Genomic DNA, 72,089 nt, shown 5'->3' with positions numbered 1-72,089 from the left:
ATACATAATGCAACTATTTTGCATTCACATCAAGCATAAATCCTTATGTAAACTCTCTCACTATTAACGTTCAGGGTTACTGATAACCCACACCTACACTCGGTATTGCTACTGACAACAGACAGTGTTTCAGAAAATTAATGGAACGATGTACACTTTGGAATTTTGAAGCTATGTCTACTTAGCTGATGTCTACATCTACTTAGCTAATTTACTTTAGCTGCTTAGCTCCTTTAGCTCCTTAGCTCCTTTAGCTGCTTAGCTCACACTTTGATATATGTAGCCTTGTTAACTGTATTAATGGTTACCTGTAAAAGTAAACAACGGGGATTGACATTTCATCTATCTCACATTTCTAATGCAGTTTGTCTCTTTGCCATGTCATACTCTGCCAGTTATTATGCTTTCTCATCCTTTTGCTATATTTAGATTATACTCGCTACATGATGAAAGACACGTAAGGATCCTGAAAAATGATAGATACCTAGTCACGTTGTTATTTCGTGTTATACAGCAATAATCTCATCTAATTTGTATTACTTTGCAACACTTTCTTGAACAATGTAAAGGTAAGCTAGATATTTTGTGTATTGCCACTTAAACTTGACCTGTATATACTGTCTCAATATTATACTTTCTTATTTTGCTAAATTTATTATTAGATTATAGAGATTGCCATGTCTAAATCCTGGTAAACTAACTCACCTAATAAGGTCTACTGCTAATTTTAGGATAATAATATGTGCAGCGTGTAAAGTAGCAATGAGATGGTTTTGTATTATCCTAAAATAAAAGAGTAATGCTACCGATGTGAACAGTTTTATTGCTATTCTCACATTTAGCTGGTATCACTTTGCATTAGGAAATGGAAAGTGTAGTACAACGATCACTCATCTTTTATTTGTCAGTCATTTTGAAGCTACTGCAACTAACGCTTCCGATCTCTATACTGTTACCCGCAATACTTACTCTGTGCAATATTAAGCGAAATATAAACTGTCCTATTGGTCTGCTATGTATAATGTATAAAAATACGATGCTATGTATAATAATACAACTCATATTAATAAAAAGAAAAGCAGTGAGACGGTTTACATGATTGATTTGTAGTTGCATGTAGTTAATAAAACATAATGCATTTATTTTACATTCATATCAAGCTATCATCCCAATGTCAACCGTCTCTCACTATTAATGTTCAGGGTTACTGATATCCTGACAATATGCTGATACCAGTGGAAAAGGACTACAATCAGTGTAAACCATCTTCGTGCTTAACATAAGTTTCAGAAAATTAATGGAACGATTTAACATCCATATCAATTCTACATCCTAATGTAATCCAGTTAATATCTTAGCATTTACTGGTTTCAATTACTGATTTTACATTAAGCTGATAATCAGTGGACTGCGACATGGAACTGTCACATTTAGCTGATATCACAATCTCAGGGTTAACTTATCTGATAAATTTAGAACAATGCAACGATTTACACTTTGGAGTTTTAAAGCTAAGTCAATTTACTCTTTAATAATGTATACCCTTTAGATGCTTGGCTCACACTTTTCTGTATTAACTTTAACTGTGTTAACTGTATTAATGGTTACCTGTAAGTAACCAATGGGGTTTGACATTTCATCTATCTCACATCTCTAATGCAATTTGTCTCTTTGCCATGCCATACTCTGCCAGTTATTATGCTTTCACATCCTTAAGCTATATTTAGAGTTTACTGAAAAATGATAGAAACCGCCAATTGCTGTTATTTCGTGTTATACAGCAATCATTTCATCTCATTGCTATTCCGACATTCTGACTTTGCAACTCTCCCTTGAACAATGAAAAGGTATAATATTATCCTTTTTTATTTTGCTACCCTGTTTCCCCTAAAATAAGACCTAGTGTGATTGTCGGTGATAGCTGCAATAAAAGCCCTACCCCCCAAATAAGCCCTAGTTAAAGTCCTTGTAGGTCTTCTTTTCAGGGTAGGGCTTATTTTTGGGGAAACAGAGTAGGGCTTATTTGAGTGGTAGGGCTTATATTGCAGCCAACACCGACAATCACGCTAGGTCTTATTTTAGGGGAAACAGGGTAAGATTATTGCTATATGTCTAAATCCTGGTAAGCCTACTCACCTTTGTACTGCTAATTTTAAGAAAATACAAAACCATCTTGTTGCTACCTTACAATCTGCACATATTAGCTGCAATACTTACTCTCTGCAATATTAAGCGAAATATAAACTGTCCTATTGGTCTGCTATGTATAATGTCTAAAAATACAATGCTATGTATAATAATACAACTCATACTAATAAAAAAAACGAAACCAATAATACAACTCTCTCAAAAGCAATATCGTCTCACTGAAATACTTACACTCTGTATTGAGAGTACACTCTGCCATTTTTAGAATAATGAGAATAATGATTCTAAATAATCTTTTATTCAACAAAAAAGCAATCTAAATCTCCACTATATGTAGAGAATAATATCTCTTATATCTAAATAATTAAAAAAAAAAATATTTGAGATTAATCGCAGCAACAAACATAAGCATATGCATTTACAGGAATCAGTGCAAAATCCTTAATACCGGGGGTGTCACCCATTTATACAGAGTTAACAAAATAACACCATTGGCAGTGGCTAAATCGTAACTACCTTGTTTCATGATCTGCCAGATTGGGTGGTACTCAAGTTTGCCCACGGGCATGCTGTATCCTGTTAGCAGTGACTCTTTTGTCCACTAGTTTTTCACCTACTGGTAGGGACAACCCATGGGTCATCCGTTCGTTAAAGGGGTGTTGAGAAAAAAGCTGAACTTTATGCGGGAGAGGGGGCAGAAACAGGGGAGGGGAAAGAGAAGTGGGACGGGGGAAAAAAAGGACAGTGGAGAGGGTGGGAGGCCTCGGGGAGAAAACCCCCCAGGAAGGGTATATGAGAAGGATAGTAAGTCTTGCCCCCAGATTGTCCACCGGGCAGCAGCAACTCACTCCAGGTCCGCCAACCTAAGTAGCCAAGCATGCCATCAGCCGAGCATAAGCTTCCGAGTAGTAAAACTCTAGCCAATAGAACCACTTTTGGAGGAACTTCTCTCTAGTACCTCTATCTGTTGCCACCAGGTCCTCCATTCTATGAATCTCCACCACCTTTTTCAGCCAGACATCCACCCCCGGGGGCTCCTTCCACTTCCAGTACAAGGGGATGCAACTTTTTGCTTCCATGACCAGGAGGGTTAAGATAGTTTTCTGATAGGCCCTGCTCGGTATGGTATGGTATGTAGGAGAAAAAACTCAGCTGACTGGGGCAGCACCCGATCCATGAACCTTTGCATTATGTCATGTACCTCTTTCCAGAACATTGTAATAAGCCGACAGAACCAAAAGATGTGTAGGAGAGTTGCAGGCTCCTCTCCACATCTCCAACAGTGGTCCGTGCACTGAGTATCCTGGTTGGGGTGTAATACCATCTAGACAATATCTTGTACCCCGATTCCTGCTGTTGGGCACATACCGAGGTCTTACTCGAGAAGAGGAACAGCCTCTCCACCTGTCTCTCATTTAACTGTATACTCAAGTCACATTCCCACTTGGCTATGTAGGGGGGTCTGTAACCCTCTGGGGTTATTACGAAGGTTTGGTATGCCAGCAAGATTGTATGGTGGTTCAGCCCCTGATCCGAGCACAAAAGTTCAAAGGGTGTTAGGGCCCCCCCGTAGGGGGTTGGGGTGGGCTGTGATCCCAAAAATTGAGCCAACTGGACCTTCTACCAGAATGTGAGGTTCGCAAAAAGGGGATCCTGCATGATGCCAACAGTGACTGATGAAGTGGCAAAGTTGAGATCTGCCTACCTCCTTTAGATTCTGGAAATTGGGGTCGCTGAGACCTGGGCTAGAGGCTAGATTGGCAATCACTGGCGTTAATGGAGAAGGGCTTGGTGCCACCGAATGCTCTCAAACTGCTTTTTGGATTATCCACCACGTCTCACCCACTGTGGGATGAAGTATAGTGCGACTTCTAAGATTCTGCTGACACCAGGGCAGTCCCTCCAAATCCACTCCTAAGAGGAGCCACTCCACGTGGACCCATTGTTTAAGTGTTCCGTATCGGCCCCAATCTATGACTCTTGTCATATGACATGCCATATGGTACAAGTTTACCTCAAGAAAAGCCACCCCTCCCCGCAGTTTTGGTAGACGTAGAATAGATTGCCTGAGTCTTGGTGGTTTTTAGGCATAAATAAACGTAACTAACGCTCTATTCACCGTGCGGAAATAGACGCTCGGTATTCTAATTGGGAGAGCCTGTAAGTGATATAATATTCTGGGCATGACGTTCATTTTGACAATACTACAGCGTGCAAACCAGGAAAACATAACCTTTTTTGATATCTGTCAGAAGAGGGGGAAAGTCCATCTTGTTCGGCAGGTGGATACCTAAATATTTGATAGTGGACCTAGCCCACTTAAAGGAGAAGTCCGCCCTCAGTAAAGTTGCCAGAGAGGTCGGCAGAGAGACATTTAACGCCTCTGATTTCTGGTAGTTAACCTTAAAGAATGAAAGTTCGCCATACTTCTGCATTTCCACCATTAAGTTTGGTAAGGATGTCAGAGGGTTGGTTAGCAAAAATAGAAAATCATCAGCAAAAGCCACAATTTTAGGAGTCCCGTTATGTTATGGTTGTCTCTGACTAGTCAGAGGAGAGGTTCCAGGGTCAGGATAAAGATCAACGGCGACAGGGGACAACCCTGCCTCGTTCCGTTGGATATCTTGAGCGAGGCCGACAGTTGGCCATTAACGTCACTTGGGCCGAAGGATTGGAATAAATGGTCCCTATCCAATGCATCATCCACTGACCCAGACCCACCTGACACAGGATCTCAAATAGAAAAGGCCAATTCCCCTGATCAAATGCCTTCTCCGCGTCTGTTGACAGGAGTAGCATCAGGGTTTTCCGTGTCTTGGCCGCGTGAATCAGGTTCATCGCCTTTCTGGTATTGTCCGTCGCCTCCCTCGAGGGCACAAAACCCACCTGGTATGAGTGAACCACTTTGGGAATCACCGTTATGAAGGCCCGTAGGGTATCGTTCGGAAGAGACCCACCCTCTCCGGCCTCGTTATAGGCAGCTAAAAAATACGGGCATAACAGGTCCCCGAAGAACTTGTAGTAGGGAAGCGAGTACCCGTCCGGGTCTGGGGCTTTACCACTATGCATTTGGGCAATGGCACGAGTTACCTCTTCCCCCAAGAGGGGAGCCTCCATGGCTGTCAAGGCCTCCTCTGGCAGCCGAGGAAGGCCTGATTTCTGGATGTAATCCCGAATGGCCTCTCATTCCAAGGACCTATCTCTTCCCAAAGATTGCTGTGGCAGGTTATACAGTGAGGTATAATATTTACGAAACTGCTCCGCTATTTCCTCCATGGCATAAACCTTAGAGTTTCCCTCCCCCAATATCTCTGGGATAAAGGCCCGCGCCCTCTGGTTTCTCAGAGCCCTGGCCAGTATCTTACCACATTTGTTGCTGCGTTCATAAAAGGAGTGCTTGTATTTCGCAAGAACTGCTTTGGCCCTAAACAGTACCAGAGCCCTCAATTGGTTTCTCAGGGAGCTGAGGTCAGCCAGTGTGTGCGTGGCTAACGATCGCTTGTGGGTGGCTTCCAGGGCCCTAATTTTGCTCAGAAGGTCAAGAGTGTGATCTCTCCTTCTTGAGCCGTGCACTGATCAGAAGACCTCGAATGGCGCACTTATGAGCCTCCCAAACCATCATGGGGGAGCTACCGGAGGCGGCATTTGAGGTAAAAAAAAAACTCAGCTCTCTGGTGACCTCCTCCATGACATAGCAAAAAATAGCAAGAAAGTCTAGTCTTCTGTACACGCAAGCCTATCTGTATAAACTAGCCAGTATTCTGTATACACTTGTTTGTCTTTTGTGTACCCTAGCCTCACGGTATACCTTAGCCTTTGTGTATACACTAGCCTCTCTGTATACCCCAGCATCTCTGTATACACAAGACTGTCTGTAAAAACAAGCCTCTCTGTATACCCTAGCTTGCCTATTGTATACACTGTAAGCTAATTCTTGCCGACTTTTTTCCCCAGATTAGGTCTCTGTCAGGAACCATGAAACAGACAGAGACAGAAGTACAATCAAATCACACTTGTTTATTAATAAAAAAAAAAGGTAAATAGAAAAAAGCGTAGTCAAGCATAGCCAGATTTCAGTAGCCAGATTGGGTAGTCAGCCAGTCCAATATTCATAAACCAGATCGGGTAATCAGCCAGTCCAGACATCAGGGATCCAAGGAGAGCAACTGCAAGCAGGATAAGAAGCCAGGAGGGATGTCAGCAAGCCAGTCTTGAAACAAACAGCAGGAGATGGTTCCTTGTGATGTGACCAACGCGAAGGAAAGGGAAAGAGTGAGCTGGAAGGCTTTAAATAGGCAGGTCGGGCGAGCATCATCGGGAACACCTGGTAACTGTGGAAAGAGAAGAGAGCTGGCAATTAGCCGACAGCTGAGTGGCCAGCCCAGAGGAGGAAGGGCTAAGCCAGCCCTGACAGTCTCTAAATTGGGCATCTATTTGCGTGAACCATTTGTGTGGTATCCACATGGGGGAGTTATGAAATACATACAGGAGTTGTGAGGCCCACACCATTTTAATCAGGTTCACTCTCCCGGTGACTGACAAAGGTAGCTTCACCCATTCAGGGCATTTCCCTCTAAATTTGTGAAGTAAGGGTGCCAAATTTAAAGCAAGGTATTGGTTGAGGTCTGCCGTCACCTGTATGCCTAGATAACGGAATTCATCCACCGTGAGTATGTCCTTGGCACACTCAGGAGGAGGTTTTGGTAGGGGGTCTAAGGGAAGAAGCACAGATTTATTCCAATTAATACTAAACCCCAACAGCTCACCGAAATCCGCTATTAGTTCCATCACATTTTTCAGTGAGTGGTCAGTGTCCCCAAGATAAATCAGCATATCATCCGCGTACAAAGAAATTAAGTCTTGCCTGAGGCCCCAACGAAACCCAATGATGTCGCGCAAGACACTGATATGAATGGCCAAGGGTTCAAGCGCAAGAGCAAATAACAGGGGTGACAGAGGACACCCCTGTCGAGTGCCTCTAAAGAGATCAAAGGGGTCCAATACATCGCCGTTAATTCTCATTCTCGCCATTGGGGCCTGGTAAAGTAATTGAACCCATTTTTGAAAAGAGGGACCCACCCCAAACCTCAACAGCGTTTTCCAGCGATATGGCCATTCGACACTGTCAAGCACTTTGGCCGCGTCTAACGAAAGAATGGCCCTATTACCCAGGTTATCGACAGGGATTTGTAAATTGAGAAATAGTCTTCGTAAGTTTTGGGTGGTCGATCTGGTTGGAATAAAACCAAATTGGTCTCTGTGTATCACCGTTCAAACACATTTGGCTAATCTGTTAGCCAGAACTCTGGCCAGCAGTTTAACGTTGAATGTAAGTAATGAAATAAGGCCGGTAAGAATCAGGGCACAGGGCATCCTTCCCAGGTTTCAGCAAGACTACCACCAGCGCCTCACTCATAGAGGCGGGAAGTTGCCCGGTTTCAAATGCTCTATTGTAGACCCGAAGAAGGATAGGGATCAGCTGTGAGGTATAGCGTTTGTAGACCTCCGATGGCAAGCCATCAGCACCTGGTGCCTTTCCACTCTGTGCATGCGTTAGGGCCTCTAACAATTCCTCCTCCGTCAGTGGGGCGTTCAACAGGTCCGCGTCCATCGTAGACAGACAGGGTATGGGGTATCTATCTAGGAATAAATGAATTTTCTCTGTAGAGGAGTGTACTTTGGTTGTATAAACAACCTGAAAGAACTACTTGAATGTCTCCATAATGGCCTGCGTGGAGCAGCAAAGTGTCCCCTGTTTGTCTCTCACTGCTACTATATGTGACGCTGGTTGTTGCGATTTGGCTAGTAAAGCTAACATGTGACCTGTGTTTTCTCCTTCCTCAAAGTGAGCTGGCTTTAAAAAGAACTGTTTATTTTCTGCTAGTTGTAGGGCTAGGTTTTTTAGCAAAGATTGGGAAGACAGCCACATTCTTTTGGTACTATCATTGGGGTCAGCTACATAGAGTGCCTCTGCTTTTCACGCCTCTGCTAGTACTAAGTTTTCCCATTCTTTAGTTTTGGATTTGATGTAGGATATTTCCCTTATGAATTGACCGCGAAGGTAAGCCCTGGCTGCTTCCCAAACAGTGGTCAAGTCTGTTGAACCTATATTTTGTTGAAAAAAGGAAACCAGGAGAGATTGTATCTGATCTGGGTGCGGCAGAAGGGATAACCAGAAAGGATTTCATTTCCAAGGGCCCCCTTGCCTGACCGCCCCCAAGCCAATGTCTAGAGATAACTGTGAATGGTCAGAGAGCTGCCTAGCATGATATTCCGAGGAGTCAATCAGAGGTAACATACATTCATTCCCCAGACCCAGATCAATGCGTGATAAACCCCCTATTGAGGCTGACTGGCAGGAAAACACCCTAGCATCGGGGTTATGCATCCTCCACATGTCCGTGAGACCCATCTCCTAAAGAAGGCGTGCAAATGGTGTGTTCCGTTGCTTAGTCTGTGACCCATTCCCTCCACTGGCACCCAATTTGTCCCTCCCTATGTCAATATAATTATTGAAATCCCCTACTGCCAATAGTGGTACTCCCGGGAAGTAAGACATGTAGTCCGTAAGTAATTTAAGGAGAGTAGCCGAGAATGGAGGAGGAATGTACAACCCCGCAATAATGCATTTAGTCTCATAAAGGGAGCATAATAAAAATACATAACGACCCTCAGGGTCAATTTTAATATCCAACGGGGAGAATTTTGTACCTCTTTTAATCAGGATGCTCACGCCCCTCGAGTATACCGAAAAAGTGGGGTGGTACTGGTGACAAAACTGTCTTTGTGCCAGCATAGGGGTAGATGTCGGGTGGAGGTGAGTCTCCTGTAGGCATATCACGTCCACATTCAAGCGCTTGATCGTCCGTAGCACTGCCAATCGCTTGATTGGATTGTTTAAGCCCCGGACATTCTAGGTCAGTATTCTTGTTAATGTAGACATTGGAGCAGTGCAATATTAGTTACAAAGAATATTGTTAGAAACAAAGCATGCACAGGTGACCCCATCATTTTCAGATAACCCATGAATTGGGGATTATGCCAGCTTAGTAAAACACACATTAGGGGAGGTGGGGAGTTCAGCGTCAGCGGAGCGATAATAGTCCTAGAGCAAACTCGTTGTGTAAGGTGGATCCCACAGCTGTCAAGTGGCACATTGAAGAGGTCATGGCATGCATTTCGGTAGTAGAAAGAGAGGAGGAAAACAAAAATAAAAATAAAGACAGTAAACAGTAGGCTAACAGCACCTTAAAGATTTTCCGGAACTCGGATGGGGATCTAGTCCAATCCATCCCGGGGGCAACAGAGGAAGGGCACTGCAGTGTCTTAAACTTCTCAGCAGCAAGAACTACCGCCACACATGGTTCCAGAAACATAACCAAAGTCAGAGAGATATTTAGTTACCTCTCCCTTGTCATGATGGAAGTGGGGAGAAAAAGTGTGATGAGTCACAGGGGATAGTGTTCAGGGTAAGCTCCTCAGGGAGGTTCACCACGCCTGGTGTGAGCTGCACGGATAGATTGTTCCTCACGGTCCAACCATTGCACGGCCATAGATGGAGTATCAAAAAACTGCACAGAGCCTAGAGCCTCGACTCGTAGCTGAGAGGGATACAACATAGCATCGATTGACATCTGTAAATTTAGCACGTTTTTTTCTGTAAATCAGCGGAGAAATCCGGGAAAAGAGAGATCTTAGTATTTTCCAACTTCAGGGTGCCTGGCTTTATCCTGGCATTAAGAAGAATTACGTCTCTGTCCTTATAATTGAGGAGCTTGAAGAGGAAAGGTCTTGGAGGAGCCACTGGTGGCGGTGGTCTGGCTGGGACCCAGTGTGCACGTTCCACCAAAAACATGGGGGAAAACACTTCTCTACCAAAGGTTGATAGAAAAACATATGAATACACATATCAAGTATTGATGTACAGAACCGGTACAGGATCACAGAAGTCCATACATGTTACCAATCTATACAGAGAGATGCTGCACTTTTCAACATGTTTCGCTCTCTTGAGCTTCCTCGGGATGTTGCAGCTAGCATTAAAAACTGAAAAATAAATTAAGTTAAGTTAAATTAAATTAAATCAAACTCGCATATTCACAGGCGAAAAAACAGGATCGGGCGGCCTTGATACATGGTCAAAGACCAAGTAGAGCTGCCCCTGGAGTTAGACTTATAACTACGTTTATCGGACAGCATTTGCAAATACAGAACATTCTCCAAAGGTACTGGTATTTATTAAAAGGGGATCCAACACTAGCTAAGTATCTCCTGGATTTTCCGGGAGTTACTTATAGAAGATCACGCTCTTTAAAAGATTTCCTAGTTTATAGTCACTTCACCCCCCCCCCCCCCCACCTCGGTGGTAGGTAGAAAACGGAAGGGATGTGAGCCCTGCCACAAATGTGGCTTTTGTAGGTATCTACACACTTCTGAATCTATTCTATTACCTAATGGACATATATATAAACCTCAATTTACAGTCACCTGCCAGTCCATTGGCATAGTATATATCATGGTTTGCCAATGCAATGCCTTCTACATAGGCAAAACGAAGCGTCCATTTTTCCACCGTATCAGGGACCATGTCCCTGATACGGGGGAAAAAAATGGAGACTCCCATCAGTCGGCACTTTGGTCTTTACCATCAGTTCAATGACAAACGTATGCATTTTTTTGCACTACAACATGTACCCCCGGGGGACCGGGGTGGTGACTATAACCGAATCTTACTGCAACGGGAAACCCATTGGATATTCAACCTGGGGGCCACACAGTCCCCAGGTCTGAACGACGCATTTAGTTACAAACCCTTTTTAAGGGAGTCCCAAAACCTGAATATTCAAGCTGTGCTCTTTGATGCGGGGGGGGGGGGTTTGCCATACTACCCTGTGGGTATTATCATGCTCCTAGTCTCTTGATTTTGGTGATCAATAGAATCACCAATTTACCAGTGTGGTTATTTGACTGCCACCGCAATGTAATTTCTTATTCAATGTAATAATTAACTTCTTCCACAGGAGTCCCTTGGCTGCCCCTTTAAGGCGATCTGTACGGGCGCCCGGGGGCAAATTTTGCCAAACAACGTTTTTTAGTCAATGAGATTTTCGCAAGGTTGCCCCTCTGTAAATGAGGATCTATTTGCCCGTTACTAGTTTCCCTCTGTCCATCCAGGATCCGGAGGAATGAGGGACGGATGGGGTATCATCCGTCCGCCCTCCTTCCTCCTTAATTTGGCATCTCACCCTGCTCACATGTGCGAGTGGGCTGTTTGCCATTATCCAAGATGGCCACTGCGTGAGACTGACGTGAGTCATGTCTCGCGCATGCGCAGTACTAGAATCGGGCCGCGCCTGATGTATGCCATCACTCAAGATGGCCGCTGCGCAAGTAGGACGTGAATCGCATCGCTCGCGCATGCGCAGCAATTTAAATCCGTCTACACCAAGGGCAAAATCCTCTAATGACACGCCCGCAACTATTGATATATTGGTCTATATGATCTACATTTATGATTTTGTAATTGATAGCAATATATAAAATAACAAAAAAAAATTTTTTCTTTTCCTTTCTTCCTCCCTTGGCTATGGCTAAATATTGTGGAAGTGAGTTTAATGGCCTTATGGACACTTTTCATCATTCTCAAAATACAGTGACAGGAGGGTTATCTATGGATAGGTTCTTCCTTAGGCTCCAACGTATGTTGGAAAAAAAATCTCTAATATATTGGAACAAGTGGTACTTTACGAAATATACCGACAATGAGATGTCCCCTTGGGGTTTAAGAATTCAGATCTTCCCCATGATATATAAATTGGTTCCCAGCTTTAAATCTCAATGGGAGGCTAATTGTTCCGCCAAAATGATGCAGCTCCTGTGCCCTCATTACACTAGTGAGTTGAGCATCATTGATGGCGAAATTCAAAAACTGTATGAGGAAAATACAATGGTTATCTCGGATGAGTTTTTTTCTGATCGAGAAAACACATTAAAAACTAATTTGGAACAATATGTCGCAAATTTAATCCAAAATAAAGAAAATAAATTTATACGGGACAAACTTGCCTATGATAACAGCCAGGCGTACAACTGGACTGTCAACCGCAACAAAAAGAAATACATGATAAAACCAATGAATACAACCACTAACGCCTTACCCTTGTACACACGGTCGGAGATTCCGACAACCAAATCCGATGGATTCTATCCGTCGGATTTTGTCCGACGGATCTTGTCCGAAACTGTTGCATACACACGGTCAGACGAAGTTGTCGGAAAATCCAATCGTTCAGAACGTGATGACGTTATTTCATTACGACGGGACTACGTTCAGGCTAGTAGCCAATAGCTTGGTGTAGGAATTTGATCTGAGCATGCCTGGCACTTTGCCCGATCGTAAATTCTCTACACATGATCGGAGTATGTCCGATCGGACCAGTTTGTCGGAAAATATTTCCAGCAAGTTGGAAAATTTGGTCCGACGGATATTCCGATGGAAACAGTCCTATGCATACGACACACAGATGGATTATCCGACAAAACAGTCCGATAGGACACATTCCGACGGATTCTCCGACCGTGTGTACAAGGGCTTAGAACAATCAGACTCAGACACATCTTCTCACTCTTCTATTTCTTCTTCATCTTCACAGATTACGCTATGTCTGCATCGTTTAAGAAGACACGTCACTCCAAGCGCACTAATGGTAATGAAGGAGGAGTCAAGTCTAAACTAGCTCCTCACACACAAAGCACCTCTATGAATACTAGAGCCTCAGTGGCGAAAATGGCCTCTGTGGCCAAATCTACCACCCCCCCTTACTCACCTCACATAACGGCACACCCGACTCACAGGTGACCACAGCCTTGCCTCAGTCAGATGGGGGGCAGGCCGCTGCCACCTCTGAGTCGGGTTTTCACACGGCCCCCATCTTTTCCCAACCGGTTCACAAAACACCAGATCACATTCCCAATGCTTTGAGGCAGGCCAAGATTCCCTCGAAGTAATTAACTTATCATTTACTTCACTAACTGAAGCCCAAATTTCTGTATTGAAACTGGGCCTCTCTTTCTGTCCAACACAATCTATCGACACGTTTGAATTGGTTAAAGACCTAAATCTGTTTGCCCGCAAATTAATGTTCAAAGTAATATTTAATAAGTCCCAAACCTCTGTGCAGAGTTCACAGCAATTTGAATTTACACCTTTGAAGGGACTGGGTCTCTCTGAGGTCAAGGCCATTGAGGAATTAATGGAGTTGTGGGACGAAGGACAGATCAACGAGACTGACCTTGAAGAAGCCTTATCAATGCCATCAGATATAAGCTGAGGTCTTTCTGCAGTCGATCTGCCGGGTATACCACGTACTCCATAAGAATATTTATTGGACTCATGTGCTGTGGCATGTTATTGCCATCATCCTTGAAATAGTGAATACAATTGATCAAACCTCAAATTTAATTGGGATTTTTAAGGCAATATAGAAAAAAATTATACTAAATATTTATAAAAAAAGTATAAGTTTTATTGCAAATACAAAAAAACATTACAACAAAAAGAAAGGTCCATAAAATAACATTGTTGTGCTATATGTGTATAGCATAAGATAATACCACATGCATAAATTTATGCGACAGAACAAGCGGCTATTTTTCCTACATGTTTCGAAAAGTATGTATGAATAGTTTCTTTTTCAGGGAAGCCACTTTCTGTAAACACATAACAAACAATAAATATATCAAAAAATACATTTACAAACTTAACATAATAAACTTGAATCCCAACACTTGAATACTCACTTGTTTGTTTTTAATACCTAGAGGACTTTTTCTCTTTTTTTGGCTCTGCCCAAGAACAAAAAAGACGAGCCAAAGAGGAAAAAATTGAACCAATGAATGAAGATGGTAATGTTCTGCTTTCTGTGTATTGAGGGCAAATATATTTGTGTATATTTAATTCTTTTGTTTTTGTTTTCTCCCCCTTTCTGTTTTGGAAAATGGGGGAAATTTTAGGGCATAACTGGGAGGAGCTTATGTCTACCATTCAATCCAGCTTTCAAGCAAAGGAACAGGTGATATCTGATTTGAATTCATTATTTTCTAATTTAACCAAAGTATTGGAGAAAAAGTCAGCTTTACACTGGCATATACAGTCGTTAGAACGCCATATTCAAGAAAACATCAACCCAATTGGTTTGAGAATTCAGATATTCCCCATTCTCAGCCATATTTCGAATGAGCTGAAGAAGACTTGGGAATCTCATCTGAATGATTGCTCAAAAAATCTGATGACACTACTACAAAGAGAGTACAGACAACAACTAGAGGAATTAAATATAGAAATTGATATCCTCTATGCCCGACTAGTTCCTCTGAAAATACACGAGGACTATACGAGCCTAAAGGTAAAACAAAGAGACCACCTTAAAGAGTATGGGAAATCCATTCTTCAAAAAAAGGAGAAGAAATATTGGAGGGATAAAAATGCATTTATTGAAAATCGGGCCTATAAATGGCATCAGACTAATAAAAACAAGACTAGCAATAGAAGTCTATCTAAGACACAAGAATACAAAAATGATTATAATTCAGATACACCCTCCAATGCTTCCTCATCCTCGGCCTCCTCTCTTATGGAGAGGCCAATGAGAAAAAGAAAAGGTCCCTTTGCAAAAGTACAAGAAACAGATCATGAAGTACAACAGGCTACAAAAAAACGTACAACTGAGGCCCAACAAGGCTCACGCATGTACAAAAATGGGGGTCCATCAAGAAACCTGAGAGACAATAAAAATAATTTGAAAATCATTTCACCTGATAAGAGTAAAAACCTAAAAAGCACAAAAGATTCAGGAGCAATTCCAAAAACACAAAAACAATTAGATGATTTTTTTAGACAAAATAGTTCCAACTCAACCCTTGATTCCAACACAACCTCAGGAACAGAAATAGGTATTAACATAGGTGAAGGAAGCCTGAACATCATAAATTTGTCATCACATATACTGACACCAATTGAAAGCCAGGTGCTTTCACTTGGGCTGTCGTTTTGCCCGGATAAATCATTGGATGACTTTGAAGTTATCAAAGACATTAATTTATTTTTTTTCATTTGGACGGGCACTGAAACAGATTTAGTTACTTTCATGGACCTATTGGGGGTTAATTCCTTCAATTTGAAGTTCACTATGGAAAAGAGCCTCTCCAGAATAACCTTTCTGGATGTACAAATTTTTGTTAATTCCAAAGGTGAAATCCAATCTACCCTCCATCGCAAGTCCACTGTGGCAAACTCTTTGCTGCATGCATCGAGCTCACACCCGTCCCCTCTGATATCGAGTATCCCCTATGAAGACTTTGAAGTTATCAAAGACATTAATTTATTCGCACATAAAGTACTTTTTAAAAGTGGCTTCCCTGAAGAAGAAACTATTCATACATACTTTTCGAAACGCGTAGGAAAAATAGCCGTTTGTTCTGTCGCATAAATTTATGCATGTGGTATTATCTTATGCTATACACATATGTTAGCACAACAATGTTATTTTATGGACCTTTTTTTTGTTGTAATTTTTTTTGTATTTGTAATAAAACTTATACTTTTTATATATATATTTAGTATAATTTTTTTCTATATTGCCTTAAAAATCCCAATTAAATTTGAGGTTTGATCAATTGTACCACGTACTCCATATTCTCCCAAAGAATATAAGTCGAGATCCACAAAATTTCCGGCCCTCCAAAGCAATCCCAATATCTGGGCATTCTTGCAACAAGTTACAAAAGAAATTGTTGAAACGAAGTGGGTTGGGCAGAAACAATCGAATTTGACTCCTCAACAAAGGGAGGCGCTCTCCCTCTTGCAATCAAATACCAATGTTATGATCAAACCCGCAGATAAGGGGGGCAACCTTGTGGTGATGGATATTGCACAATATGAAGAGATGGTTGCCAATTTACTTAGAAACAAAGAATGGCACCGTAAAATTCCAGAGAGCCACATTTGGGCATATTACTGCCCAATATGGCAAATTGATTGAATCAGGCTACCGACAGGGACTGATCACAAAAAAAACTTGGGAATTTTTAAATGTCCAGAACCCAAAAACTCCTACCCTCTATGCCCTACCAAAGGTACACAAACACCCTCAAAGACCTCCCGGACGCCCCATAGTTTCGGGTAGGGGCTGTCTAACTGAACATGCCAGTGCCCTTGTTGATGATTTTTTACATCCATATGTTGAATGTCTAACGTCATATTTACAGGATACCTCTGACCTATTACAAGCCGTGGATGGTATCTTGATCTCGAAGGGGACTTGGTTAGTGACCCTTGATGTGGAGGCTCTCTACAATTCAATCCCCCATGAGTTGGGCGTTCGCACTGTGGAAAGCTTTATTGTGGAGGATGGCAAAACTCTGTATGATTATATGCAATTTATTTTGAATCTCTTACATTTTATTCTGAAGGATAACATTTTTATGTTTGGGCGCTTCCATTACCTCCAGGTGCAGGGTGTGGCTATGGGGACCAAATGTGCCCCCTCCTACACCAACCTGTACCTGGGGGGATGGGAGCATCACATTTTTCGTCAGGAGAATCTTCAAAAAATGTTTGATTCAATTCCAATATGGCGAAGATTTATCGACAATATTTTTTTCATTTGGACGGGCACTGAAACAGATTTAGTTACTTTCATGGACCTATTGGGGGTTAATTCCTTCAATTTGAAGTTCACTATGGAAAAGAGCCTCTCCAGAATAACCTTTCTGGATGTACAAATTTTTGTTAATTCCAAAGGTGAAATCCAATCTACCCTCCATCGCAAGTCCACTGTGGCAAACTCTTTGCTTCATGCATCCAGCTCACACCCGTCCCCTCTGATATCGAGTATCCCCTATGGCCAATATCTTCACCTTAAACGCAATTGTAGCAATTATAATGATTTTGAACACAAAGCCAAGAAGCTACGATCGCGCCTACGCCAAAGAGGCTATAGCAACAAATGCCTCAAACGCTCATATTCACAGGCGAAAAAACAGGATCGGGCGGCCTTGATACATGGTCAAAGACCAAGTAGAGCTGCCCCTGGAGTTAGACTTATAACTACATTTAACGGACAGCATTTGCAAATACAGAACATTCTCCAAAGGTACTGGTATTTATTAAAAGGGGATCCAACACTAGCTAAGTATCTCCCGGATTTTCCGGGAGTTACTTATAGAAGATCACGCTCTTTAAAAGATTCCCTAGTTCATAGTCACTTCACCCCCCCCCCTCGGTGGTACGTAGAAAATGGAAGGGATGTGAGCCCTGCCACAAATGTGGCTTTTGTAGGTATCTGCACGCTTACGAATCTATTCTATTACCTAATGGGCATATATTTAAACCTCAATTTACAGTCACCTGCCAGTCCATTGGCATAGTATATATCATGGTTTGCCAATGCAATACCTTCTACATAGGCAAAACGAAGCGTCCATTTTTCCACTGTATCAGGGACCATGTGTCCCTGATACGGGGGAAAAAAATGGAGACTACCATCAGTACCCCGGGGGACCGGGGTGGTGACTATAACCGAATCTTACTGCAACGGGAAACCCATTGGATATTCAACCTGGGGGCCACACGGTCCCCAGGTCTGAACGACGCATTTAGTTTCAAACCCTTTTTGTAAGGGAGTCCCAAAACCTGAATATTCAAGCTGTGCTCTTTGATGAGGGTTTTTTTTTTTTTTTTGCCGTACTACCCTGTGGGTACTATCATGCTCCTAGTCTCTTGATTTTGGTGATCAATAGAATCACCAATTTACCAATGTGGTTACTTGACTGCTATCGCAATGTAATTTCTTATTCAATGTAATAATTAACTTCTGCCACAGGAGTCTCTTGGCTGCCCCTTTAAGACGATCTGTACGGATGCCCGGGGGCAACTTTTGCCAAACAAAGTTTTTTAGTCAATGCGACTTTCGCAAGGTTGCCCCTCTGTAAATGAGGATCTATTTGCCCGTTACTAGTTTCCCTCTGTCCATCCAGGATCCAGAGGGATGAGGAACGGATGGGGTATCATTCGTCCGCCCTCCTTCCTCCTTAATTTGGCATCTCACCCTGCTCGCATGTGCGAGTGGGCTGTTTGCCATTATCCAAGATGGCCGCTGCGCGAGACTGACGTGAGTCATGTCTCGCGCATGCGCAGTACTAGAATCGGGCCGCGGCCTGATGTATGCCATCACTCAAGATGGCCACTGCGCGAGTAGGACGTGAATCACATCGCTCGCGCATGCGCAGCAATCTAAATCCGTCTACACCAAGGGCAAAATCCTCTAATGACAAGCCCGCAGCCCGGCGGTGACGTCAGACACCGCCGGGCTGGAGGCATGAGATTTAAACAGAGCTACTGTCATAAAAAACTTTTATCTATTTTTGTGATTTTATCTGGTCTCTTGGACCGATATTATCTATCTGTTTTCTGTCCTTGACCCCTATAGGCTATTTGCACACTCTGTTCAAAGTTAATCTGACAACACCCAGACATTTAAAGGCATATTGCCCTAGTTAGTCTGCATTGACTCTACATACCATATCGTTGTCATTTCCCAGGTACGTTTTTATATTAACAGTATCTGATTCATCAGATATTGGCTTTATATGTAAATTAACACTCTTTGCTCATTATTATCATCTCATGCCTCTGCAGATTGCCTGGGACTACCGATGTTCTTCTGTGGCTCTGTTTTAGTTGTTTTTCTTTATCTTCACGGGTCTCGATTAAAATCATTTTAACAGAATTTTCACTTAAACATGGAGCTATGACCCACCTGGTAAGATGGCCATTGTTGTAATTGTATTTCTTATTTTATTTACTGGTTCTGTTTGAACAAGTAAAATGTATGTATCTACTTTTTGTATAAACACTTACCAGTATATATTCATATACCTATTGACAGCCTATGCCCTTGAATTATTGTTCATATGTATGTTTAAATATCAATATGTTGTTTCTTTGTTATATATAATTTGGTCATAAACTGCCATTTGTTCAGTTTTAAGTTTGATCAATAGACATTGAATATAAATATATCTTTGCCCGATAAAAATTCTCAGGAATATATTGGCAATTTATTTATCTCTTAATTTATTTTTCAGTTTTTAATGCTAGCTGCAACATCCTGAGGAAGCTCAAGAGAGCGAAACATGTTGAAAAGTGCAGCATCTCTCATGTATGGACTTCTGTGATCCTGTACCGGTTCTGTACATCAATACTTGATATGTGTATTCATATGTTTTTCTATTAATGTTTTTAACATTTATTTGTATTCTAAAATAAAACTTTATATATTCCATTTTTTGGCATGCGATTGTTCTGCCTCCATAAGGGTACCGTTTAAAAAATCCCGGTGGTTGGTTACCCTCCAGCCCCTTCATTTCCTTTCCCTTATCCTTAAAATTTATATTCTGGGATGTGGTACCGCCCCTTCGTGATCACTTCATCTATTTAATCTTTTTTGCTACTTCTCTACCAAAGGTGTTGGTCAGCCATCTTTAAATAAACTCCACCGGGTTCTTCCCCTCGATGTGTTCCGGTATTCCTATGGCCCTCACATTATTCCTCCTCATTCAATTCTCCATGTCATCTAAATGGGCGACATGTTGTGAGAGCAGGTGATTGTTGTAAGTAAGGTCATTCTGCATGGGCACCATGTCATCCTCTAGGGAGCTCACTCTCCCCTCCAGTGCAAATCTCAGTAGTAAGGGCTGCTATGGAGACATTGCAGGAGTTCACTGCCGTGAAAATGTCCCATAACGTAGGTTCCCCTTCATTGTCAGGGCTGCTCTGGGATAAAGGCCCAACTGAGTCTTTTTTTGGAGTACTCACTGTGTCCCATGGTAGTGTGGCGCCGTGCAAATCCTCCAGCAGCATCGTGTCATCTGCTTCCGAGGTACCTCCAGGCAACTCCTCTGCAGTACCGGAGAAGATGGCTAGATCCGAGGAGAGCGGCTTGGAGAACAGCTTTGCAACCGCCTCCCTGTGTATGTCCTTTGCGGAGCGGCGCCATTTTGCCGCTTAATGGCGGATGTCTGGCTCCCGGAGGGCATGACAGGCTCTGTCAGGGTCAGCGAGGCTTCCGGCACCATTCGGCGGGTCTTAGGGCAGGGTGGATCGATCTCCCAGGATATTGTAAAGGAGTTTCGGCGGAGCTGTCTGAGTGTGCGTTCGGCTACATCTGCTGCCTAGCTACACCCCCTTTCCTTCTCTCTCCCTCCCATTTTCCTTCTTTCTCTCTTTCTTTCTTTCCTTCTTTCTTCTTTCTTTTTTCTCCTTTCTTTCTTTCTCCTTTTCATTCCTTTTCTTCTTCCTTTCTCTGTTTTTCTTTCTTTCTTTCCTTCTCTCACGTACCTTTTCTTTCTTTCTTTCCCTCGTTCTTTCTTTCATTCCTTCCTTCTCTCTCTTCCTCCCTTTTTCTTTCTTTCCTTTTTTCTTTCTTTCTTTCATTCTTTCTTTTCTTCTTTCTTTAGTTCTTTTTTATTTATTATTACTATTACTATTACTTTACTATTTATTATTTTATTTATTTATTTGTTTCTTTCCTTCTCTCTCCCTCCCATTTGCTTTCTTTCTTTCATTCATTCTTTCTTTCTTTTGTTTGTTTTTTTCTTTCTCTCTTTATTTAATTCTTTCTTTCTTTCTTTCTTTCTTTCTTTCTTTCTTTCCTTGTTTCTTTATTTGTTTCCTTCTCCCTCCCTTCCTTTTTCTTGCTTTCTTTCCTTCTCTACCACCCCTTTTCTTCCTTCCTTCCATCTCGCCCTCCCTCTTTCTTTCTTTCTTTATTTCTTTCCTTCTCCTTCCCTCCGTTTTTCTTTCTCTCCTTCTTTCATTATTTCTTTCCTTCTATCCCTCCATTTTCTTGCTTTTCTCTCTTCCTTTCCTTCTTTCTTGAATTCGTTCCTTCTCTCTTCCTCCCATGTTCCTTATTTCTCTCTTTCTTTCCTTCTTTCTTTCCTTCCATCTTCCTTCCTTTTTCTCGTTTCTTTCTTTCTCCTTTTCATTCCTTTTCATCTTTCTTTCTCTGTATTTCTTTCTTGCTTTCCTTCTCTCCCGTACCTTTCTTTCTTTCTTTCTTTCTTTTTTTCCCTCTTTCTTTCTTTCATTCCTTCCTTCTCTCTCTTCCTCCATTTTTCTTTCTTTCCTTTTTTCTTTCTTTCTCTCATTCTTTCTTTTTTTCTTTCTTTCTTTAGTTCTTTTTTATTTATTTGTTTCTTTCCTCCATTTTTTTTCTTTCTTTCATTCTTTCTTTCTTTTGTTTGTTTGTTTATTTCTCTCTCCGTTTTTCTTTCTCTCCTTCTTTAATTATTTCTTCTTTCGCTCCCTCCATTTCCTGCTTTCTTTCTTTCTTTCTGTCTCCCTTCCTTTTCCTCTTTCTTTCCTTCTATCTTTTTTTATTCTTCTTTCGTTCTTTCTTTTTTTTCCCCATTTCTTTCTTTTTTTCTTTCTTTCTTTCTTTCTTTCTTTCTTTCTTTCTTTCTTTCTCTCTCTCTCTCGTTCTTTCTTTCTTTCTTTCTTTCTTTCCTTCTCTCTCCCTCCCTTTCTTTCTATTCTTCTTTCTTTCCTCATTTCCTTCTTTCGTTATTTCTTTCCTTCTCTCTCCCTTCCCTTTTCTTTCTTTGGTTTTCTTTCCTTCTCTCCCACCCCTTTTCTTTCTTTCTTTCTTTCTTTCTTTCTTTCTTTCTTTCTTTCCTTCCTTCTCTTCCTCCCTTTTTCTTTCTTTTGCTCCCTTTCCATTTCTTTCTTTCTTTCTCTCCTTCTCTCCCTCCCCTTTTCTTTCTTCCTTTCCTTCTTTCCTTTATTTATTTCCTTCTCTCTCCCTTCCGTTTTCTTTCTTTCATTCATTTTTTACTTCTCACTCTCCCTCCCTTTCTTTCTTTCCTTCTTTCTTCCTTCCCTTTTCTCCTTTCTTTCTTACTCCTTTTCATTCCTTTCTTCTTTCTTTCTCTGTTTTTGTTTCTTTCTTTCCTTCTATCCTGTCCCTTTTCTTTCTTTCCTTCTTTCATTCATTGCTTCCTTCTCTCTCTTCCTCCCATTTTCCTTCTTTCTCTCTTTCTTTCTTTCCTTCTCTCTCCCTTCCATTTTCTTTCTTTCATTCATTCTTTACTTCTCACTCTCCCTCCCTTTCTTTCTTTCCTTCTTTCTTCCTTCCCTTTTCTCCTTTCTTTCTTTCTTACTCCTTTTCATTCCTTTCTTCTTTCTTTCTCTGTTTTTGTTTCTTTCTTTCTTTCCTTCTATCCTGTTCCTTTTCTTTCTTTCCTTCTTTCATTCATTGCTTCCTTCTCTCTATTCCTCCCATTTTCCTTCTTTCTCTCTTTCTTTCTTTCTTTCCTTCTCTCCCGTACCTTTTCTTTCTTTCTTTCTTTCTTTCTTTCTTTCTTTCTTTCCTTCCTTCTCTCTCTTCCTTCATTTTTCTTTCTTTCCTTTTTTCTTTCTTTCTTTCATTCTTTCTTTTCTTCTTTCTTTCTTTCTTTAGTTCTTTTTTATTTATTTGTTCCTTTCCTCCATTTTCTTTTTTCTTTCATCCTTTCTTTCTTTTGTTTGTTTGCTTCTTTCGCTCTCCGTTTTTCTTTCTCTCCTTCTTTATTTCTTTCCTTCTTTCTTTCGTTCTGTCTCCCTTCCTTTTCCTCTTTCTTTCCTTCTATCTTTTTTTATTCTTCTTTCGTTCTTTCTTTCTTTCTTTCTTTCTTTCCCCATTTCTTTCTTTCTCTTTCTCTCTCTCTCTCTCTCTCTCTCTCTCTCTCTCTCTCTTTCTTTCTTTCTTTATTTCGTTCTTTACTTCTCTCTCTCCCTCCCTTTCTTTCTATTCTTCTTTCTTTCTTTATTTCATTCTTTCGTTATTTCTTTCCTTCTCTCTCGCTTCCCTTTTATTTCTTTGGTTTTATTTCCTTCTCTCCCACCCCTTTTCTTTCTTTCTTTCCTTCCTTCTCTTCCTCCCTTTTTCTTTCTTTCGCTCCCTTTCCATTTCTTTCTTTCTTTGCTTCTCTCCCTCCACTTTTCTTTCTTCCTTTCCTTCTTTCTTTCTTTCTTTCATTCTTTACTTCTCACTCTCCCTCCCTTTCTTTCTTTCCTTCTTTCTTCCGTCCCTTTTCTCCTTTCTTTCTTACTCCTTTTCATTCCTTTTCTTCTTTCTTTCTCTGTTTTTGTTTCTTTCTTTCCTTCTCTCCCGTCCCTTTTCTTAATTTCCTTCTTTCATTCATTGCTTCCTTCTCTCTCTTCCTCCCTTTTTCTTTCTGTCCTTTTTCTTTCTTTCTATCCTTCTCTTCCTCCCCTTTTCTTTCTTCCTTTCCTTCTTTCTTTATTTATTTTGTTCTCTCTCCCCCTCCCTTTTTCTTTCTTTCATTCTTTATTTCTCTCTCTCCCTCCCTTTCTTTCTTTTCTTCTTTCTTTCCTTCTTTCGTTATTTGTTTCCTTCTCTCTCCCTTCCCTTTCTCTTTCTTTTTTTTTCTTTCTTTCTTTCTTTATTTCTTTCTTTCTTTCCTTCTCTCTTCTTATCTTTTCTTTCTGTCTTTCTTTATTTTTTTATTTCCTTCCTTCTCTCCCTCCTGTTTTCTTCCTTCCTTTCCTTCTTTCGTTATTTCTTTCCTTCTCCCTCCCTCCGTTTTTCTTTGTCTCCTTCTTTCATTATTTCTTTCCTTCTCTCCCTCCATTTTCTTCCTTTTCTCTCTTCCTTTCCTTCTTTCTTGATTTTTTATCTTCTCTCTCCCTCCCATTTTCCTTCTCTCTTTCTTTCTTTCATTCTTTCTTCGTTCCTTTTTCTCCTTTCTTTCTATCTCTGTTTTTCTTTCTTTCTTTCCTTCTCTCATGTCCCTTTTCTTTCTTTCCTTCTTTCTTTCATTGCTTCCTTCTCTTTCTTCCTCCCTTTTTCTTTCTTTCCTTTTTCTTTCTTTCTTTTCTTCTTTCTTTCTTTCTTTATTGCTATGTTTCTTTCCTTCTGTCTCCCTTCCATTTCCTCTTTCTTTCCTTCTATCCTTTTTCATTCTTCTTTCGTTCTTTCTCCTTTCTTTCTTTATTTATTTCCTTCTCTCTCTGTCCCTTTTTCTTTCTTTCTTTCCTTCTCTCCCGCCTCTTTTCTTTCTTTCTTTTTTTTTTTTTCCTTCCTTCCTTCTCTCCTTGCCCTTTTCTTTCTTTCTTTTTTTCTTTCCTTCTTTCCTTCTCTCCCTCCATTTTCTTCCTTTTCTCCCTTCCTTTCTTTCTTTCTTTTTTTTTTATCTTCTCTCTCCCTCCCATTTTCCTTCTTTCTCTCTTTCTTTCTTTCTTTCATTCTTTCTTCATTCCTTTTTCTCCTTTCTTTCTTTCTCCTTTTCATTCCTTTTCTTCTTTCTTTCTCTGTTTTTCTTCCTTTCTTTCCTTCTCTCGCGTCCCTTTTCTTTCTTTCCTTCTTTCTTTCATTCTTTTCTTCTTTCTTTCTTTCTTTATTGCTATGTTTCTTTCCTTCTGTCTCCCTTCCATTTCCTCTTTCTTTCCTTCTATCCTTTTTCATTCTTCTTTCGTTCTTTCTCCTTTCTTTCTTTCTTTCTTTATTTATTTCCTTCTCTCTCCGTCCCTTTTTCTTTTTTGCTTTCATTCTATACTTCTCTATCCTTTCCCTTTCTTTGTTTTCTTCTTTCTTTCTATATTTCCTTCTTTCTTTATTTGTTTCCTTCTCTCTCCCTTTCTTTTTCTTTCTTTCTTTCCTTCTCTCCCGCCTCTTTTCTTTCTTTCTTTTCTTTCCTTCCTTCCTTCTCTCCTTCCCCTTTTCTTTCTTTCTTTCTTTTCTTTCCTTCCTTCCTTCTCTCCTTCCCTTTTTCTTTCTTTCCTTCCTTCCTTCTCGCCCTCCCTCTTTCTTTCTTTCTTTTTTTCTTTCATTCTTTCTTTCTTTCTTTCTTTCTTTCTTTCTTTCTTTCTTTCTTTCCCTCTCTTTCTCTTTCTTTCTTTAATTATTTCTTTCTTTCCTGGCCTCCCTCCCTTTTTCTTTCTTAATTTCGTTCTTTCTTTATTTCTTTCCTTCTCTCTCCCTCCAATTTTCTTTCTTACTTTTTTCTTTCTTTCTTTCTTTCCTTCTCCTTCCCTCCGTTTTTCTTTCTCTCCTTCTTTCATTATTTCTTTCCTTCTTTACCTCCATTTTCTTCCTTTTCTCTCTTCCTTTCCTTCTTTTTTGAATTCTTTCCTTCTGTCTCCCTCCCATTTTCCTTCTTTCTCTCTTTCTTTCTTTCCTTCTTTATTTCCTTCTATCTTCCTTCCTTTTTCATATTTCTTTCTTTCTTTCTTTCTCCTTTTCATTCCCTTTCATCTTTCTTTCTCTTTATTTCTTTCTTGCTTTCCTTCTCTCTTGTACCTTTTCTTTCTTTCTTTCTTTCTTTCTTTCTTTCCCTCTTTCTTTCTTTCTTTCATTCCTTCCCTCTCTCTCTTCCTCCCTTTTTCTTTCTTTCCTTTTTTATTCTTTCTTTCATTCTTTTTTTTCTTCTTTCTTTCTTTAGTTCTTTTTTATTTATTTGTTTCTTTCCTTCTCTCTCCCTACATTTTCTTTCTTTCTTTCATTCTTTATTTCTTCTGTTTGTTTGTTTGTTTCTTTCTCTCTCCGTTTTTCTTTCTCTCCTTCTTTAATTATTTCTTTCCTTCTCTCCTTCCATTTTCTTCTTTCTTTCTTTCTTTCTTTCAAATTTTTAATTTTTTTCTTTCCCCATTTCTTTCTTTCTCTCTCTCTCCGTTTTTCTTTTTTTCCCTCTTTCTTCCCTTCTTTCTTTCTTTATTTCCTTCTCTCCCTCCCTTTTTCCAACTCCCTTTTCTTCTTTCTTTCTTTCTTTCTTTCTTTCTTTCTTTCTTTCTTTCTTTCTTTCTTTCCTTCTCTCTCTCTCCCCTTTTCTTTTTTTCTTTCATTGTTTACTTCTCTCTCCCCCTCCATTTCTTTCTATTCTTCTTTCTTTCTTTCTTTCTTTCTTTCCTTGTTTCTTTATTTGTTTCCTTCTCCCTCCCTTCCTTTTTCTTGCTTTCTTTCCTTCTTTCTCCTTTTCATTCTTTTTCATCTTTCTTTCTCTGTATTTCTTTCTTGCTTTCCTTCTCTCCCGTAGATTTCTTTCTTTCTTTCTTTCTTTCTTCGTTCCTTTTTCTCCTTTCTTTCTCTCTTCTTTTCATTACTTTTCTTCTTTCTTTCTCTGTTTTTCTTTCTTTCTTTCCTTCTCTCGCGTCCCTTTTCTTTCTTTCCTTCTTTCTTTCATTGCTTCCTTCTCTCTTTCTTGCTATCTTTCTTTCCTTCTGTCTCCCTTCCATTTCCTCTTTCTTTCCTTCTATCCTTTTTCATTCTTCTTTCGTTCTTTCTCTTTTCTTTCTTTATTTATTTTCTTCTCTCTCCGTCCCTTTTTCTTTTTTTTCTTTCATTCTATACTTCTCTCTCTCCCTTCCCTTTCTTTCTTTTCTTCTTTCTTTCTATATTTCCTTCTTTCTTTATTTGTTTCCTTCTCTCTCCCTTTCTTTTTCTTTCTTTCTTTCCATCTCTCCTGCCTCTTTTCTTTCTTTCTTTTTTTTCTTTCCTTCCTTCCTTCTCTCCTTCCCTTTTTCTTTCTTTCTTTTTTCTTTCCTTCCTTCCTTCTCTCGTTCCCTTTTTCTTTCTTTCTTTCTTTCCTTCCTTCTTGCCCTGCCTTTTTCTTTCTTTCTTTTTTTTTCTTTCTTTCTTTCTTTCCCTCCCTTTCTCTTTCTTTCTTTAATTATTTATTTCTTTCCTGGCCTCCCTCCCAGTGGCGGAACTACCGCCATAGCAGCACATGCGGGCGCTATGGGGCCCGCAGTCAAATGGGGCCCGGTGAGGACAGGCTCTATGGCTCCGCGGGAGATAGCGGGCGGCTCCGCGGGTGGCCCGCGGGCAGTCCGCGGCTCCGCGGGTGGTCCGCGGGCGGCTCCGCGGGTGAGAGCTGGCGGTCCGCGGGCGGCCCGCGGGTAGTCCGCGGCTCCGCGGGTAGTCCGCGGCTCGTGGGTGAGAGCAGGCAGTCCGCGGGTCCGCGGGGGGTCCGCGGGGGGGCTCCGCGGGTGATAGTGGGAGGCAGATGAGAGTGGCCGGTCCGCTGGTGAGAGAGTGGGCGTGAGCGGGCTGGCCAATCAGGGAGCTGACGGGCGAGGGAGCATAGAGATGACATCATCTCTCACCGCCCTCTCATCCCTGCAGTGCAGTTCCCCCCTCACTGTGCAGGCAGCCAGGAAGCAGAGAGATGACATTATCTCTCTGCTGCCTGACTGATAATCTGCTGGCTGACTCTGTGACACAGCAGGAAAGTGGCAGAGCAAGTGACAATCCATAATGTGTGGCAGGCGACGTGGCAAGTGACAACCCAGGACGTGGCAAGTGACAATCCGTAACGTGTGGCAGGTGACGTGGCAAGTGAAAATCCATGACGTGGCAAATGACAATCCATAATGTGTGGCAGGCAACGTGGCAAGTGACAACCAGGGACGTGGCAAGTGACAATCCGTAACGTGTGGCAGGTGACATGGCAAGTGACAACCTGGATGTGGCAAGTGACAATCCGTAACATGTGGCAGGTGACGTGGCAAGTGAAAATCCGTGACGTGACAAGTGACAATCCGTAATGTGTGGCAGGTGACGTGGCAAGTGACAACCCGGGACGTGCAAGTGACAATCCATAATGTGTGGCAAGTGACAATCTAGGATGTGGTAAGTGACAATCTGTAATGTGTGGCAATCTAGGACGTGGCAAGTGACAATCCGTAATGTGTGGCAGGTGACGTGGCAAGTGACAACCTGGATGTGGCAAGTGACAATCTGTAACATGTGGCAGGTGACGTGGCAAGTGAAAATCCGTGACGTGACAATCCGTAATGTGTGGCAGGTGACGTGGCAAGTGACAACCCGGGACGTGCAAGTGACAATCCATAATGTGTGGCAAGTGACAATCTAGGATGTGGTAAGTGACAATCTGTAATGTGTGGCAATCTAGGACGTGGCAAGTGACAATCCGTAATGTGTGGCAGGTGACGTGGCAAGTGACAACCTGGATGTGGCAAGTGACAATCCGTAACATGTGGCAGGTGACGTGGCAAGTGAAAATCCGTGATGTGACAAGTGACAATCCGTAATGTGTGGCAGGTGACGTGGCAAGTGACAATCCGTAATGTGTGGCAGGTGACGTGGCAAATGACAACCTGAGACGTGGCAAGTGACAATCTAGGACATGGCAAGTGACAATCCGTAATGTGTGGCAGGTAATGTGGCAAGTGACAATCCGGGACTTGGCAAGTGGACAATCCGCAACATGTGGCAGGTGACATTCTGCAACGTGTGACAAGTGACAATCTGCATCTGGTGGCAGGCGACGTGGCAAGTGGACAATCTGCAATGTGTAGCAGGTGATGTGACAAGTGACAATCCCTAATGTGTGGTAAGTGACAATCCAGGACGTGGCAAGTTACAATCCATAATGTGTGGCAAGTGACGTGGCAAGTGACAATCCAGGACGTGGCATATGACAATCCATAATGTGTGGCAAGTGACAATCCATAATGTGTGGCAAGTGACAATCCAGGACGTGGCAAGTGACAATCCATAATGTGTGGCAGGTGACTTGGCAAGTGACAATCCGCAACATGTGGCAGGTGACATTCTGCAACGTTTGACAAGTTACAATCTGCATCTGGTGGCAGGCGATGATGGCAAGTGACACGCTCAGGGATCCCACTGATTTTGCATTAAGGTGAGTTGAACTATTTCATTTTATATAACAGAACAGAAATTGGTTAAAATGCCTGGAGGTCAGCAATGTGTTCCCTTCAGGGGCTGCATAGAGTATACTGCATACTTTGTTGTTCAAAATTAATATAAGCCGTTGCCTGGGTACTGGGCCACATGGGTGTTGTAGTCTGTTGTTTAATGGCATTAGTTCATTTTTTTTGGTGGGGGGGGGCCCATACAACATTTTGCTATGGGGCCCTGTGATTTCTAGTTACGCCCCTGCTCCCTCCATTTTTCTTTCTTCCTTTCCTTCTTTCTTTATTTCTTTCCTTCTCGCTCCCTCCAATTTTCTTTCTTTCTTTTTTCTTTTTTTTTTTTTTTCTTTCTTTCTTTCTTTCTTTCTTTCTTTCTTTCTTTCTTTCTTTCTTTCTTTCCTTCTCCTTCCCTCCGTTTATTTATTTGTTTCTTTCCTTCTCTCTACCTACATTTTCTTTATTTCTTTCATTCTTTCTTTCTTCTGTTTGTTTGTTTGTTTCTTTCTCTCTCCGTTTTTCTTTCTCTCCTTCTTTAATTATTTCTTTCCTTCTCTCCCTCCATTTTCTTCTTTCTTTCTTTCTTTCTTTCTTTCTTTCTTTCTTTCCTGCTTTCTTTCTTTCTCCCTTCCTTTTCCTCTTTCTTTCCTTCTATCTATTTTTATCCTTCTTTCGTTCTTTCTTTCTTTCCTTCCCCATTTCTTTCTTTCTCTCTTTCTCTCATTCTTTCTTTCTTTCGTTCTTTACTTCTCTCTCTCGCTCCCTTTCTTTCTTTCTTTCTTTCCTTCTTTCGTTATTTGTTTCCTTCTCTCTCCCTTCCCTTTTCTTTCTTTGTTTTTCTTTCCTTCCTTCTCTCCCACCCCTTTTCTTTCTTTCTTTCTTTCTTTCTTTCTTTCTTTCTTTCTTTCTTTCTTTCTTTCTTTCTTTCTTTCTTTCTTTCTTTCTTTCTTTCCTTCCTTCTCTTCCTCCCTTTTTCTTTCTTTCGCTCCCTTTCCATTTCTTTCTTTCTTTCTTTCTTTCTTTCTTTCTTTCTTTCTTTCTTTCTTTCTTTCTTTCCTTCTCTCCCTCCCTTTTTCTTTCTTCCTCTATTGTATACAGACAGGCTAGTGTAAACAGTGAGGCTGGGGTATACAGAGAAGCTACGTTATACCGTAGATAGGCTAGTGTATATAAAAGACAAGCTAGGGTATACATAAGACAGGCTAGCCTCTCTGTATACACTAGCCAGAATTCTGTATACACTAGCCTCTCCGTATGCACAATCGCCTCTCTCTACTCCCTTGTTTGTAATTTCTATACACTAGCCTCACGGTATACCCTAGCCTCTGTGTATACACTAGCATCTCTGTATACCCCAGCCTGTTTATTGTATACCATAGGCTCTCTGTATACCCCAGCCTCTCTGCATATACTAGTCTGTCTGTATACACTAACAAGTCTATGTGTACCCCAGCCTCTCTGTATACCATTGGCTGTCTTCTTTATACACTAGCCTCTCTGTATACCCTAACCTCTCTGTAGCTCTCTGTATATCCCAACCTCTCTGTATACACTAGCCCGTCTTTTTACACCAGCCTCTCTGTGTACCCCAGCCTCTCCGCATACACTAGCCTCTCTGTATACACCAGTCTTTCCTCTGTATACCCTAGTTTGTCTTTTATATACACTAGCCTGACTGCTGTATAATCTAGCTTCTCTGTATACCCCAGCCTCACTGTATGCCAGAGACTGTCTTCTGTATACACTAACCTATATCTATACACAAGCCAGTCATCTGTATACACTAGCCAGTCATCTGTATACACTAGCGTCTCTTGATACACTAGCCTCACTTTATACTCCTGGCTGTCTTCTATATATCCTATGCACTAGCCTGTCTTCTTTTTACACTAGTCTCTCTGTATACCCCAGGCTCTCTGTTTAACCCAGCCATTTTCAGTATACCCTAGCATCTCTGTATAACCCAGCCTCTCTGTATACACTAGCCTCTCTGTATATCCCAGCCTGTCTTCTGTATACCCCAGCTTGTCTTTTATATACACTGGCCTGTCTACTGTATAACCTAGCATCTCTGTATACCCCTGCCTCTCTGTGCACTCCAGCCTGTTTTCTGTATACCCAAGCCTCTCTGTATAGCCCAGTCTCTCTGTATACACTAGCCTGTCTGTATAAACTAGCCTGTCTGTATAAACTAGCCTCTCTGTATACTCTAGCTTGCCTTTTGTATACACTAGCCTCACTGCATACCCTAGCCTCTCTGTATACACCAGCCTTATTTCTTTATACCATAGGCTCTCTGTATACCCCAGCCTCTCTGTATATACTAGTCTGTCTGTATAGACTTCAAAATCTACACTAGCCTCTCTGTGTAACCCAGCCTATCTCTCTTTATACCCTAACCTCTCTGTATACCCCACCATCTCTGTACACTAGCCTCTCTAAATACACTAGTCAGTCTTCTGTATACACGTGCCTGTCATATATATGCACTAGCCTGTCTTCTTTTTACACTAGTCTCTTGGTATACCCCAGGCTCTCTTTTTAACACAGCCATTTTCTGTATACCCTAGCATTTTCTGTATAACCCAGGCTCTCTGTATACACTAGCCTCTCTGTATTCCCCAGCCCTTCTCTCTCCCTCCTTTTTTATTTTTTTTCCTCCTTTCTTTCTTTCCTTCCCTCTCTCTCCCTTTTTTGCTTTCTTTTTCTTTCTTTCCTTCTCTCCCTCCCATTTTCTTCCTTTCTGTCTATCGTTCTTAGTTCCTTTCTTCTCTTCGTTCTTTCTTTCTTTCCTTCTATCTCCTTTCCTTTTCCTCTTTCTTTCCTTCTATCTTTTTTCATTCTTCTCTCGTTCTTTCTTTCCCTTTTTCTTTCTTTCTTTCTCTCTCCCTCCCTTTTTCTTTTTCCCCTCTTTCTTCCCTTCTTTCTTTCTTTTTTTCTTTCTTTCTTTCCTTCTTTCCTTCTCTCCCTCCCTTTTTCTAACTTCCTTTCCTTCTTTTTTATTCCTTTTCTTCTCTGTCCCTCCAATTTTCTTTCTTTCTTTCACTCTTCCTTCCTTTTTCTCTTTCTTTCTCTTTTTCTTTCCTTCTCTCTCCCTCCCTTTTTCTTTCTTTCATTCTTTACTTCTCTCTCTCCCTCCCTTTCTTTCTTTCCTTCCCTCTCTCTCCCTTTTTTGCTTTTTTTTTCTTTCTTTCCTTCTCTCCCTCCCATTTTCTTCCTTTCTGTCTATCGTTCTTAGTTCCTTTCTTCTCTTCGTTCTTTCTTTCTTTCCTTCTATCTCCTTTCCTTTTCCTCTTTCTTTCCTTCTATCTTTTTTCATTCTTCTCTCGTTCTTTCTTTCCCTTTTTCTTTCTTTCTTTCTCTCTCCCTCCCTTTTTCTTTTTCCCCTCTTTCTTCCCTTCTTTCTTTCTTTTTTTCTTTCTTTCTTTCCTTCTTTCCTTCTCTCCCTCCCTTTTTCTAACTTCCTTTCCTTCTTTTTTATTCCTTTTCTTCTCTGTCCCTCCAATTTTCTTTCTTTCGTTCACTCTTCCTTCCTTTTTCTCTTTATTTCTTTATTTCTTTCCTTCTCTCTCTCCCTCCAATTTTCTTTCTTTCTTTTTTTCTTTCTCTTTCTTTTTTTCATTCTTTCTCTCTCCCTCCCTATTCCTTCCTTTCTTTCATTCTTTACTTCTATCTCTCTCCCTTTTTTTCTTTTCTTTCTTCTTTCTTTCTTTCCTTCTTTCTTTCCTTCTCTCTCCCTTCCTTTTTCTTTCTTTCTCTTTCTTTCTTTCCTTCTCTCCCACTCCTTTTCTTTCTTTCTTTCTTTCTTTCCTTCTATCTCCCTACCTTTTCCTCTTGCTTTCCTTCTATTTTTTTTTCATTCTTCTCTCTGCCTCCAATTTTCTTTCTTTCTGTCTTTCTGTCTTTCTATCTTTCTTTATTTGTTTCCTTCTCTCTCCCTCCCTTTTCCTTTCTTTCTTTCCTTCTCTCTCGCCCCTTTTCTTTCTTTTTTTACTTTCTTTCTTTCCTTCTCTCTCCCTCCCTATTCCTTTCTTTCTTTCATTCTTTACTTCTCTCTCTCCCTCCATTTTTTTCTTTTCTTCTTTCCTTCTTTTCTTTATTTCCTTCTTTCTTTATTTGTTTCCTTCTCTCTCCCTTCCTTTTTTGACTTTCTTTCTTTTTCTTTCTTTCCTTCTCTCCCACTCCTTTTCTTTCTTTCTTTCTCTCTTTCTTCCTTTCTTCTCTTCATTCTTTCTTTCTTTCTTTCCTTCTATCTCCCTTCCTTTTCCTCTTTCTTTCTCCCAACTGTCGCAGGGGCCCTCCCGCAGCCTCACCCCGGAGCCACGCAGCCAGCCTGCACTTTTGGGAGACAGAACCGTGTGGGCCCTACTCCAAAACCTCCCCACTAAAGAGGACTTTAGCTGCATGGCGGCCAGGATTGAAACGACCCTCAAAAATGAAATAGCAGGGGTCAAACGGGAGGTTTCGGCCACGAACGCACGGGTGGCTACCTTAGGGACTGATGTGACTTCTCTGAACACTGATGTTACAGGCCTGAAAGACGCACAAGATACCCTCACAGACAGAGTTGCACAGCTGCAACTTTTAGTGGATGACCTTGAAAATCGCAACCGCAGACGCAACATTACGATCAGAGACTTGCCCGAAGCTACTGGTCAGGCTGACCTTAAAGCTACAGTCACGGCCATCTTTAACACTTGTCTGGACCGTGCTGCTGACACAGAGATTGCCATTGATAGAGTCCACAGGACCTTGGGTCCTAGAAGCCCCACTGAGAACAGGCCACGTGACGTTCTGTGCTGTCTTCACAACTACTCAGTGAAGGAGGATGTCCTGCAAGTCTCCCATCAAGGTACTAACCAGACCTGAACCTGCTTAGCATCCGAGATCAGACGAGATCGGGCTCATTCAGGGTGATATGGCCGTAGGCAATCTTGCTGGCCACTCTCAACTCTCTTGACAAATGCCAAGATAATCAATCTATACACTGGGGGGGGGGACCTCTGGGGGAATCTAGGATGGAAAAGGACCTGGGGGTCCTAGTAGATGATAGGCTCAGCAATGGCATGCAAAGCTGCTGCTAACAAAGCAAACAGAATATTGGCATGCATTAAAAAGGGGATCAACTCCAGAGAAAAAATGATAATTCTCCTGCTCTACAAGACTCTGGTCCAGCCGCACCTAGAATATGCTGTCCAGTTCTGGGCACCAGTCCTCAGGAAGGATGTACTGGAAAGCGAGTACAAAGAAGGACAACTAAGCTAATAAAGGGTCTGGAGGATATTAGTTATGAGTAGGGATGAGCTCAGGCGTGTTCGCATGGAACACGTGCAGAGCCCGCCAGGAAGTCGGCGCAGAGCTGCGCTTTTCTCTTGGAGGCGCGTGACCAGTGCGGAAGCGTGGAAGCTGGGAGGATGAGAGGAGACCGCGAGTGAGAGTCTGCTGCTGCTGTTCTCCCCCCCCCCCCTGCTCCGTTCACAATCATGCTGGGCGGGATGGCTTACTGTTTGCTTTGGGCTCTTGGCGGCTGTCGCTTAGCTGTTTAGAGAGCGGCAAGCCGCTGGAAGCTTATCAGTATAGTTTGGTGTATGCTTACCTGTCCTTCCCCTGCTCCTCCCCTTCCTTGCTGGCGTGGATGGGCGCATTGACAGAACGAGATGAGACGCTGGTGCCTGGTGCGGGAGCCTTTGAGCTCCATCTGTGGGGAAGCCCTGAGCTGCTGTGCCACCCGACAGGACGCAGGGAGGACCCTGTGTGATAGCGGGAGGAGGTTCGATTCGAGGTGGTGAGTTGTCGCTGCTAATGTTACAGCTGCTGTCCCTAAGCTCTGCCTTGAGTGGAAGACCTGGCTGAAGCCTCTACTGGTAAATATATCTTTCTGGAGGCAGTGAGAAGTATATTACTCTGTTTCAGTGACTGAGATAACTGTCCCTCCTTGGATCTCTGGAAGTGTAATTACATTGGTTGAGGGAACAGACTTGCACTGCTTTATTTGAACTGCACTGTCTGCTCTCCTGTATATATAGGTTCACATGTGCCTATACATTTATTTATTTATTTATTTATTTATTTATTTATTTATTTGCTTCCTGCTGTTGAGATACCCCGCCTGGGGCTAAAGACATAGGGGGTCACTAACTTATTTCTAAGTCACCATCTCTGTTTATACGCTTATGCTCGTTCTTCAGGTCACACCCCCTGGTACCGCTGTCTCCCCACTTCGCTTTTTAAATCTAAACCTAACTGAGTCGCATATACTTATCTCCCCCGACTGCACAGTATATAGCCTGCCTTCTCTGTTCAAAACTGCGCTGATTATTTCTCTTCTCGCATCACTGCTGGATTTATGGCCCGGTTTTCTGGTTTCTCTTTTTTTTTGGGCCACGTGACTGTCCTGGGGATGGGGACCAGGGAGAGAGGGGAAGGGGATTCCCGGAGGATTTGGATATTTTGACTTGGAGCGAAAGGGAGGGTCATTGATTATTTAAAAGGAGAGACTCAAGCGGTTATCTAAGTCAATCATATCTAGAAAAAGATCTCCTGAAGAGCAACAACCCCCAGAGGGGTCACAAATTACCCGCTCCCCTAAGGAGAAAACTAACCATATGGCTCTAGCTGCAGCTGCAAAACTGGAGCGATATGCTCACCTGGGCCCGGTTTCACCTGCTAAATCGAGTATTCAGCAAGTAACTTCACAGAATAAAGACTCTAAAAATTCTTCGGTAGATAGAAAGAGCCAAGGTCACTCCTCGGGCAACCCCCCCACTCCATCGGTTGCTAAACCTGGCAGTAGTAAGGGATCAGGGGGAGGCAAAACTGTAATGGCCACAACAAATACGGAAGCAATAGCAACGCCAGCCAGTACCTATATACCTACACCTGTTATGCTGGAAGGGGAGCCTACTTTAAGAGACATACTGAATGCGATTAAAGAATGTAAAGACTCAATATCCAGTTTTGATGGTCAGTTAAGATCTATCAAAGAGGAATTAATATCTATGAGACAAGAATTGAACAGGACTTTATTAAGGACCTCTGATCTTGAGGAACGCGTAAGCGTGATTGAGGATGAGCTGAGGCCTGTGAAGCATGAAGTCGAAGTGCTTAAAAATATAATCAACACTCAAGTGGATAAATTGGATGAGATGGAGAATAGGAATCGTAGAAATAATATTAGGGTGATAGGTCTCCCTGAGCACTGCGAGGGCACTAATTTGGTTTTCTTGAGGGGTGGTTCCGGGAGCTTTTTGCGGCTACTATACTTAGCCCCTTATTTGCAATAGAACGTGCACATCGTGCTCCTGTAAAAGTTCGCCATATGGGGGATCATCCCAGGCCCATAATGATCAAGATTCTTAACTACCAGGATAAAGTGTCCTTACTGCGAGAAGCCAGGGTGAGGGGCAACATTAGGTTTGAGGGAGCTAGGGTCTCTCTATATCCCGACTTCTCGCCTGATCTCCAGAAACGAAGAGCCGAATTTATTCCAGTTAAGCGAGGTATGATAAAGTACAAGATAGATTACGCTCTTCTCTATCCAGCTCGCCTGAGGGTGACAGCACTCGGTAGGACTTTTTTCTTTAATACACCAAAGGAGGCAGCCCAATGGCTAGAACAAAACAAAAAAGACTTATAAACCTATATAATCGGGTTGTTTTGCTGATATAAATACATGATTGCTTATAATTTGTTGCGTGGGGGGGAGGGGGGCGAGGATGGGGTTTGATACATTAAAAATTTGCAGGTATATTTCACGTAAAAAAGGATTTGGGAGGGGTTGAACAGCGAGGGATTGAGATTAAAGGTATGCAAGTGGGTGTGTGCAGAGGGGGGCACTTGGGCTCCCCGTTTTGGGTTAGGTTTTTGTTTGGAGTATTATGTAGGAATATAAAGGGGTGGGTCCTGCGCAAATCGTGCCACTCAAATAAAATACACAAATTCAAAATAATATAAATATGTGCATACATACAATGCCGTGAAAAAAATATAGTCCAAAAAACAGCACGCATAAAAATATATAAAAAATGGAAAAAGGTTTAATGATAGAACAATAATAAAATGTCCGCTACTTAAGGCTCCCAGAACTCTCACCTTTAAACGAAGTGAATAAGCAAATCAAACAAACTCCAGGATTCTCTTATTTCATTCATAAATGATAAATAATAGCCATCAGGAAATCCAAAGGAGGGATGTAATGATACAATTCCGCCACTAGAGGGCCAGTCCCAGCTTACAGAATAGGTGATAAATAGATCTTCACTTCTATTCCACAGTGTATGGCTCAAAATAAGAGAGAGGAGGGGGAGAGAGAGAAACAGGAGACTTCCATAGTGTAGTAGTTTAAAAAACGGCAGGTAAATTTATTAAAAAGCAGTAAAGACTCTCACATTTTAATTGCAAAAACAAGCACAATCAGGAAGAGGGTATAATGACAACTTCCTCCCGTCTTACTATACTTCCGGTTCGTCCTCTGGCCAATCCCTACGCGTTACGTCATGTGACTTCTTCATTCATCCCCATGAAGAAGTCACATGACGTAACGCGTAGGGATTGGCCAGAGGACGAACCGGAAGTATAGTAAGACGGTAGGAAGTTGTCATTATACCCTCTTCCTGATTGTGCTTGTTTTTGCAATTAAAATGTGAGAGTCTTTACTGCTTTTTAATAAATTTACCTGCCGTTTTTTAAACTACTACACTATGGAAGTCTCCTGTTTCTCTCTCTCCCCCTCCTCTCTCTTATTTTGAGCCATACACTGTGGAATAGAAGTGAAGATCTATTTATCACCTATTCTGTAAGCTGGGACTGGCCCTCTAGTGGCGGAATTGTATCATTACATCCCTCCTTTGGATTTCCTGATGGCTATTATTTATCATTTATGAATGAAATAAGAGAATCCTGGAGTTTGTTTGATTTGCTTATTCACTTCGTTTAAAGGTGAGAGTTCTGGGAGCCTTAAGTAGCGGACATTTTATTATTGTTCTATCATTAAACCTTTTTCCATTTTTTATATATTTTTATGCGTGCTGTTTTTTGGACTATATTTTTTTCACGGCATTGTATGTATGCACATATTTATATTATTTTGAATTTGTGTATTTTATTTGAGTGGCACGATTTGCGCAGGACCCACCCCTTTATATTCATTATTTGATAGTTTGTGTTCACTATTTTGTCCTGCTGCATTTTTTAGTTAGCATTTGCACTTTATATCACTCAGGCTCTTTTTCACAGCATCTGTGTTTCATTATATCTGATTTTGGATTTTGTTCCACTCTAGTCACTTATTACCACTTAGCGGCGCGAAGGCTGACCACTTTTATTTTATTATGTAGGAATGGTGAGGATCTATTTTCTAGGTGGAGATAGGAGAAGGTATCACATTTGGGGGGTAAGAATTTAAATTACTCTAAACCATGCACGAGGGAATGGCACGTTTGCAAATCTAATGAAAAGGGAAGGTCTTTTATTTTTTTCTTTCCTTTTTCTTGTTTTTTCTTTTCTTTATACTTTTTCTTTAATTTGCCCGATCCATAGGTTGTTAAGATGAGATGCAGGTGAAAAGAATTAGGGTAATATCATGGAATGTGCGGGGTTTGGGAGATCCGACCAAAAGAGCCGTGGTATTATAAGCATTCGAGGGCAAAGGACCCGGATTGCTATGTCTGCAAGAGACACATTTGACAGGTGAGACGATTCCGCTTCTCCAAGGTCAGAAATTCTAAACCCAATTTCACTCTGTAGTCTCAACATATGCAAGAGGGGTGAGCATTTTGATCGATAAGGAGGTTTTGTTCTCCTGCTATAATAGTTGTATAGATGCAAAGGGTCGTTATATTTTCCTATATTGTCGAATTGAAAATAATCCCTATGTGATAGCAAATATATACGTTCCACCTCCATTCAAGTTGGAGATTCTACAAGAGTTAATATCTTTTATAATAGATAAACCTGATATCCCCGTTATAGCAGTAGGGGATTTTAATGAAGTCCTGGACAAGTCCTTAGATAGATTCCCAACTGTAAATACAACAATAGCGAGGGACGAGACAAGATTATCTCGCTTTCTACATGAAGTGGGCTTATGCAACTTGTGGCGCACTCAGTATCCGCTGAAGCGACAATACTCCTGCTTCTCAATGTCTTTCTCTACTCTATCTAGACTCGATATGGCCCTGGTGAATAGCCATGCTTTGGCTCTGGTGGATGCTGTAGAATACGGCCCGAGGGGGATATCAGATCACTCCCCTCTAATGCTGACGCTTATTGTAGGGAAAAAGCAGCACTCTGGGCAATGGAAAATTGATCCCTCATGGATAGAGTTATTAAAAGATCCTGAGCGATTAATATCTGAACTGAAAGAGTTTATCTATATTAATGCGGGCACGGCATCCGCAGGAGTGGTTTGGGACTCATTGAAAGCTTTTTTAAGAGGACTCTTTATCCAGCTAATCGCTAGTAATAAAGCAGAGATGAAGAATTGGGAGGAGGAAGCTAGGAAGACTGTGTTAGTGGCAGAACAGCAGTATATTACCAATCCAACTCTATCTACACAGAAAGTTTGGTTAGAAAAGCAGCAAGAGTATAAGGCGACTATTAAGCGAAAGATTGATAATAAATGCATACTCCAGAGACAAGTGAACTTTGGGGAAGGAGAAAAAGTGGGCCGCTTACTCTCTTTGCTGGTCAAAGTAAATACCGCCCCCTCAATGATACCAGCGGTCAGGACCCTAGAGGAAGAGATTACTTCTGAACCTAGCACTATTAATAATATATTCCATCAGTACTACAGCTCTTTGTATAAATCCCAGAAAGGGGGAGATGGGGGAACAACTGCCACCTTTATGGTGAAAATAAGTATACCAACTTTATCAGTAGAAGACTTCATGGTTATGGAGGCTCCAATTACTATTGATGAACTTCGAAAAGCTGTGGCCGAGATGCCTAACCTAAAAGCACCAGGACCTGACGGGCTACCTATCGAGGTATATAAAAGATATGGTGAGGTTTTGTTGCCAGAACTGTTGGAGACACTGAGTCAGGCTCTGGTGGTTGGGACTTTGCCTTCTTCAGTGTTGGAAGCCACTATAGTGGTTATCCCCAAGGAGGGAAAAGACCCTATGGACCCTGCTTCATATCGTCCGATCTCGCTGCTATGTACTGATGTAAAGATCTTAACAAAAATACTGGCAACACGCTTAAAAAGGAGTATCCACAAGCTTATCCACTCTGACCAGTCGGGATTTATCCCGAATAGGTCTACCAGTATTAATATACGCAGAGCCCATCTGAATATTCAGATACCGGTAGATAATGGAGGCTCCAGGGCCATATTGGCCCTGGATGCAGCCAAGGCATTTGATAGCCTTGAGTGGGAGTACTTGTTTGTGGCTCTTGCTAGATTTGGGTTTGGACCAAACTTTATCAAATGGATAAAGTTGCTCTATACTAACCCAAGAGTGAAAATTAAAATTAACAACGAGTACTCCTATGTGTTTCAGCTGGAACGAGGTACGAGACAGGGTTGCCCCCTCTCCCCTTTATTGTTTGTCCTGGCAATTGAACCACTGGCCATTGCCTTCAGGGCTAACCCCGATATACAGGGATTCAGGAGAGGTCAGATGGAGGAAAAGATTGCATTGTTTGCCGACGATGTCTTGCTCTTTCTAGGGGATGTCCAAACCTCGTTGAAAGCGGCGATGGGAATGGTTAGAGAATTTGGCCAAATGTCTGGATTGACTATTAATTGGGATAAATCTGCATTACCTCCGATAGAAACTGGGGTTACCCATATATCACACGATATTTCGAACTTGAAGGTGGTGGAGAAATTTAAGTACTTGGGGGTCTGGATTGCAAGAGATGTTAATTTGTATTTGGAAGATAACTTAGCCCCTCTCCTGCTGAAGTTAAAATACAAGGCGGATATCTGGAGCCGCCTCCCCCTGTCGATGGCGGGACGTTGTAATTTGGTCAAGATGGTATGGCTCCCCCAAATTTTATACTTTCTCCACAACTCGCCGATATGGATAGGTTTGAAGTGGTTTAAGAAAATAGAATCCCTGTTTAGAGTTCTTATATGGAGAAAGGGGCCACCTAGGATTTGCTTACGGACGCTGCAGCTGCCGCTGGAGGAAGGGGAGATGGTGATTCCACATCCCAGACTCTATTACTTAGCGGCACAGCTGCAGCATTTAGCAGGAGTAAAAGCATTAAATGAGGGTAGATCTCGCCACAGTTTAATGATGAGAGGGTGTCTACATAATACGCTTATGGAGGCCCTCGAGGCAAATTCGTTTGATTTTCGCTGTCCAACGATAAATCAGATTGCTAAACTTTGGAAAACAGCCAAGGCTTTATTAGGATATCATGGGTATCAGTATTGGCCCCCCTATGGGATAATAGAAACTTAACTGAGCTAGCTAAAGTAGAAAGAAGTAGGGAATGGGCAAACCAAGGGATAAACCAACTAATTCAAATATTTCAGGGTCCAGATATTAAATCATTCGCCAATTTAAAGTCAGAGTTTTCGCTGTCGAACTGTTCGTTCTACAAATATCTCCAGGTCAGACATGCAATCCAGTCACAATTTGGATCTCAAAAGGTGCAGTGGATCCAGATCCCTGTGCTCTCACAAATTATGTCCCTGGATACGCTTAAGGGACTAATTTCCTATTTGTATGCCAGATTTGGGGATAAAATGCTAGATCGCGAAGGCTTGCTTAAAAATAGAAAAAGATGGGAGAGCGACGTGGGCCCACTGTCCACCCCCAACTGGGATCGGATAATAGAACAAGGAACTAGTGTTTCAATTTCTCCTTCCCAGAAAGCATTCCACCTTTTCTTTTTTTACCGGGTATATTATACCCCTAAGAAAATGTTTAAACTAGGCTGGAGAGATAACGACCAGTGTCCTAGATGCGGCCTAGCCTGTGACTTAATTCATATGCTTTGGCGGTGTCCGAAATTATTTAGGTTACACAGGTTATAGATCAGATCAATAGAATGTTTAATTTAACATTAGAAGCAACGGCTAGGACCTGCCTATTGGCTATACCTGAGGGACACACAATTCCTAAAGGCACTACTATACCAGTCATTAGATGCCTCTTTCAAGCAAGGAAGCTAATTGCTCAACAATGGCAGTCACACTCGGGCCCGTTAGTTGAAACTTGGTTAGCAAGCATAAAAACAACAATTCGCAATGAGAGGATCTTTTTCATTAAACAGGGTAACAATAAGAAGTTCAGGAGGATATGGGGTTCTTGGTTGCTGAAGCTGAAGCCGTCATAAGTAGACGGGTTACAATAGTTGTTTTTATAGTTAACTGCCTCTCCCCAGTGGTTCTTTGTGCTCCTTTTTATTATTTTTTAATTTTTTTTCCCCTTCTTCTTTTTTTCTTCTTGTGTTGGGTTGATACCTCTCCCTCCTAGGGCTCTTTCTGAGGGCCTCCCCACGATCCTTTTGACAATCAGTGAAGGAGATTGCTATGAAGCTGGGGTGGGGGGAGAGGGAAGCTGGATTTAAATTAGGTACATGAGTTGGCCCTATGGGGATGATGGGGGGGGTGGTGGGGGGCCGATTGGGCAGGGAGAAGAGGGAGGAAAATAAAATATAGGTATTGAGTTATAGGGTACTAGGAATAGCCTTTATGACTATCTCGAGAACAATAAATGGTGGCGAGGTCTCTGTTTATTTTAATTCCTCTTCTCAACATAACATAACATAACGCCAACAACATAAAAAAATCCTACGGCACCTCTTACTCCCAGACGGTCTCCCATCCAGGTACTAACCTGGCCCGACCCTGCTTAGCATCCCAAATCAGATGAGATCGGGCGCATTCAGGGTGATGTGGCTGTAGGCGATCTTGCTGGCCACTCTCAACCATCTTGACAAATGCCAAGATGGTCACCTCGGCAAACAAGCAGAAAAATAAAACAGGTCGTCGACACCAACAACTTATTAAAAAAAAGCCTACGGCACCTGATTTTCCCAGGCGGACTCCAATCCAGTTACTAACCAGGCGCGACCCTGCTTAGCATCCGAGTTCAGGCGCATTCAGGGTGATGTGGCCATAGGCGATCTTGCTGGCCACTCTCAACCCTCTTGACAAATGCCAAGATGGTCACCTCAGCAAACAAGCAGAAAAATAAAACAGGTCGTCGACGCCAACAACATATAAAAAAACTGCCTACGGCACCTGGTATTCCCAGGCGGTCTCCCATCCAGGTATTAACCAGGCCCGGCCCTGCTTAGCGTCTGAGATCAGACGAGATTGGGCGCATTCAGGGTGATACGGCCGCAGGCAATCTTGTTGGCCACTCTCAACCCTCTTGACAAATGGCAAGATGGTCACCTCAGCAAACAAGCATAAAAATATAACAGGTCGTCGACGCCAACAACATATAAAAAAAACTGCCTACGGCACATGGTATTCCCAGGCGGTCTCCCATCAAGGTACTAACCAGGCCCGAAGCTGCTTAGCATCCGAGATCAGACGAGATCGGGCTCATTCAGGGTGATGTGGCCGTAGGCGATCTTGGTGGCCACTCTCAACCCTCTTGACAAACGCCAAGATGGTCACCTCGGCAAACAACAGAAAAATAAAACATATCATCAACTCCAACAACATATTTAAAAAAAGCCTACGGCACCTGGTACTTCCAGGCGGTCTTCCATCCAGGTACTAACCAGACCTGACCCTGCTTAGCATCCGAGATCAGACAAGATCGAGCTTGGTCACCTCGGCAAACAAGCAGAAAAATAAAACAGGTCGTCGACGCCAACAACATATTAAAAAGTTGCCTACGGCACCTGATATTCTCAGGCGATCTCCAATCCAGGTACTAACCAGGCCCGACCCTGCTTAACATCGGAAATCAGACAAGATCAGGCTCATTCAGGGTGATGTGGTCGTAGGCGATCTTGCTGGCCACTCTCAATCCTCTTGACAAACGCCAAGATGGTCACCTCGGCAAACAAGCAGAAAAATAAAACAGGTCGTCGACGCCAACAACATATAAAAAAAACGCCTACGGCACCTGGTATTCCCAGGCGGTCTCCCATCCAATTATTAACCAGGCCCGGCCCTGCTTAGTGTCTGAGATCAGGCGAGATTGGGAGACAGGGTGATGCAGCCGAAGGCAATCTTGCTGGCCACTCTCAACCCTCTTGACAAATGCCAAGATGGTCACCTCAGCAAACAAGCATAAAAATAAAACAGGTCGTCGACCCCAACAACATATTAAAAATAAGCCTACGGCACCTGATATTCCCAGGCGGTCTCCCACCCAGGTACTAACCAGGCTCGACCCTGCTTAGCATCCGAGATCAGACAAGATCGAGCTTATTCAGGGTGATGTGGCCGTAGGCGATCTTGGTGGCCACTCTCAACCCTCTTGACAAATGCCAAGATGGTCACCTCGGCAAACAAGCAGAAAAATAAAACAGGTCGTCGACGCCAGCAACTTATAAAAAAACTGCCTACGGCACCTGGTATTCCCGGGCGGTGTGCCATCAAGGTATTAACCAGGCCCGAACCTGCTTAGTATCCGAGATCAGATGAGATCGGGCTTATTCAGGGTGATATGGCCATAGGCAATCTTGTTGGCCACTTTCAACCCTCTTGACAAATGCCAAGATGATCACCTCGGCAAACAAGCAGAAAAAAGAAACAGGTCATCGACGCCAACAACATAAAAAAAAGCCTACGGCACCTGGTACTCCCAGACGGTCTCCCATCCAGGTACTAACCAGACCCGACCCAGCTTAGCATCCGAAATCAGAAGAGATCAGGCGCAATCAGGGTGATGTGGCTGTAGGCGATCTTGCTGGCCACTTTCAACCGTCTTGACAAACGCCAAGATGGTCACCCCGGCAAAAAAGCAGAAAAATAAAACAGGTCGTCGACACCAACAACTTATTAAAAAAAAGCCTACGGCACCTGATATTCCCAGGCGGACTCTAATTCAGTTACTAACCAGGCGCGACCCTGCTTAGCATCCGAATTCAGGTGCATTCAGGGTGATGTGGCCGTAGGCGATCTTGCTGCCCACTCTTGACAAACGCCAAGATGGTCACCCTGGCCAAAAAGCATTCAGGGTGATGTGGCCGTAGGCGATCTTCCTGGCCACTCTTGACAAACGCCAAGATGGTCACCTCGGCAAAAAAGAAGAAAAATAAAAGAGGTCGTCGATGCCAACAACATATTTAAAAAAGCCTACGGCACATGGTATTCCCAGGCGGTCTCCCCTCCAGGTACTAACCAGGCCCGACCCTGCTCAGCATCCGAGATCAGATGAGCTCAGGCGCATTCAGGGTGATGTGGCTGTAGGCGATCTTGCTTGCCAATCTCAACCCTCTTGACAAATACCAAGATGGTCACCTCGGCAAACAAGCAGAAAAAAAAACAGGTCGTTGACGCCAACAACATATTAAAAAAAGCCTATGGCACCTGGTATTCCCAGTCGATCTCCCATGCAGGAAGTAACCAGGCCCAACCCTGCTTAGCATCCGAGATCAGTCTAAATTGGGCGCATTCAGGATGATGTGGCCGTAGGCAATCTTGCTGGCCACTCTCAACCCTCTTGACAAACGCTAAGATAGTCAACTCGGCAAACAAGTGGAAAAATAAAACAGGTCGTCGACGCCAACAACATATAAAAAAACTGCCTACGGCACCTGGTACTCCCAGGCGGTCTTCCATCCAGTTACTAAGCAGACCCAACCCTGCTTAACATCTGAGATCAGACGAGATGGGGTGCATTCAGGGTGATGTGGCAGTAGGCGATCTTGCTAGCCACTCTCAACCCTCTTGACAAATTCCAAGATGGTCACCTCGGTAAACAAGCAGAAAAATAAAACAGGTCGTCGACGCCAACAACATATAAAAAAACTGCCTGAGGGCGTGGTCTGCCGTGAGTGAAGATGGCAGCATAACTCCTGAGCTCCTTCACACCACAGCCTACAATCAGCCCTACGAGAGAAAAAAACTCTTTTACTGTCACTTCGGATGATGGGTACGGCATCCAGGGGCACTTCTACCTCCAGATCGAGATCCCCGAGGAAGAAAAACAGCCGAGGAACTCAGAATATCTCTGACTTGTTCAGAGCACAGAGAACAAACATGGCAACGTCTACCTCGGCTCCCTCACAAGACGGGATAGTACTAAACCCCACTCCTTCACCTCCCTCAGCTACCACAACTTCGCCAGCGGCCCTGCAATCGAAAAGCCTTCTAGATCTACGCACAGTAGCAGCGGATATTAAAGATACGCTTTTCGCCGCCATCACAGACCTCAGACATGAAATACAAGCCATAGCGGGGAGAGTTCATAAGGTAGAGAAAAAGACCGCCATGCATCAAGCAACAATCTCCACGCTGTACCGCTCCACAGACACCCACACAGCCCAATTGAGAGACGTTCAGAGACACGTCGAAGACTTGGACAATAGGGGAAGGAGACCCAACCTTCGGGTGAGAGGACTCCCCGAAAGTGTTGACAACGATCATCTACTTTCAGTGATTTCAGCACTCTTTAATCAGCTCCTTGACAATCCCATTCAATCCAGCATAGCGATGGAACGCATTCATTGTGCACTCAGACCCCGCAGCCGCGATACAGACCCACCCAGAGATGTCGTTTGTTGCCTCTGTGATTTCCAGATCAAAGAAATGATCCTTAAGCAGGTCAGGCTCAAAAGACACCTAGAATACGAGGGTCATCACATCTCTATTTACCAATACCTCTCAGCCATAACGCTCCGGAACAGACGGGATCTACGCCCCCTCTTATTTTAAAATAACGGAATCCCTTACCGCTGGCGCTTTCCGTTCGGACTTGCGGCCTCTCATCAAGGACGGTCGGCCATCTTAAGAGTTCCTGAGGAGCTGACAGCGTTCTGTCGCACACTGGACATACCGTTGGTATCACTCCCCGACTGGTATGCTGAATTCGCTGGTTCTTCCTTCCGCTCTGGTCAGAGAATAGAAGATCAGATGGAAACTCAGCCCTCACCGTACAGGAGACAACGCTCCCCATCACTCCGACGACTTCCTCCGGAGTCCTACACTCAGCAACACTTACACAGCCCCACGGCCGCGCCAACTTCCCGCAGAGCCCGCCGTGACCGTTAAAGAAGAATCCTCATTACCACCACCGGGCTGACATTCCTCATCTCCTCCGTCCAGTCAGTTCATCGGGTACTTTTTTCTTCTCCTTCTCTTTCTGTCACTTGCCATGTCCTCTCCCCAACAACCTCTCTTGAGCTTTGCCCCGCAGCCACTCGATTTACCATCCGAACACAGACCTGCGCTACCTTCGTTTAAACAACATTGTCTTGGCCGTCTCGACCGGTTATGGTACCAGATACAGCACGTACCATCGACTCTTGTCCACCGGGATCACCCTCTATTCTGCACCACAGTCTCTCCTATCTACCATGGTGTCAACCCAGGTATGTTCCACAGATCACAGGCTCATAGACTCTTCACCGTTTAATGGATCAAACCTCTTCTTTTGTGAATCTCCCAATCTCAGAGTGACCACTGTGTGTATCTACTCCCTATCTTAAAAACTTACATCTCACTTCCTTAGCTCACTGACCACTATACCTCTGAGATGTAGAACGGTGTCTTACAACCCAACTGCTTTGATACTAGTGCGGAGTGCACACTTTCTTTCAATGATTCTTTCCTTCCTTCTACAGAGGTTTCTCTATAACATGGCAAAATGATTACACTACGGATTACCCTAACGAACTTCCACTTCTAGACGTTATTGTTCCACTAAATAAACACTTACTTCATAGAGATTACAGTAAACTATAGCTTCCCATATGGGACTCCCTGTCACTGAGTTATCTTATCTTTTAGATGTTGGGTCGCTAAGTTAAAATATACTGTTGACACCTGTACTGTATTTTACAACAAGGACGGAGGTGGGGGGGGGGCAGTCTGGCACTGTGGTCGAGATTTTCTGTGCTCAAGCCTATTGCTTGGTACATGTGGCATAACTACTTGGCAGACTGGCCCTCAAGCATATGCTCATTCCACAAGCCCTCGTTCACCACCTTTCACGGGCCGTTCCAGCCTGACCGGTGTGCCAGCTCCGTCCTCCTCTCGTCCTCTGGTCTCCGTTAGCACCGGACCATTCTACATCAATCGCTCCGGTTCAATTGTTTGACCTCTTGCTTGAGGTTCTTAGACTACTGTTTATTAGTTATTGTGTTAAATCACCATTTTACAAGCAACGACATTCCATTAGATCTCCTCACTTCTAGCTGAATTACACAGGGGAAGAGCATTATACTGTTATTGCTCAAGCTATGCTCCTCCACTAAGGCACTTTTATAGGCATGACTACCCACGATCTACTAATAACCGACTATTGAAGTAGCCCCCTTGATTTTCTCTACACTCATACTATAGGGCTGTTGGTGTGTTGGACATCACCTACCAATTCCTTGACTACCGACGACCACCTCCCACTCAGTGGTTTGTAGGACTGTCCTGTGATATGTGCGCAGGACATAGCCTACAGGCCCCTACTCTACTCCGGCTCCCACTCCTCTTCACATACGCAGGTGAGCAGGTACTTACCTGCTGCCGGATTACCCACATCCTTCAACGCACACGTCCGCTCCATTATCATTACTCTTCTTCCCCCCCAATCTCCCGCTTACATATCCTATCCCCAGACATATTTGTGCTAACGTTCTAATCACTCCAGGTAACGTTCTTCAAAGAAACCATCTCTAAGTTGACCGCATTTCAAGAAGGCACACTCATTTTAGGAGGGGACTTCAATGTCCCTCTGAACCCCATCCTCGACACATCCAACGGGGCTTCGTCCCTTACCTATGCTGCCTTACGATCGATCAAAATGCAATTACAAACCTTACTTTTACATGACGCTTGGCGAACTCTATACCCAGATACAAAGGACTTTACTTTCTATTCGGCGCCACACGGGAAATACTCCAGAATCGACTTCCTCTTCATCTCCCAAGAAGCCCTACCTTCTCTCACACACGCATCCATCGACCCTATGTTTCTCTCTGACCACAACCCTGTCTCAATCACGATCTCTATCCCCTCATATAGCCCACACGCACATTCATGGAGACTAGACCCTTCCCTCTTAACAGACCCGACTATAGTATCAGAAGTGGAACAAACCCTAACGCATTATTTTCTGGACAATAAAGCCGCAGATACGTCTCCCCTCCTTAATTGGGAAGCACACAAATGTGTAGTTCGGGGAGTTCTTATAGCGGCAGCAGCTAGAAAAAGGAAAGAATATAAAGCCAACTTCAGTGACTTAGCCGCCAGAATTAGACGCTTGGAACGCGCACATAACCTAAAGAGCACCACTACACTCCTTACCACCCTCACTCAATCGAGAAAAGAAATGCTAGAATTACTGGGAAAACAGACCAGATGCAAGTACATACTCTCTCAAAAAACGTTCTATGAATACGGTAATAAATCCGGAAAAATATTAGCAAAAGCACTCCAATCTAAGAAAGCATTGACAACCATTCATAGTATCAATGACTCATCAGGCAAAAAATTGACTTCCACACCCGACATTGCAGCCCAATTTGTAAAATATTACTCGAACTTATACAATCTGACCACACCAACCACTGTACACATGACTCCTAACCAACAGCGGGAAAAAATCCTATCCGATTTTTTTAATAAATACTGCCCGACCCCTATTTGCACCTCAGCATACCAAACACTTGATGCCCCGCTGACCCCGGAAGAAGCAACCATGGCTCTTACTTCCATGCACGCAGGTAAGAGTCCGGGCCCCGATGGTTTGACAGTCGGATATTATAGAACTTATGAACAAATTTTACTACCCCATTTCTTATCCTCTTTTAACACATGTGCATCACCCTGTTCTGCTCCGCGCGACATGTTATCTGCTCATATAGCTGTAATCCCCAAGCCGAACAAAGACGTCACACAGGTAACCAACTATAGGCCTATCTCCCTCCTAAATGTTGACCTTAAATGGTACGCAAAAATGTTATCTAACAGACTCCTGCCACTACTCCCAGACCTCGTCCACTCTGACCAGGTAGGCTTCATACCTGGCAAGAAAGCTCTTCATCTCCCAAGAAGCCCTACCTTCTCTCACACACGCATCCATCGACCCTATGTTTCTCTCTGACCCCAACCCTGTCTCAATCACGATCTCTATCCCCTCATATAGCCCACGCGCACATTCATGGAGACTAGACCCTTCCCTCTTAACAGACCCGACTATAGTATCAGAAGTGGAACAAACCCTAACGCATTATTTTCTGGACAATAAAGCCGCAGATACGTCTCCCCTCCTTAATTGGGAAGCACACAAATGTGTAGTTCGGGGAGTTCTTATAGCGGCAGCAGCTAGAAAAAGGAAAGAATATAAAGCCAACTTCAGTGACTTAGCCGCCAGAATTAGACGCTTGGAACGCGCACATAACCTAAAGAGCACCACTACACTCCTTACCACCCTCACTCAATCGAGAAAAGAAATGCTAGAATTACTGGGAAAACAGACCAGACGCAAGTACATACTCTCTCAAAAAACGTTCTATGAATACGGTAATAAATCCGGAAAAATATTAGCAAAAGCACTCCAATCTAAGAAAGCATTGACAACCATTCATAGTATCAATGACTCATCAGGCAAAAAATTGACTTCCACACCCGACATTGCAGCCCAATTTGTAAAATATTACTCGAACTTATACAATCTGACCACACCAACCACTGTACACATGACTCCTAACCAACAGCGGGAAAAAATCCTATCCGATTTTTTTAATAAATACTGCCCGACCCCTATTTGCACCTCAGCATACCAAACACTTGATGCCCCGCTGACCCCGGAAGAAGCAACCATGGCTCTTACTTCCATGCACGCAGGTAAGAGTCCGGGCCCCGATGGTTTGACAGTCGGATATTATAGAACTTATGAACAAATTTTACTACCCCATTTCTTATCCTCTTTTAACACATGTGCATCGCCCTGTTCTGCTCCGCGCGACATGTTATCTGCTCATATAGCTGTAATCCCCAAGCCGAACAAAGACGTCACACAGGTAACCAACTATAGGCCTATCTCCCTCCTAAATGTTGACCTTAAATGGTACGCAAAAATGTTATCTAACAGACTCCTGCCACTACTCCCAGACCTCGTCCACTCTGACCAGGTAGGCTTCATACCTGGCAAGAAAGCTCTATTTGTGGGAAAAAAATGATAAAAATTTCATTTGTACAGTGTTGTATGCCCGCGCAATTGTCATTCAAAGTGCATCAGCGCTGAAAGCTGAAAATTGGTCTGGGCAGGAGGGGGGTTTAAGTGCCCGGTAAGCAAGTGGTTAAAGGAGTGGATGTGAAGGGGAGAACGTTTAAGGCCGCTGCATTTGCAGACGACGTCCTTCTATTTTTGACAGAACCTTTGACGTCTATCCCTAATTTACTCATGCTCCTTGACCAATTTCATACAATATCTAACCTACAAATAAACTTCAAAAAATCCCTTGCACTAAATATTTCTTTGACTGAAAAACAATGTTCCCAATGTCAAGCAAATTTCCCCTTTAAATGGAATCCTAACAGTATATCTTACTTAGGAATACAACTTCCAAAGTCCCTGGCAAGCCTATACCCTCTGAACTTCCAATCATTACTACAAACAATATCCGCTGATCTTAATAAGTGGTCAAAAGGCTTATTCTCATGGTTTGGCAGAGCAGCTATCATAAAGATGAATATTCTACCACGAATATTATACCTGCTTCAAACTATACCTATTTCACTCCCTCAGGCATTTTTCGCTTCCTTTCGAAGATTATGTTCAACTTTTGTCTGGGGTGCCAAAAGACCCAGACTGAGTTACGCAAGACTTGTTGCACCGAAGATGCAGGGAGGTATAGGCTTGCCAGACATCCATAAATATTATTTAGCGTGCCACCTCACTAGAATAATCGATTGGAACATTCACCTACGGACCAAAGATTGGGTTCAACTTGAAACGTCCCTAGACCAGATTCCGGTAGCCCAAACCCCATGGCTACTTCCCACACATGTCCCTCGCAACTATGCTTCCCACCGATTGATCGCCACGTCGCTCTCTGCATTCCGCTATACCTGCAATAAATTCCAGGTCTCCTCGATCATTGGCCCGATGACACCACTTAAATTCAACCCGGCCTTTCCACCTGGTCTACATGCCTCTTTTCTAAAAGGGTTGTGGCCTCACCCCACAATTCGGTCCAAAGACTTCTATGCTTGCAAACGCCTTCTATCCTTTACAGACTTGTCAAAGACCAACATATATCCAAATGCGACATTTTCTGACCTCAAGACCATACACCCTAGAAGGAGCTCGACCCTTGACCCCTTTTGAGAACATGTGCACACTTGTTGAACCACAGAGACACCTTATCTCCTTTTCTTATAACTTGTTGTTCCCACACCAACTCGGTAACGAGCATTGGTCTACTAAAGCCTGGAATAGAAACCTGCCATCTGCTCTCACACCCAAAGAATGGGAATTTGTATACTCTGTTGCACACAAAGGCTCCCAGAATGTCTGCGTTCAGGAAAACGCGTTCAAACTGCTTTCCAGATAGTACAATACGCCTCTCAAACTACATCATATCTACCCATCCGTCCCCCCTCAGTGTTGGAGATGTCAGACCAACCTTGGAACCCTAGAACACATTTGGTGGTCATGCCCCATTATCCAGCCATTTTGGCAGGAAGTTCATAGAATCACCCAAAAATTTTCTACTCGCCCACTAAATTTTTCCCCTGCACAATCTCTTTTCCATGTGTCGTCTCGACCTAAAAAAGCTTACATAGGATCTCTACCCATGCATATGATTATGGCAGCGAATATGTGCATCCTTGCCAAATGGAAAACAAAGAACCCTCCCTCGTTGTAGGAATGGTTCAGCCGTATAAATAAAACTGCAGAGATGGAGGAATTGATACATCAGGCGAAAGACACCCCCTCAACATTTACTTGCGTATGGTCAAGTTGGTTACGTTTCCGTACTTCCCCAGAATTCTTTAATGACTCCCTAACTAGCCGAATATGTCTGTCACTTGCATACTGACCCTGGCTAGACCAGATCATTTCTCCTTAGCAAGCTTCCTTAAGTGCTACACATAACAGTTTTCTATACTAGCTGACAGTACTCTGTTTTATTTTAGGGCTTCAACTTGCATATCAATACAATCACATCCGCATCCTCAACGACGACTATACATGCCGAGCTATTATAACACTGCATACCATTTAACACTGCTGAAATGCGAGAACTGCTTGCTCTGATCGAATAACGCCTTTTATCGATCGATGGTTACGATACTTACACTCATGTTTTACTGAATGCTTCTCTTTTTACTATCTTTTCACCTACACGGTGCCGCTTCATGGATCTTATTGTGTCCTGTTCTGCTTTTACCTTTAACAGCATAGTAACACTTTATTGTGTCCCTTTACAAATGGATTTGTACTTTTCATTCGATTGTTGTTTTGTATTCTTCTTAAAACTTCAATAAAATGTCTTTAAACAAATAAACTGCCTACGGCACCTGGTATTCCCAGGCGGTCTCCCATGAAGGTACTAACCAGGCCCGAACCTGCTTGGCATCCAAAATCAGACGAGATCGTGCTCATTCAGGGTGATGTGGCCGTAGGCGATCTTGCTGGGTACTCTCAACCCTCTTGACAAACGCCAAGATGGTCACCTTGGCAAACAAGCAGAAAAATAAAACAGGTCGTCGATGCCAACAACTTATTAAAAAAAAGCATACGGCACCTGGTATTCCCAGGCGGTCTCCCATCCGGGTACTAACCAGGCCCGACCCTTTTTAGCATCCGAGATCAGACGAGATTAGGGTTGCCACCTTCTCTTCAAGCCAAACCCGTCATTTGTCGCGTCCATTTCTTTAATATCAAAGCTGAAATAATGCATGCTGCACGTGCACAGGATTCCATCCTGTTCAATGGCACACCTGTTATGCTCCTGATGGATCTTTCCAAGCAGACGTTACTGATGAGGTTTGTCTCTTATATAAGGTATAATGGACAACCTCCCATTGGAGGCATTCTCCAAGGAGGCCATAGGTAGAGCCCTCTTTCAGGCACGTAAACTTATCCTTCAACACTGGAGAGCGAGCAACCCCCCGAGGTTGAAGGAATGGATATCTCAGATGGGGAACATGTTAAGCATGGAAAAGTACATTTATCAACACAGGGGTCGGGCGGGAAGATTTGAACGGCTATGGGGTCCTTGGCTTGATGCCCTGAGTTTTCTCCCCTGGAGCTGGTTATGGATAGACTATTTAGGAAGTGTAAGGAGAGATATACCGGGGAATATAGAGTTATAGAGAAATAACAACTGACGTGGTAAGGGCAGGCCCGGTTGCAAAGGGGCTGAGGCCCGAATGGACCATACTATTTCTTTAACTTGGTATGCTGTTTATATAGGATAATATCTATACCAATAGTGGTACATGACATTGACAAGTGAAAAGTACCTTTCTTTGTATGCTGCATGAACATGTATGTTATGCTGATTCTGTGATTGTCATTTTGTATTTTTGTACTGTGAGGGGTTAGCTCAGCAGCGGGTGTGTGTGACCACCTGGATGGGTTCACAAAACAAAATCAGGCACAGCAGACAGCGTTGTAAGTGGAAAAAACAAAAGGTGCGGTTTATTCATGCTACAGGCAGTAAAAAATATAACAGCCAAAACAAAAGAAAAACATGAAAATAAATCCTGGTCAACTTGACCTCTAATTACACACTTAGTTTCCCTGTCTAACAACTGAGTGCAGCCTTGTGCTGCACCAGTCCCTGTCTCTGTTGTAGAGGTTTGCCACACAGGCGTTAACTCACCGCACAGAACAGGTCTCACACTCCCCAGTCTATGCACACAAAACTGGTTCCAGGATGGAGCATCTACCTAAGCATGCTGGGGTTTTTTGTAGAGGTCTTAATGAGCCCACTTACTTCAGCTGGGCTCATTAACTCTTCCCCTCTAGTTGTACAAGTCTGCATAAAGCCTGAATCTAGGGCACACATATTTCCCATCCTGGATACAACCAAGTGATTTTACCTGCCTGCTGCCACATACCCCCCCCTCTTGTTTCAACCTTGGGGTTGTAACACAAGCAGTCAGACACGCATGTATCCGAGACAAAGCATCCACATTCCCCATTTTAACACCAGGGCGATGCTTAACTGTAAAGTTAAATTCCTGTAGGGCCAGGAACCACCTATTTACCCTTCTATTGGTCTCCTTGTTCTGAGCCATCCACTTTAAAGGAGCATGATCAGTCACCAGGTCAAAGTGCCTACCTAGCAGATAGTACCGAAGGGAATCTAGAGCCCACTTCACTGCTAAACATTCCTTTTCAATCGTGGAGTAATTTACCTCATGGGACTTCAACTTCCTGCTGAGGTAAATGACTGGGTGCTCTTCCCCGTTCCAGACCTGGGATAACACTGCTCCTAACCCAACGTCTGATGCATCAGTTTGTACCACGAAGTCCTTAGAGAAGTCTGGTGAGTACAACACTGGCTGGCTACATAAGGCTGTTTTTAAGGACTGAAATGCTTCTTCAGCCTCTGGGGACCATTTAACCATGACAGACTCTTTCCCTTTTGTCAGGTTGGTGAGGGGCACAGCCTGAGAAGCAAAATGGGGAATGAATCGTCGATAATAGCCAGCGATTCCCAGAAAGGCTCGTACCTGATTCTTGCTGTTGGGACGTGGCCAACTCTGTATGGCCTCGACTTTATTGACTTGGGGTTTTATCACCCCCCTCCCAATAGTGTACCCAAGATATTTGGCCTCCTCCTGTCCAATGGTACACTTCTTTGGATTGGCCGTAAACCCAGCTTCCCGGATAGAGTCTAGGACTGCTTGTACTTTTGGCAAATGTGAGACCCAGTCTGTGCTATGGATAATCACATCATCCAGGTAAGCTGCAGCATATTTCTGATGGGGCCTCAGAATCTTATCCATTTTCCGCTGGAATGTTGCCGGTGCATTCTGTAACCCAAACGGCATTCTCTTATATTGGAATGCCCCATCTGGGGTTACAAACGCAGTTTTCTCCTTGGCCGACTCGGCCAGGGGAATTTGCCAATACCCTTTGGTGAGATCAAGAGTTGTCATATATCGGGCTGTTCCCAGCCGGTCAATCAACTCATCTATACGCGGCATGGGGTAGCTGTCAAATTTTGTAACTTTATTCAATTGTCGAAAATCGTTACAAAACCGCCAGCTCCCATCAGGTTTGGGCACTAGTACGATAGGACTGGACCAGTCACTCTGGGACTCCTCTGTGACACCCAATTCCAACATCCTTTGAACCTCCCCACGTATTGCCTCCCGTCGGGCCTCTGGTATTCTATAAGGTTTTAGTTTTACCCTTTCTCCTGGCGGGGTGATAATGTCATGCTCTACGCCAGATGTTTGTCCCGGAAGCTCAGAGAAAATCTCTTTGTTACGAAGTACAAACTCTTTAACCTCCTGTTGTTGGGGTTTCGATAAGGTGTCTGCTATTCCAACCTCAGGAACTAAGCAATCAGGCTGTACTTGTGACAAAGTCTCTGCGACTAGGGATTCCCTATCCCTCCAGGCTTTCAGCAGATTGACGTGATAGATCTGCTCCGGCTTTCGCCTTCCTGGCTGTCTAACCCTGTAGTTCACCTCACTAATTTTTTCAATTACTTCGTATGGACCTTGCCATTTGGCCAGAAATTTGCTTTCAACCGTAGGGACTAGCACCAAGACCCTATCCCCCGGGGAAAAAGTACGGGTCTTGGCCCCACGGTTGTACACTCTCTGCTGTGCTAACTGCGCTTGGGTCAAATGTTCCTTTACGATTGGCATTACCTGTGCAATTCTATCTTGCATCAGGGCGACATGCTCAATCACGCTCCTGTGAGGAGAACTCTCATTTTCCCAAGTTTCCTTGGCGATATCCAGCAGCCCTCTTGGGTGTCTCCCATAGAGCAACTCGAAGGGTGAGAAACCCGTAGAGGATTGGGGTACCTCCCTAATGGCAAACATCAGATAGGGTATTAGACAGTCCCAATTCTTTCCATCTGTATCCACCACCTTCTTTAACATTTGTTTTAGGGTTTTGTTGAATCTTTCAACCAACCCATCTGTTTGGGGGTGATACACAGATGTACGCAATTGCGTCACTTTGTACAACTTGCATAATTCTTTCATAACCCGGGACATAAAGGGTGTACCTTGGTCCGTAAGCAGTTCCTTACAAATACCCACGCGGCTAAAAACAAGAGATAGCTCTTTGGCTATGGTTTTGGCCGAGGTATTTCGGAGAGGAATTGCTTCCGGATAACGGGTGGCATAGTCCAATATAACCAAAATGTACTGATGCCCCCTAGCAGACTTCATTATCGGACCTACCAAATCCATTGCGATCCTCTCAAAGGAGACCTCAATGATAGGAAGAGGTACCAGCGGGTTACGGAAATGTGGCATAGGTGCCGACTTCTGACACACAGGGCAGGAGGAACAATAATTTTCTGTTTCCTTCATGACCCCAGGCCAATAGAATCTCTGCAATACCCTCTCTCTGGTTTTCTCGGTCCCCAGATGACCTCCCAGAATGTGCCCATGGGCCAATTCTAACACCAACTTTCTGTAAGGTAACTGTTCTGTGGCAAAATTTTCCCTGTGAACCTCAAGATCTGAAAACTCCACAGACGGCATGTTTTCATCTGAGGATGTTGGCTCCTCCCCAATTTCTCGAGTTTCCCCCGCCAATACTGACAAGGGAAATTCAGGAGAGTCCTTACCACTCCCAGAGGAATTCTGGTCATCTTCCTGGTCTATAGGGGCACCAGTGGGGGGCTCAGGACAATCCCAGAGTTCCCAGAATTTTGGAAAATCCCTTCCCACAATAGCATCATGTGGTAAGTGAGACACTAACCCCACCTGATGAGAGAGGTTACCTTTGGGGGTCTCAAAAAACACTGAAGTTACAGGATACTCTCGGGTGTCCCCATGCACACAAATAACAGCCACCTTGTTCTTCCCAGAGACCTTTGTAGTAACTAATTCAGCTTTTATCAACGTTACCAGGCTACCTGAATCCAGCAACACATCAACATTTCTACCATTAATACACATTTTACATAAATGTTTCTCAGGTCCCCGAATAGCAGTGCATGCAACTGTCACAAACAGCGACTGACGTCTCTCCCTTATAAAGTCACATTGCATAGGCTCATCCACAACTGGGCAATTGGCTGCAATATGTCCCTCTTGCCGGCAGCGGTAGCAAATAATCTTTTTCGCTGCCTCTTGCAGCATAGGCTTCCTGGGCTGCTCCCGCCAGACCTTAGGTAGAACTCCCACCCTCTCACTCTCTCCACCCACACCCCTTGGAGTCATCTTACCCGCCACTGGGGATGATCTGGTCTTAGGGTAGAAAGTCCGTGAGTCCCTGGAAGAGGTGGTCAGGTTCTCTGTAGCCAAGTACCTCTCAACCAGATCCACAAGTTTATCTGCATTTTCTGGGTCTCCATGGCTTACCCATTTTTGGATGGCAGTAGGAAGAGCTCTCAGGAAACGATCCATGACAACACGTTCCACAATGTTTGGTGCGGTCAAAGTCTCTGGCTGCAGCCACTTCCTGCTCAGGTGAATGAGATCATACATTTGAGACCTGGAGGGGCGTGGCCCAGCGCATGGAGGAGAAGGACGTGTGAGAGCTCAGCTCCCGCTCCACCGTTCCCATCGGCACACAGCGCCGCGATCTCGGACTTCACCGACCATCCTCATGAGCAGGAGAGGAGCCCCACACACCCCCCGCACCTCGGGGTCCCAAAAACCGGGGGACATCGACAGTTTTTTCCCTGCGAGGGGACCGAACTGCCAGGCCGCGCCGGAATCCAAGATGGTGGCGACCCGCTCGGCGGCAGCACAGGCAGCTCAAACTGCCTCTAAGGTACAGACCTCCCGGCCCTCTTCACCTCCGTCCTCCCCAGGGTGCCCTATGATGCGGGATGGGAGTCCAGAGAGCCCAGCACCCTCCAGGAGCCCTTCTCCAGCCTCTGGCAAGCAGAGCAGAGGCTGAGACATGGAAAGCTATATTAAGGCTCTCCCCACTAAAGGTGACATTGAGGCATATATTACCAGACTAGAGAGGTCCTATAAAAGGGAGCTTAAGGATCTGCGCCAGGACATTGGTCAGCGTTTTGAGGACATTGAGCTCCATGCGGAGGAATCTGCGAATAGGCTCAGGGAACATGACCATATCCTACAGCAACATACTAATCAGATTCAGCACTTATTCTACGGTCTCGACGACCAGGAGAATAGAAGTCGCCGCAACAATATTCGCATCCGCGGTATCCCTGAAGCGATTGAAAACAAAGATCTGTTATCGGCTGCCACCACCATGTTTAACCAATTGCTTAATAAACCTAAGGATACGCCGATTGAGATTGATAGAATTCATAGATCTCTCGGCCCTCGCAACCCTAACCCAGCTCACCCCAGAGACGTTATTTGCCGCGTCCATTTCTTTAACATTAAAGCTGAAATAATGCAAGCTGCGAGTGCACAGGACTCCATCTTGTTCAATGACACGCCTGTCATGTTCCTGACGGATCTTTCTAAGCAAACATTACTGATGAGGAAGGCCCTGAAGCCGGTCACGGACGCTCTTCATACCAAACAGATCAAATATCGTTGGGGGTTCCCGTTTCACCTTTTCGCCTCCCATGATGGTAAATCTGCCACATTCCGCACGCTGGGGGACTTGCCCAACTTCCTTGGCACTTTTGAATTACCTCAAATCAGGATCCCAGACTGGCCCCTGACTGCCTTTACCCCTGGCCTGCCCAGCACCTCTGCCTGGGTGAAGCAAACCAAGAAGAAGAGGTCCCGCTCCCGCACCACCAAATCCCCTCCAGGATGAACACATTAAGTCCCACTTGAAAGTGGGTGTTTGACCTCTACGTTTTTGCCGCTGCCTTACTGGACTCCTGGCCCCCAGGTTGTCCCCCTACACCCTATATCCTGACTGTTATTCACTTGATCTCTCTTCCGCTAGCCCCGGCTGGCGGTTCACATTGTGTCATATTGGCACACTTTTGGATTTTCATTCCTCCCCTCCCCCCCCTCCTCTCTTTTTTTTTATTATCCTTTTTATTTTTGGTATGTCTCATATACGGGGCACCCCCTGCCATTCTCCCTTTGTGTTAAGAGATCTGTGGACACCTTCCTTCCATATTGTACCCTGTTTTTAAGGGGTGGTTGGGATGTTATGTTATATTATATTACGCTTGGGAAAGAGGGGGTCGGGACAGGGGAGTGGCTGTATGGTTTAGCAAACTACCTTACTTACCTCACTGCTGTGTGCTATATTTTTTTTCTTTTTTTATCAGGGTTTCTGTTCTGTTTACATGTATCTGTACTGAATCCACTAACTTTGATCCCCAGGATTGATGTTATGTGCCTCTCAAACGTTAGCGGACGGCTGTCCGCCCTTTGGCTTAGCTATCTGTTGTCATTAGCGCACACCATCTGACATTTGTATCTCTAGGCGCTGTGTGCTGTCCATCAGTTTAGCCTTTATTACAGTTTATTACAGTTGGGGCGGAGCCCCTGAGTTTATCTTACCCACGTTCCCCCACGATAGGGTGTACAGAGTCTTTAGTGACTTTGTTTCTGTTTTACTCTTTAGTCTTTCTTTTTGTAGTGTCTATCACTTTTACCCCCACATGGACACTAGAGGGAGTACTCTCCCTATAATTCCACATCTTCTGCTATCTAGCGAACACCGACTCATGCTGCTACGGGACCTTTGCTCACACTTTTATCTGTATTACATACCCCTAGCCTCTCTAGGGACTCATCTTTCCTTTGTCCTACCTCAGCGCTCTGACCTTCTTCTTCCCTCTCCTCCCTTGACTTCCCCCACCTTCCCTCTCTTACTCACCCCTGCTGCACAGCTCTCTTGCACACTCTTCTGTTTAGTTGCACACATTGGCATCGAGTATCATGCCACCAACCTCCTTACGCCATGGCTGCTGGGATAGATATTAAGTTTTCCTCTCTTAATTGTAGAGGCTTTAACACTCCTGAAAAACGTAGACAGATTTTACATCATTTTCATAAGGCTGGCTCGAAAGTTCTACTATTACAGGAGACCCACTTTAGGACTGATAAAGTACCTTCTATTCCAGATAGACATTACACATCATGGTTTCACAGCACGAACCCTCTTGCCTGCTCCAGAGGGGTCTCGGTGGCTTTTCACCGCTCCTTTACCCCGCACGTGCTTGCAAGTGACATAGACCCTAACGGAAGGTTTTTATTTTTGAAATTGCAATGTTTTGAAAATGTCTTGACTATTGCCAATGTTTATCTCCCCAATCAGAATCAACTCCAATTCCTGTGCTCCGTGACCGCTTGCCTCAAGTCTTTCGGGACCACCAATTTGATCCTAGGGGGCGATCTGAATGTCCCTCTTGTGCCGAGACTCGACTCTTCCACGGGTAAGTCCCACCTGTCACCCACCTTGTTGTCCAAACTCAGGGCCGCCTTAGCGGAAGTGACCTTAGTAGACGCCTGGAGACTGCTCCACCCCTCTGACAGGGATTACACCTATTACTCCCCAGCACATAATTCTTATAGTAGGATAGACTACATTCTCCTCAGCCAAAACCTTTTGGACTTTGCCCCTCACTGCGAGATAGGGATGCGGCTCTTGTTGATCACGCCCCGGTACACCTGACCCTCGGGAACCTTCCTCGCTGCCCACGTCGCGGTGCGTGGAGGTTGAACGACAACTTGCTGACAGATACCTTATGCATTTCTGAGGTGTCTCAAGCCATTAAGGACTTCACTACTGATCATGCCCATGATGGGACTAGCAACATGACTAAATGGGAGGCCCTGAAATGCGTCGTCCGCGGTGTTTTTATAAAGCACGGCTCCAGGTTGAAGCGAGCGCGCACGGACAAAATACGCCGACTCTTCTCCCTGATTGCTTCCCTGGAGGCCTCACACAAACGCACCCTAGATCCGCGAACTCTTACGGAACTCTCTAACGCGCATCGGATTTACTTCAGATCTTCTCGGCAAGATCGTTGAATGCGTATCACAAAGGCCGTCACATTCACTACTCGCAGGCAAACAAATGTGGAAGGCATCTCGCACGCGTTCTGCGCCCTAGACAGAGAAGGCAACACATCCCCTACCTCTTCTCCTCTGCCCAACAGAAGAGGTTCCGGAATTCCGAGATTGTTTCGGAGTTCCGGGACTTCTATTCCTCTCTTTACAATCTACCCTCCCCGAGTACCCCTTCCTCCTCCATCTCGTCTTCCGATTTGTCGCGATACATTCAGGACATGGCCTTACCCACCATTTCTTTAACTGATAGCACTAACTTAGAGTTGCCTCTGACTACGAATGATTTCCTAGTAGCGATAAAAGGTCTGAAGAATGGCAAAAGCCCTGGGCCCGATGGATACTCCCCGCTATTTTATAAGAAATTTTTTCACCAACTTGCCCCACTTATGGCCAAGACATTTGAGGAGATAGATGATACGCATCCCCTTTCCCCACAGATTCTTCAAGCCCAAATAGTGGTCATACCCAAACCGGGGAAGGATCACACACGCTGTGGAAATTATAGGCCTATATCCCTATTAAATGTTGACCTCAAGCTTTATTCTAAAATCTTGGCAACGCGCCTGGCTCCCCTGCTCCCTTCTATCATTCACAGTGACCAAGTGGGCTTTGTCCCAGGCCGTGAAGCCAGGGACAACACCACTAAAACCCTACACCTTATCTCGTATGCCAAATTACACAACATTCCCACTTGTCTTTTAGCTTGCGATGCCGAAAAGGCGTTCAATCGGGTGAACTGGACGTTTCTCCAGGCCTCCCTACAGCAAATAGGCTTAGGTCCACGAATGCTCATCAAAATTATGGCTCTTTACAAGAATCCATCTGCCAGGGTCCTAGCTAACGGGGACACGTCGGAGGCTTTCGGGATCCGGAACGGCACCAGACAGGGGTGCCCCCTATCGCCACTTTTGTTTGCGATTACTGTCGAACATTTGGCTCAAGCCATCAGAAATAAACATTCTATTCATGGGATCGACACCCCCTCGGCTCCCCGTAAGCTGTCTCTCTACGCAGATGATTTACTCTTGTATGTCACTCGACCCCGTATTAGCCTCCCTGCCATACTCGAGGAGCTTGATCGGTTCGGGGCTCATAGTAATTTCAAACTAAATCTGAACAAAACGGAAGCTTTAAATGTATCTTTATCGTCGACTGACCTAAAATTCGTTCAGCAACGCTTCTCCTTTAAATGGCAATCTCGTTCGATCAAATACCTCGGCACGGAGATCCCTGCTAATCTACATGACGTGTATGCACTAAACTTTAGCCCTCTATTGACTTCCATTAAGCGCTCTCTCGAGAATTGGCACAATCTCAAGCTCTCATGGTGGGGGAGAATGAATGTCATTAAAATGGATATCCTTCCGAGGGCGTTATATCTGTTCCAAGCCCTTCCCATCCTTCTACCGACGCCCTTCTTCTTGGCCTTGCGAGCCATGGTGGGCACATTTGTGTGGCAACACCACCCCTCTAGACTTAAACATAAGATTTTAAGTGCCCCCAAACTCAGAGGGGGAGCAGGCCTCCCTGATTTCCGACTGTACCACGCATCCGCGATGCTATCCCGACTCTTGGACTGGTTCCCGAGACCTCGTATTAAACCCTCCACCTTAATTGAACAAGACATGGCCCCGGTGGACCTACGGGCCCTACTGTGGGGGAACCACGCCGGGTTTCGGGTGATGCAGGGGATCTCCCCTCTGACACGGGCAGCTCTCAAGCTATGGTATGATAAAGCTGTCCCTTATGCCCTGTCCACGGATCCTGGTCCGTTAACCCCCCTATTCGACAACCCGGCCCTCCCGACCCTCGCTGCTAAGCAACATTGTGGGACCTATACACGTGAACATTGGCCCATAGCCAATCAATTTGTTCACCCTACTACTGGTCATTTCCGCCCCCCTCCAGATCCCCAGACCAATGTCAAGACGGACTGGCTCACGACTATTTCGCTGACCCAGATTTGCAGAGATCTTCACCTCTCCGGTAATACGCACAGACCGCTTACACCATTTGAGGATCTCTGCAGCCTGGCTCAAACCCCAAGACACACTCTATCGTTCATCTATAAAGATGTCCAAACTCGATTATATGCTGATCTCCCTGCATTCACAGGTAAATGGGCTAGAGACCTACACTTAGAGATCTCCCCCACACAATGGTCTACCTCCTTTACCCACACGCATCAATCCTCCAGGTCGGGGTTTACACAGGAGAAGAACTATAAGCTCCTTTTGAGGTGGTACAGGGTCCCGATCTCGGTACACAGGATGTTTCCTTCAACCACTGACGTGTGTTGGCGCTGTCACGGAGCACAGGGTTCATACATTCATATCTGGTGGGAGTGTGCTGGGATTCGTCCCTTTTGGGATAAGATTTTTGAGATTTATAATGACATGTATCAGGCCTCGTTGCCTCCATCGCCTCTGTCTGCACTTTTATCCATTCTCCCTGGGTCGATCCGGTCTCAGAAATGCAGTCTCCTGAGATTCTTTCTCTCGGCGGCTCGTCATGCCATCTCCCTATACTGGAAAAAGGACTCCACCCCCCCTGTTTCAGCGTGGGTGGACATCCTTAACGACACTATGCTCATGGAGGAACTGCAGGCGAAGGCGGATGATGCTTACGAAAGGTTTACCATGTTGTGGTCCATTTGGCGACACCATTCTCAGACGGAATTATTCCTCAACAACCTCAAGATCTCCTGAGCAGACTGCCTGCCAGGTTCGGACGGAGGAGGGTGTCGTTATTTTGACCATTGGTGGCATTAGCGGCCTAACCTTGATTGCTTACCGTTGCCTATTGTGATGACCACTTCTGATGTATCACGAGTGAATAATCATGGTGCATATCCTGCACTTGTTTGTTTTTATAAATGCGAGTGCTGTGCTCCCCCCTGTTTTTCCCCACCCTACTTTCTCTCTTTCTCTATTCTTACTGGCTTTCCTTTCCTCCCTCCCTGCCCCTCCTCTCCTTTTCCTTGCTGTACCCGCTACTTCTGATTCCCCCCCTTTTTTCTTTTTATCCTGTTTATATTGATGTGCCTTATTTGATGTTAACGGCGACGTATGTGATGTAGTTGCCTGTTTACAAATGTGTTACTTTTCCTGTCTGGCATACAATAAAAATATATTCAACCATACATTTGAGACCTGGGAGGTTTTCCAACCTGAAAAGTCCAATTATGCACACGCTGAGCCCGGATGGCCAGGGTGACACCCAGCCGTGCCAATATTTCTGTTTTTAGTACCACATAGTCTTTTGCTTGGTCAGGCTCTAGGTCATAATAAGCTTTCTGCGATTCCCCAGTTAACAGAGGGGCCACCAGTCCAGCCCATTGCTCCTTAGGCCACTTTTCCCTTTCAGCAGTCCTTTCAAATGTGGTCAAAAACACCTCCGGATCATCCTCTCCAGTCATTTTTGTCAGTAAACGGCTCACACCAAAGGATGCGGTATTATTGTAACCACTTGCTTCATTGGTCTGCGGACGTTGCTGTATCAATGTCTCTATTTGCTGTTGAAAACTCTGCTCTTGCTTCTGCAACAGGTCTATGAAGCGGGCTTCAGATTGCTGCTGGGCTTGTTGCCGAGCTTCCAGACTCTGCTGCAAAGTTGCATTTGTCTGCTGCTGGGCTTGTTGCTGAGCTTCCAGACTCTGCTGGGGAGCCTTCTGCTGAGCTTCCAGACTCTGCTGCAAAGTTGCATTTGTCTGCTGCTGGGCTGCAAGGCTCCTTTGTAAACCCGCATTTGTTTGCTGCTGATTTGCATTTGCTAGAGCCAGCTGTCTCAGTATCTCCTCCATGCTGGCCTTAAAAAAAAAATAGAAAAAAAACTGCCCGCATTCTCCACCAACTGTGAGGGGTTAGCTCAGCAGCGGGTGTGTGTGACCCCCTGGATGGGTTCACAAAACAAAATCAGGCACAGCAGACAGCGTTGTAAGTGGAAAAAACAAAAGGTGCGGTTTATTCATGCTACAGGCAGTAAAAAATATAACAGCCAAAACAAAAGAAAAACATGAAAATAAATCCTGGTCAGCTTGACCTCTAATTACACACTTAGTTTCCCTGTCAAACAACTGAGTGCAGCCTTGTGCTGCACCAGTCCCTGTCTCTGTTGTAGAGGTTTGCCACACAGGCGTTAACTCACCGCACAGAACAGGTCTCACACTCCCCAGTCTATGCACACAAAACTGGTTGTGCTGGGGTTTTTTGTAGAGGTCTTAATGAGCCCACTTACTTCAGCTGGGCTCATTAACTCTTCCCCTCTAGTTGTACAAGTCTGCATAAAGCCTGAATCTAGGGCACACATATTTCCCATCCTGGATACAACCAGGTGATTTTACCTGCCTGCTGCCACAGTACCAATAAAATCAGTTTTGAGTTAAAAAAAAAAAAAAACGCAGAGGTGATCAAATACCACCACGAGAAAGTTTTATTTGTGGGAAAAAAAAAGGAAAAGGACAATATTTGGGCATGACATCGCTCTTACTGTATGCAAATTTGCGTTCGTGGCTTGAAGGGGTTACTTTTTTTTTTAGAACGGGCGTTTGGCTTTTTAGTGATAACAACCTAAGGCGGCTTAAAGCCGTTCGAGAGGGGACGTCCAACCCCCCCTCCCGCCGCTCTTTCTGTCCCACTGGTATACCTGAGCCACCAGTTGGCACGTCCGCCGCCTAGGTTGAGACCTGAACAAAGCCATATTTGGTTTGGATCGGGTCTCCGATGTAAAATCCCAACGGCACCGATTTATAAAAAAAAATAACAGTATTCAGAATCGCTGATTTTGGTGTTCTAAATACTTGTAAGTGCAAAAGGAGGGTCTTTTAGACCCCTTAACCCTCCATAAAGAGTACCGGTCACATGCCTATTACTGTCACAAGGGATATTTACATTCCTTGTGACAGCAATAAAAGTGATCAGAATTATTATTTTTTTTTTTTAAATGGACAAAGCAAAAAAAGAAAAAAGAAAAAAAATAAGATATTTTTTTTAAAGCACCCCCCTCCTGTCTTCACATGCTTTTGCAGCAAAGAAAACGCATACGTAAGTCACGGCGCATATATAAATGGTGTTGAAATCACACGTGAGGTATTGCCACAATCGTCAGAGTAAGAGCAATAATACTAGCACTAGATCTCCTCTGTAACTCTAACCTGGTAACCGTTACATTATTTTTAAAAGCACTGCCTATGGAGATTTACTAGGTACCTTAGTTTGTCGCCATTCCATTATTGTTCACAAGCACGACATGTTAGGTATCTATTTACTTGGCGTAACATCATCTTTCACATTATAGAAAAAAATTGGGCTAACTTTATGTTTTTTTTTTTTTCATAAAAGTGTATTTTTTCCCCCTAAAAAATGTGTTTGAAAGAGCACTGAGCAAATATCATGAGACAAAAAAAACAAAAAAAAAAACAATTTCAACGATCACCAATTTATTCGCTAGGGTCTCTAGTAAAAAAAAAAAAAAAAAATATATATATATATATATATATATATATATATATATATATATATATATATATATATATATATATATATATATTAATGTTTGGGGGGTACCACGTAATTTTCTAGCATAAAAAAAAACAGATTTTAACATGTAAGCAACAAATGTCAGAAATAGGCTTCGGGATGAATGGGTTAAAGTAACGCAGTGCCATATCGCAATAAAAATGGCCTGGTCATGAAGGGGGGGTAAACATCACATACATTAACGTATGTTATATATAACACGTCCTAATACACAGGGGTCAGGGAGGCCTGAAGATAATTTAGTTACACACAGCATTTGGCAAAACTCTCCTCCAAAGTAAATTTACAAGCAGCACCGTAGTATTGTACATTAGACTGTAGAAATGGAGAAGTTTCATCATTAACTACTAGCCGATATACGTCGGCACAATGGCAGCAGTGGGCAAATGGGTGTACCTGTACATCTCCTTTAACTGTACAGGCTGGGCTAGCGCGCACAGCATGACCGCGCCCACGGAACTGGCAAACTCGATGTCCGCCGGTCTCTTGGCGATCGTGTCACGGAGTGGCAGAATGGGGAAGTGCCTATGTAAACAAGGCATTTCTCTGTCATCGGGAGCAGTGATCGCTGTCATGTGAGTAGTAGCCCCCCCCCCACATTTAGAATCACTCCCAAGGACACACTTAACCCATTCATTGCCCCCTAGTGGTTAACCCCTTCCCTGCCAGTCTCATTTACACAGTAATCAGTGCATTTTTATAGCACTGATCACTGTATAAATGGCAGTGGTCCCAAAATAGTGTCAAAATTGTGTCCGCCGTAATGTCACAGTTACAATAAAAATCACAGATTTTATTGCTCTGCTCAGGAAGTGGGTAAAATATTCCAGAGCTGAAGCTGTTCATTTAGGTTTTCATCCATGAGTAAGCAGTAGAGGAAAATCAACTGTTTCAGAGATAGTTATTGAAATCTGAATGGGATCGGAAGCTCTGAATGCCACTTTGTGGCCATAAATTGTAAATTGTGTACACAATGTGGAGAGTAAGGATGAACTCAGGCGTGTTCGCATGGTCCACGTGCAGAACCTGCCAGGAAGTCGGCGCAGTGCTGCACTAATCACAGGCAGTGAGACATTGCCCTAATGCGCCGCTGCTGAGATCGGGCAATGTCTCACTGGCTGTGATTAGCACAGCGCTGCGCCGACTTCCTGGCGGGATCTGCACATGGACCATGCGAACGCGCCTGAGCTCATCCCTAGTGGAGAGGGTGATACAGGGACAAGGTTGCAAGCCAAAGCTTTGAACTTTTACTATATGCTGCAATGGTATAACTTGATATAATATACAAAGCTTGGTTTGGTTCCATGGTGGTGGCTGGATGGAGGGTAAGCAGACTTTATTGAAAGGCGTAAGCCATAGTACATGGAAATACAAAATGTGATCCAAATCTAACATTGTCTTACCTTCTTGATGTCAGGTAGCCATTGTACCCTTAGCCCCTGTACACACGGTCGGAGATTTCCACAACCAAATCCGTCAGATTTTGCCCGTCGGATTTTGTCCGTCGGATCTTGTCCGAAACTGTTGCATACACACGGTCGGGCCAAGTTGGCGAAAAATCAGATCTTTCAGAACGTGATGACGTAATTTTGTTACGATGGGACTACATTCAGGCTAGTAGCCAATAGCTTTGATGTAGGAATTTGATCTGAGCATGCGTGGCTCTTGGTCCGATGAAAATGCTCTACACATGATCGAATTAGGTCCGTCCGGCCCAGTTGGTCGGGAAATATTTCCAACATGTTGGAAAATTGGGTCGGACGGAATCAGTCCGATGCATACCACACACAGTCGGATTATCTGACGACACGGTCCGATAAGACTCATTCCGACAGATTCTCCGACCGTGTGTACAAGGGCTTAGACAAACTGAATGTGAGGATCCACCTTCTCCAACACATCCCTGAACCAGTGAGTGAGTATCTGATTCATTACTTTTGTTGATGTTGCTAAGGTTAACCCTATAACCCAGCACAATGTTCTGCCAGATTTGTTTCTAGGTCTTATAATATAAATACTATATTGTCAAAAGTATTGGGACACCTGCCTTTACACGCACATGAACTTTAATGGCATCCCAGGCTTAGTCTGTAGGGTTCAATATTGAGTTGGCCCACCCTTTACAGCTATAAAACTGGGTTCACACTAGTGTGAAGTGGAAATGGGTTTCCCCACTGCCAATTTGCATATCAGGAGATTGTGACCGGCTCTCTATGGAGTAGGGTTGCCACCTCATCCCTTTAAAACTGAACACATATTAATTGCACAGTTTCTGTGGCTATTTAAGGTGATAATTAAACTCACTTGGTGCCTTATCTGCATGAAATTAGCCTCAGAACCTGTGTAATTCATATGTGTTCAGGTTTAAAGGGATGAGGTGGCAACTCTACTATGGAGTCTGTTCACGTATCTCTGGTGGCTGTGGAGCGGCTTGCACAGGGGTCCTGTGCATCTTTGGCTCAATTTCAGGGCAGAATTCTGGTAAAAATTTGGCCTCACTGGACCTAGAGATGCCACCTCATCCCTTTAAACCCAAACACATATGATTTACACAGGTTCTGAAACCAATTTAATGCAGATAAGGCACCAAGTGAGTTTAATTACCACCTGAATCAGCCACAGAACCCGTGAAATTCACATGTGTTTAGTTTTAAAGGGATGAGAGGGCAACTCTAAGCCCTTGTACACACGGTCTGAGATTCTGACGAAATGTGTCCGATCGGACCGTTTTGTCGGATATTCCGACTGTGTGTATGGTCTACATCGGACGGACCAAGTTTTCCAACTTGTTGGTAAAATTTTCTGACAAAATGCTCCGATCGGACATACTCCGATCATGTGTAGAGAATTCCGATCGGACAAAGTGCCATGCATGCTCAGATCAAATTCCTACACCAAAGCTATTGGCTACTAGCGTGAACATAGTCCCGTCGTAACAAAATAACGTCATCACGTCGGATTTTCCGTCAACTTTGTCCGACCATGTGAATACAACAGTTTCGGACAAAATCCGTTGGACAAAATCCGACGGACAAAATACGACGGAATCTCCGACTGTGTGTACAAGGGCTAAGAGTCCATTCACACAGGAAACCTATCTTCCCAGAGGTGTACATCCTCCTTCAAAACACCCCCTGCCACAGCCCTAGATGGGCTAACCAGTTCCCCTACCCGAAACGCCCCAAAAAACGCTAACGAAAAAGCCGCCGAAAACAGTGACACCTCATAAGAGGATGAACACACCGACCCCAGTTGTTGCAGAAAAGCCAGCAAATTAGCAAACGTAATAGGCCTGCGCGTGTCCTGCCGCCGATGCACCTTCCGGTAACCTTTGAGCGCTTGCCGTACCCAAAAACACTGCGTCCAATCCTCCTGCCCGCTCAATTTAAACAAAAACCCCAAACCTGCCATCTTCTTCTCGATAGACGAAACCGAGCACCCCTCTTCCATGTTTCTGGACACAAAATACAAAACCAACAACTGTGCAGCTGACCCATCCTGCTCCACTCCCGCCTCCGGTACCAAATCCGACCATTCCTTCCACACCTTCGTATATGCCCCCCACGTCACACCACTCACCGACCTCCTGATCCATCCTGCAGCGATTCCAATACCAGTTCCCACATCCAGCCTGGGCAAGGCATGCCTTCTTCGTCCGCCTCCGGGGCCAAGGCCCTGAACTTGTCCCACTGAAAGCGAGACAAAGCATCAGCCAGTGTGTTATCCACTCCCGGGATGTGCACAGCGTAAAGAAACACATTCAATCGCAAGCAACGCAACACCAACTGCCGCATCAGCCGAATGACAGGTTGTGAAGACGCCGACATGCTATTGATGACCTGCACCACCCCCATATTGTCACATTTCAGCCTAAGCTTCAGGTTCCGACATGCCTCCCCCCACAGTTCCAGCACCAGCACCACCGGAAACAGTTCCAGCAGTACCAGATTCCGCACGAGGCCTGCTGTGACCCAGGACCGAGCCCAGGGTTCAGCACTCCACCGTCCTTGGAAAAATGCCCCGTACCCCGTGGACCCCGCTGCATCGGTGACCAATTCCACGTCGAAATTGCTCACCGGGCCCGACATCCACACTGCCCTACCATTGTACTCTGCTAGGAACTGATACCACACTTTCAGATCTTCCCTATGTTCCACGCAGGCCCTCCCCCAGGCACCCCCTGTACCACCCCCTCGGACTGCTCTGTCCCCCCTTCAAAGCCACCAGCACTCTCAACCCCTCAGTAAGTCCTGCAACTTACCCCCAGACCCCGCATTCCCAGTCCCGGTCCCGTCCCGCGGGTGGCCACCACTGCAGAAGGGACTCCTTGGCCCCCACTCCCCGACACTACTCCTATCAAACACTGTAATGCAGTAGTAAAAGCAGCGTTGTCACAAGACTTACCGAGCTGACTGGGCGCCGTCCCCACAGCCGTTGCGCTGACCGCCTGTGCAGG

The 72,089-nt window shown here is 44.0% G+C and overlaps 10 pseudogenes; all 10 read right to left on the bottom strand.

Moving 5' to 3' along the window:
* Positions 1-42,629: 42,629 nt before the first annotated feature.
* On the bottom strand, positions 42,630-42,748 carry LOC143998585 (5S ribosomal RNA; annotated as a pseudogene).
* Positions 42,749-43,073: 325 nt separating this feature from the next.
* LOC143999811 (5S ribosomal RNA) lies at positions 43,074-43,192 on the bottom strand (annotated as a pseudogene).
* A 109-nt stretch (positions 43,193-43,301) lies between these two features.
* On the bottom strand, positions 43,302-43,420 carry LOC143999913 (5S ribosomal RNA; annotated as a pseudogene).
* Positions 43,421-43,687: 267 nt separating this feature from the next.
* LOC143999401 (5S ribosomal RNA) lies at positions 43,688-43,806 on the bottom strand (annotated as a pseudogene).
* Positions 43,807-44,138: 332 nt separating this feature from the next.
* LOC143999664 (5S ribosomal RNA) lies at positions 44,139-44,257 on the bottom strand (annotated as a pseudogene).
* A 108-nt stretch (positions 44,258-44,365) lies between these two features.
* On the bottom strand, positions 44,366-44,484 carry LOC143999978 (5S ribosomal RNA; annotated as a pseudogene).
* A 105-nt stretch (positions 44,485-44,589) lies between these two features.
* Positions 44,590-44,708, bottom strand: LOC144000050 (5S ribosomal RNA; annotated as a pseudogene).
* A 393-nt stretch (positions 44,709-45,101) lies between these two features.
* On the bottom strand, positions 45,102-45,220 carry LOC144000086 (5S ribosomal RNA; annotated as a pseudogene).
* Positions 45,221-45,553: 333 nt separating this feature from the next.
* Positions 45,554-45,672, bottom strand: LOC143998933 (5S ribosomal RNA; annotated as a pseudogene).
* Positions 45,673-53,483: 7,811 nt separating this feature from the next.
* Positions 53,484-53,602, bottom strand: LOC143998550 (5S ribosomal RNA; annotated as a pseudogene).
* Positions 53,603-72,089: the final 18,487 nt, after the last annotated feature.

This window comes from Lithobates pipiens, unplaced genomic scaffold, assembly GCF_037356315.1.
Source record: "Lithobates pipiens isolate NorthernLeopardFrog02 unplaced genomic scaffold, aLitPip1_a1.2 Scaffold_19, whole genome shotgun sequence".
NCBI classification, from domain to species: domain Eukaryota; kingdom Metazoa; phylum Chordata; class Amphibia; order Anura; family Ranidae; genus Lithobates; species Lithobates pipiens.
This window is presented reverse-complemented; position numbering and strand designations above follow the sequence as displayed.